This window comes from Lichenostomus cassidix, chromosome 3, assembly GCF_008360975.1.
Source record: "Lichenostomus cassidix isolate B80296 chromosome 3, HeHo_3.0, whole genome shotgun sequence".
Classification (NCBI taxonomy): domain Eukaryota; kingdom Metazoa; phylum Chordata; class Aves; order Passeriformes; family Meliphagidae; genus Lichenostomus; species Lichenostomus cassidix.
This window is the reverse complement of record NC_139483.1, coordinates 49,879,752-49,951,840: the sequence shown is the minus strand read 5'-3', so window position 1 is coordinate 49,951,840 and position 72,089 is coordinate 49,879,752. Positions and strand designations below refer to the sequence as shown.

Genomic DNA, 72,089 nt, shown 5'->3' with positions numbered 1-72,089 from the left:
GAAAATAAGAAATCCTTTTATAATGAAGCCCTCCCCAAGGAAAACAGAAGGGATTTTCTTGAGAATGCCAGAAAAAAAAAACATTCTCTTCTCTTTAAGATATTGCAGGGAAAGAAATTCCTCTGTCATAATTTAGTTAATTTATGAGAATGGAGATAACCCTAACAAAAAAAGCATTGGTAGGACAGAGATCTTCGGGAAAATCATTGCAGAACTTATGCTGGAAGAAGATGCACTTCATGGTGGTGCATAATTATGCAAGAGTTTCACTGCAAGTTATATGACAGTTGCCATTAATAAAAATGGAAAACAACAGGGACTATCTTAACATTTATCCCACAGGCTGATAATTTTAATGTTTGCTTTTGAAATCCAGGTATGGTACATCTGACTGCATATTTAATAACACTATACTAAAAAATGCTGTAACCAAAGTTTATTATACCAGGGATGAATTAGCCATGCATAATCACTGTGTTGAGTACTTAATACATTTTTTAGAACCTGTATTTCAGTGCAATGATACAACACATAAATATGAGATACAAAGACAAATTACAGTGTAATTGTGGTGCAGCTGTAGGATACTGAATGAGACAATCAAAAGGTTTAAATGTTGTGACTCCCCAACACTGCACTGGACAGTGTGTTTTAAAAGTCACCTCACTATTCCCCCAAAAGCTTAGCAATAGGTATATAAAGATCTTATCTAGAAGAAACAATGAGGATATTTAGACAAACAAACATCAGACCACTTGGGGAAAGATTCAAACACCTCAAGAAGTCAGGAAAAATGTTGACTAAGAACCACTCACGTCGTACCTTGGAGGTAACATGTGCCCTTGGAGATAGTGAAGAAGGTGATGAGAATTATTAATCTTGCTAATGACTTGTGGAAGGATGTTACAGAAAACAGTCAAATAATACAAGGGGAAACAACCCAAAAGAGTAAACCCACAGCTGGCTGTGGTGTCAGTAAAAAAACCTCAGCCATATGTGAAAAGGAATGAGTGGCAGTGCTACCCATTTGTGCAAGGTATTGTTCTCTCACCAATCCCTAGGGGTTTTTTCCTAACGTTTCTTTCTTTTTTTTTTTTTCATTTGGAAGACAAATTGATTGGGATATTAAGGTGCTCATCTTTCATCTCTAGGAATCTCTTTAGTACCTATCATTGTCAAAATTTAAAAAATGTTTTAAAAAAACCAACAAATGCCAGCAATCCTAGCAGAGTCCTCATAAACCCCATTTAAACTCCTTCAGTTTATAATATTCAAATTCTTGTATCCATTTAGTCTGACAAAATACAGAACATGGTTTCACATGCCCCCCATGCTGCTAATCCCATCTGGCTAGAGACTGAGACCCCTTGGATTCAAGAACTATGGAAGGAAATGTATGTGTTGGCCACAACCCTTCATGCTGTTTGGTATTTATATCATTTCAGTCAGCATTTCCCAGCATAAGGAATTCTCATTGATTCCTGATGAAATTTATGAGCTGTCATTGTATGACTTTCTTGACTATGTTAGAAAAGAAGCCTGAGTAGCAAAAATGCTGTATGATTATGGCTCTACAATGAGCTAAAAAGGAGAGAAAGACTTGGTCATCAAGTGGAAAGGATGTGCTTTCTTAGATACCTAAAAATAGGTTGCATGAACCATGTTAAAATTTATAACCTTGCAATCTCTCCCTCTTTCTCTTCACCTTCTCTTCCAGCTAAAGAACACATGGTAAATGTCTCTTCAATAGACAACAAACTGTAGTCATCTTTTCTATGTGTGCAGAGATTGGTATATTTTGACTGAGAAACTGGAATTGATGTGGGCTGATCCTGAAAATCATTTCTATAATATTGATTCAAGTGGGCAGTTAAGTCCATTGGGGCAAGACAGAAGAATGCTTTATGACCCTTTTCTTAATAGGAAGGAAAAGATAGCTGGAAATTTTCAAAATACTTCACCTGCCAGCTCCTACGTTCCATTCTAGTACCCCCTTCCACAGCTACCTTGAGCTAGAGATGGCATCCTAGAAGCAATGAGCTGCTCACAGGAGCCATTCTTTCCCATGAGAGCAAACAAATGGTTCCAGGAAGAGAAGGTGGACATGAAAGACTATGCAAGTGGTAGAGTCTGCAGTTTAAATTACATCCTGCCAGCAGAGGTCCAGAGTTTTCTGATGAAAGACAAAAATTACAACTTTTCATGCACAACAGGCTCTTTTCCTTTGAAATACAGTCAGAGTTAATAAGCATGGTATTATATAAGAAGAGGTTTGTTAATTTATTTCCCTAGAATTATAGTGGTGCTGGGAAAACCTACCCTCTGAACAAAGCTTGGGAGCTGTGAGCAGCTCTGGTGACTGTGAACACCCAACGAGATTTAACCCTCCTCACCCCCTGCCATCAGCAAGGACAGCTGTCACTAGCTGAGCACTGTGCTTTGGCATTTCTCTTGCAGCTTTTGACATTTTATTTGGACACAGAGATAAGGCTGTAACAGGAGAACAATAGAAGCAGCAGCACCACGGAGCAGTTTTCCTCCCTCCACCTCCAGCTTCTCATCCTCCCGCAGCAATGCACAAACAAATAATGTGGCTGGCAGCCTTTAAACAGCTTGGGTTCAGGTTCACACTTCCATTCAGGACACTCCCATAGGATGACTCGTGTTTATCCGAGCCACTGAAGTAGTCAAAACACTGACCAGTGTTTCCTTGATACAATAGCAGCTCTTTGGAGCATTTCAGGCTTTTTCTGGCCCATCGACCGTAGAATGAAATCCAGTAAAAAATATAAATGTTAAAATAGAACAAGCACGACTTATGCCCATCCAGTGCTGCAAACCCTCCATTAGTGGTATTTAAGATCTAGCCAGTCTTAGAGTTCAGAAGGTGAAAACTTCCTCAGATGGATCAAAGCTGCTATTTTTGAGGGGAGAACAAGAATTTTGAACCACAGTGGAAAGACATGGAAAAGCAGATTCTTTTTGTAAGTTTACAATAATTCAGATGTTTTCTAACAGGCATTATGAGTTTCTTTCATTATTTGAAAATGGGATATTTGGTAATTTTATATTAAAAAAAGATAAATCTCATTAAAATGCCAAACAAAAACTAAGTTCAAACATTTTCAGACACCTCATTGTCTTTCTTTTACCTGGAACCCAGGTTTCTTTTCATTTCAATATTTAACAAGTTGTTAGTGCAGTCCACATTTTCATATCATTTTAAACATTATTTTGTATTTCTTATTATTTGGGGGTTTTTTGTGTCTGAGATTTTGAGATACATGGTTAACTTTTGTAGTTTCCTCTCTAGCCAAAATGATGTAAGTTTATGTTTTTTTGAGAGTTTTTTCTGAATCAGGGTTTCTGACTTAATTTCATAACTCCAGGACACCATCTTCTGTATTAATAAATAAAATACATAATGCAGTTGCAATATTGTCTGCCTTTCTTTAATCTGAATATAACAGCTGGTGAAAGAAAATCTAAACAACTCTAAACAAAACAAAAATTTCTCAGATGAAAGATTCTGCTTTCATCAAAAATCATACATGTGTTTCCAGGCAAATATTTTCTTTTGAAATTTTGTTTCTCATTTCATCTGAAAATGCTATGGAAACCTTTAATTGATAGGAAAGTTGTGAAATCTTCTGATATATCTTTCCCCCACTGCTTAATCACCTTCTCTGTGCAAAGATGCTTATTTTATTTCTCCTTTGCAACTGTCTGACTTCAGCTTCCAGCACTTATACCTTGTAATGCTTTTGTCTTCTAGATTAAAGAACACTTCAGTAGGCAGTGTTTTCTCCCTGTGAAGTTACTTCATCTACGTTATAATCAAGTCACCTCTCAATCTTCCTTGCTTTAAAAGAGTGTGAAGGATGAAAGACCTAACAGGCTATGAACTCCGGAGGGGTACCAGGATGGGAAACCCAGGGTTCATTACAGGACCCATCGTTCACCCTCAGGCAACCTGCCTTATCTATCCCCATGTTTCCTTTCTTACAGATTTTTCTTGGTTGTTTAAATTGCAAAGCCTTTGGGTGTGTCTGTAGCACAACAGATTAGAGACCTTTTTCAAATCTTTATGAGAGCAATAAAAAGCAGCTAAACTGTAGTACAAAGGAGTGCATCCATTGTAGCTCATTTAGGCTTATTTTGTTGGTAACTGTTCGTACACTTTTCTCTAAAGTTTTTCTTTGTTTTCTTGTTTGTTTTCTAGATGAAACATTGATGTAGAAGACATGAGGATCTCTCTTTAGATCACTGCTCACCAGATTTCAGAAAACGTAGGATCTAGTTAATATCTTTGTGTGGGTTTTGTGAACAGCCAGATGACTAATGCAGGAAATTCTGTTCTTTTGGAATATTAGTTGCTCCATTTTAATTAAGCTCAGACAAGAAGTCCTACCTTATAGAAAAAGCTTAATTAATAATATCAGAAAAAATGTGTACTTTATACATTGCTTTTGTACATATTCCTGCAGTAATTAAAGGCCTTAAGTGACTGAGACAGAAGTAAAAGGCATCATTTAATGATATCTGAACTCCACTCCGTAATGCTTATAGGTTTTGATACAGGTTGAGTTAATTAATCTTGGAGTAAAGGGTAAAATGTTAATCAAACCCAAGGCAAAGTGAAAGATTTTTGAAGGTAAGAATTTCCACAGGTATAAATGCAGTCAGGACAGAATAATTCTGGGAATATTTCAAAAAGACAAAATAGCATGCTAGGCTGAAATAGGTAATCTGTGGCCAATAATTTGTGACAGATAACATTCCCCCTGGCCACACAATTCTGCCTGCATCCTACGGACGTCATCAATGCCAGCTAAACTATGAACACTGCTTCAGTAAAAGAGACCAAACCACTGGAATAAGAACATAGTGTATTACCTTCGTCAAGGTATTCACTACTTATTGAATTCTGCTGGAATGACTGGAAGGAATATTGAAAACTCCCTTCTAGTGTACAATAAAAAAAATATTGATGATGCAAAATAATTTACTTTTTTTTTATTACTGAATTCACATGGGAAAAGTTGGAGGCAGAAAAAAATGAAATTTTGGACATTAAGTCAGGAAATTTTGAAACACTGCAGGGGTTCTTTATCTTCATGCTGGACCACCTTAGATATGACAGTGATTAATTTTAGTATAAGCTATAATTTTGAAAAGTAGCTTTTTAGAACAGAAAAAATTGTGGAAATTTTTTTGAAATTTTTATGAAAATTTTTATGAAAATTGTGGAATTAGAATTAAACTAACATTTAGACAGATACATGGATCTACTAAGAAATACACTTTCATCAGTTTCAGTTAAATACTTCTTACACATCCCAAGAAATAAATAAGAGGAGGATATATTCTATGTCTCAGTCCAGTCTGGGTGTTCTCAAAAATAATGAAGCTGAATATGAAGCGTAGCTCCAGGGAAAGGGCAAGCTAAAGTGCTGTAGAAGACAGAAACAAACTGATCAGGACATTGTGAGGAAGTCTGTTTTCAATAGTTACGTAAACTGAGTTTACTTCATACTTCTGTATAGCAAATTCCACTCCAAGCTAACTAATAAATACAGAGAAAGACAAGGAAAAAAGTTCTGAGATTAAGGTTCATTAAAGTGACACCTCATCTCATTTTAAAGTAAGTGTTAGGGTCATCAGGGGTCACCTTAATGCCAGCATGTTATTTACGCTGTCTGCTTTACGCCTCTGGGCAGAAGCCTAAAAGTTAAGCAGGTGGGCTATTTCCTCACAAAACCCATTCCAAGGTTGAATTCCTGTAACTGTGCAAGGCACAAATTGATTCTTAGGATAAAAGTGAAAAGATGGTCAACCTATCCAAGTATGTTGACCCTGTTGTATCCAGGGATAATTACTGCTGGCATGAACCGATCATCTCTGCTAGTCTCTGGGCTAAACTTAGCTATCTGCCATTGTATTTCATGCTGGCTCTTTCCAGCTCCAGCATTTATACTTTGGCTCTCATGGCTTGAATCTTAACTTTAGGGATAGCCGTGGAGAAATACTAATTGCCATATGGGAGCAGTTCGTGTGAGCACAGTGCCTTTTGGACACCCCTGCCTGTACAAGCCTCTACCCTCTCTGGTCTTAATTTCAAACCAGAGGCCATTTCCACAGCCAGAGATCATAAACTGGGCACTGATCCTGCTGGTTGATCCTGCTCTAGCCCTAGTCCAGTTTGGCCCAGTTTGGCTCTTGGCACCTCGTGCCTTGTGTGTGTATATGTCATATAGATATGTAAAGGAATAAGTACAAAAATTCATACCCATGTATGTCTGTAGGTGTATGCACACTGTGCACATGTATACAAATACACACCAGAATACACAAAAAATATATTAATATATACATTTATAAATATGTATATATATGTTTACCTGTGCTGGTAACAAATACCACCATTAAATTGTGATCTATAAAAACACAGGTGATACCTGCCTTTGTCAATGTTTATGTAGTTCAAACACATAAACCCCTCCTAGCCCCACCACTCAAAACAGTCTCTTAGTAGTCCTTGCTGGTACAATAACTCATGCATGTTCCTCCTTCTCACTAGAATTCTGACAAGAATTAAAAAAAAAAAAAAACAACAAAAACAAATATGTGCAAGGGCTCTTGGAAGCAAGGGCTCCTTGGTTTGAGATTCATTTTTACAATCAGCAAATGTGATGTGATTCTGAAAGTAACTAAAATGTTCATTATGTATCAAGGACATAGAAAGGCTCTTTAACTGGTGCCCTGGATGGCTCAAAATTGTACTGGCGCCTTCCTGCCTGCTTCAGTATCTTAAACTAGGCATGAATCACAAGTAATTGCCCAGTCTAATCAAATTCTTCCTGAATATATGTTACATAGAGTTACAGAAGATATGCTATATCTTGAAAAACGGAAATATTTCAAGGTCTAATCAGATCACTATAAGTAGAAAAGCAGTGATCACTAACACCAAATGAAATTAGATTGTGGAAAGTACAGAGTGGGTTATTAGATAAGGGCCGAGCGATCGCTAGTATAAATTATTGATCACTACTTTCAAATTCCACTGTATGACTGACATCTCCTCCAGCGTTTCTAAGCATGGCTCAATTGTTATGTGACTAACACCCCCTAACTTATACTTACAATGCACAGGCCAAGTTTGCTAAGAACAGATCAGTGCAATATATGAAGCCGGATTAATCACCCTTTAATTTCAGTTTTGGCAACAACATATGCTATGTTATTAAGTTCAACTGCAAATAAGTAGAGTTAGTGAAAAAAGCTATAATGATCAATAAGACAACTGACAGACAACTGTCTTAAATTCCAGTATGAGTGTCCCAGTGCTCCAGGATTGATCTGAGGGAGAATGCTGCAGAACATGCAGATAGAGAAAGAGCTATGTGATTTCAAAGAGTGTCTCTAGTTAGAAGCTAAATCTTTTTTCATTGCCATAGGTACTCAGAGAGCTGTAAGAGCAGGGTAAAGAGTGTGCATGTCTGTGTTGGTGTGTAAGGAAGATGGGAATAAGAAGAGAGGATATTAGCAGCAGTGGGCTGAGAAATCCCTTTGTTATGAAGGGTAACATCCTGCCTATTTCTTGGAAGGCTTTCAGACACAACTAAGGAACATTCAGTTTACTCAGAGCAGAGAAAGCCCCAAAGCATCCAATTCACAGATATTTGGAAATATAGAATCCAAGCCCAGCAGCTCAGGGAGGTTTACCTGTTCCACAGAAATAAGTACTGACAGCACTTAGCAGAGATATAAAAGGAAGAGAAAAACCACAGAGTGACTCACAAAATATGGATCATTGGACTGATCTGCTTTCAGAGAATCACTGAAAATCTGTATCTTTCACTTACATTGCAATTTATACTTCATGCTGCTTAGTCTTCCGAGCCAGGTACACACACCAGATTTTTGGCTCACTCAACACTTTACTTTCCTGTGGTTTTCAAGACTCTCCTCCTGACTATTCTGTCATATTACTGTGAAACATTAAAAAAAATCCATATTTCTTATGCAAGAGCTCTACTGTCTCTCTAGAGTGTATGGGACTGACTATTTTTGTATGAAATCCAAAAGGGGACTGGAAAAGTAGATGGGCAAAATGAGAGGAAAAGCCAGTTGTTCTGAATTGCTTTGTTGCAGTCAAAACTAAGTTCAAGTATTGTGAAAAGAACAAAGGATGTCTTTTGGTTTTCATACAGAAGTGCACTCCTCAAAGATCTCCAACTCAATATTCAAATAAAAAGCATTCAGTAGAACTGTAATATGAGTTCACCTTCTGCTCAATATCATGCACTGTATGTCAAACATATTATTTAGGTCAAAAATATAATTTTCATTTGATCCCTTAGCCTGAGTGACATTCATTTTTTGGAGTGAAACAAAAATTGACACTGAAACAAGAGTGATTGCACACTGTCCACATTTTTCACAATATTTTTGCCAAAATAAGTTTCTGGATAAATTGAAACTGACTGGCTTGGGAATTTGCTATCAATTCAGATTGCATAGGTATGAAATCAATAGAGCTGTTGAAATTAATAGTGCCATTCTAAAGAATATGACCTGCTAACTAACCAACATTTAAATAATCACTAACCAACATTTAAATAATCACTCCTGGGCTCAATATAAAATTTCCTTGGCTTTAAACAGTAGTTTGAGCAAATACACATTCATTAGCATGTCAGATTTTTTAGATATGGTTTATTGATTTTTAAATCAATGAAGGAAGGTTTTAAAAATGCAGCAGAGACTATTTATTAAGAGCTCTAATTTAAATTCACAGACGTGTTAACCAAAATTGTTAAAGATAAAACCTCTAGTATATAGAACATGAGATCAGTAAGAAAGGGCATCATTTTTGCAAGTACATTATGCTTTTCTGCATCCATCTGATCTTCCTAGTGTACGAACAAGTGTCAGAAGAAGACAGAAGCAGCATATGAGAACATATCTACAGACACAGCCAAAAAGACTTTTAATATTCTTTTAAATCAAGAGCAAAGAATAAACCTGTAAAAATCTGATTGATCCCATGGAAAGAGAAAGTGAGGTCAGGAAAAATACATTGAGAAGTATATACTTCAGAACAGTTCATCACCACTCAAAAGTAAACAGATTTATAGTTATTACTGTTTTCTTAAGATTCATTTTGCAATGTCAGTTCTAGATCAAGGCAAAGAGCTTCACTCCATTTTTAAATGAATTTCCCATTGTATTCACCTCCTCAGAAATCCCATTTTCTGGCACAAATGCAGAAGTGTATTTCAAGTATACACAGAAATAGGATTTTCAATTCACCCATGCAAATACCCACCCTGGAAGAGCATGCATGGTCATTCAGTCTAGAAATAGAAATTGTATCATGTGGGTTTCTGACCAGCTACAATCAAGCAACACAATTATAAACGTGGACTGTTCACATATCAACTACTCACAGAAAATTGTTTATGATTAATGTCTTCAGGCAGTAAATATTGAAAAATTACAACCAGTGTCCACTCAAAGAAGCAAGGAATCCTAACCTAAACACATACACACACAAAAAGGATGACGTTATATAAATTATTGACTTCAAACTATGTCTGGTTTGGAAACAATTTGCTATTATTTTAGATACAGTAGTTCTAGGTGCAAAATTAAGTCTTTCCAGTTACCAAAAAAAGAAAAGCAAGTCAGCTTTGTCATTACTGACTCTTCATTTCCTTATTAAACTGCACATGGGAATGTTTTGCATAATTTAGCCACAGCATAAGTTACAGAGAAGCAACAGTGCATGAATTTCTGGACATATATAAATTTTAAGTGTTATACTTCTTCAACATATATTTTATCTGTTCTTTTGCATTAGATCTTAATTTTAAAAGATTTCTTATTTTTTCTTCTTGCAGGTGTATATACTCTACTGTAACACAGTAATATTATGCAATTTTTCATGTTTCTTCAAATTGTATGATAAGAAGAAAAATGCAGTCCATATTGACTGTAAGAATACTGTCTGTATTGCCCTTCAGTAAGTCAGGCTTTACAGACAGATTATCAGCAGGTTATTTTCTGCTGCTTGACAGTAGCAGCTGCATTGTGGGATTTTTTTTTTTCTTTTTATTCAGACATTTGGAATTGTTTGTTTCTGTTGGTAATGAGTCAGTGTTCCTAACTCGTAAGTACTTGAAATTTTCTTATTTCAGAAAAATGACAGAATAACATGAAAGATGCTGTCACTTACTGCATTTTTCTGCAACCTCTGTGACATATCTCAAGTAAAGTAAAGAAACAGAACATTTATTTCCCCCTCCTTCACTAGGAAGAGAGACTGTGGAGGATTCAAACCATTTTAACTCTTTAATATCTGACAGCAGAAGAGAAGGAAACAGCAAGCACTAAAAAAAGTAAGTATGGAAGGATGAGTCAGGCGGGCAGGAAGGAAAAATCAGACATCCGCCACCTTCTTCTCAAATAAAGGGGAGGTACTAACCATCTCAGGGACTCAATAAAAGATGTCTGGATTTCTTGGGAAGGAAGGATTGCTGGACCCAGCCCAAACCATGGCGCTCTGTATGAACACAGCAGGACATTAATCCAAATTGATTGAACTGGATTATTTTTATTCACAAATAAACTCCAGGAAGAAAAAATGGCCCTTCTCATAGCACTAAGCTAAAGATATCTCATTTAGTACCTCTATCAGCCCTAGCTACAGGATCACAGGGTGTCAGTTTAGTTGCTTATTACCAGAAGCTCTCCTCCAATGAATACAAAACTGGCTTAACAAGCTTCAAATCGAGAGAACTGTGACCACGATGGCTAATACCTACTGTCTCCGAGTGACACAATAGCAGTGATCTTTTGTGACTGACTGAGCATGAATGTTATTTTCCCCAATGTGGCTTAATCTACCCTGTCAGACTCACAGGGGGTAAACTAACATCAGTGGGAGCCCTTCAGTTAAATTCCTGTGAACTATTCTTTAAATTTTCACACACACACACACAAACCCGTCACCTTTTAGAAAGGCAATTGTACTGTACAGCAACACCCCCTGAGTCTCTGGCATCTCATTGCAAGAGGAGGAACACAGTTTCAAGATATCAGGACAAGTAGGAGTAATGCATACCATCTCTGCTAAAGAAATCTCTTCTAAATGGAATGAGAAGAGAAAATTTCTGATGATAAATGGAACACACTAATAGCAAGAGACCTTGTAAACCCTACCTTGTCTGCTGCTGAAGCTACTGATACTGACCTCTGTACTCAAAAAAACATTTCCAGAGTCATTCACTGTGTCTATATTTGGCCCAGTGAGTGAGAGAAAGAATATTTGAGGATTCAGGTCTATTCAATCAGACAGGCCTGGTGAACTTTGTGTTGCTCTACTTTCATTCTTAGCATTACTATCAGGAAGGCAAAGAAAGCCTTAGCTAGCAAAAATAGATTACAATACTTGAAATCTGAGGCGTGCTAAAACCTGATTTGCCTTTCAATTTCTTTAAAACTTTACCTCTGAATTTTAATGCCTTTTTCCTTGCAAGTTCCCTGCATGACCCTACACATGTCATGCCTACTGCTCCAGTTAGAGTCACATCAGTCATCACCACGCTCATCTCTCCTCCTTCCCCACCATTTACCTGGCAATATGAATTAACAAACTAAAGCACTAAGAAATCTTAATCCAGATTTAATTTCTCTATTTCATCTGTGGCCATCTGCCTGCAGCAACACAGTGCATTGTTTTCTACCCACTGCTGTGTGTGCTATCCTCCAAAGGGAATCAAGGCCCTGCAAACCCAGACATAGATCTCTTCAAATTTCTGCTCATCACCTTCTTGGAGCATTTTTGCCCACCAGTATTATTCTCCTACAACTCTTTTGCCATGGAGAAAACTTTAAGTTCAAGATGCCAGTAAGTTATTTCTTTTTCTTTCCAAGACCTGCTTATTCCCCCAACAGCAATTCGTTGCTACTTTTCCGTAAGTAGGTTTGTATTCAAGGATACTTAATAGCTCATTTTAAGAGGGACACATAGAAATAATTCTTTTTCCATTACAACTATTCTCCCCACACTCTAGTTCTTCCTGTCTCTTTATATAAAGAAAAGAAGTTACATTTTTTTAAATGTGATTTTTTCAAAAAGCATTAAGAATACATAGTAATTTTAGATGAGACAATTTTGTTTTTTATTTTCCTATACCTATTTGCAGCATTCTTTTCATCAGCTTTTCTTGAAAGTCCCATCAGCTTCTCCCATTCCAAGCTCTGCACAGCTTTTTTTTTTCTGTAAATATCCTGTGAATACAGACTTTAATTAGTTGAGTGTTTTCCCAAAGGGTGGATTTTATTAAGGAGCCTCCCAGGCCCACTGGAGCTCTTCAGCTTTAAGTGAAGCTGAGAAATGTGGGTGGAATGAAAACTGCTAGAGGAAATTCCTTGAAGTATCTCTAATACCATTATATACTGCAGAAGAGTATGCTCAGGTTAGTACCAAGTAGAGTGGCATGGAAATTTTCTCCTCTCTTTCATGGCACTGAATCACTGCTATGGGATTCATGAAGTTCAGCCTCTCTGGACAGCTTAGACGTGGAAGGGGCAAAAAATATTTTCAGTCAAAATTGTGAAACACAGTATGTTGAAATTTGGATGTATGCACATTCACTGTCATGAAAAGAAAACCTGTAAAAAGGAGAGGGCTTAAACAGTCCTATAGTGGACCATTCACTGGCTTCAAATTTTAACTCACCATGGAATGTCTTCTCATGTTATATACAACTATTCCCTAATAAGCAATTTGGAGTTTCACTTTATTATTTTTTGTATTCAGTACTGGTTTGTACTTTGTGTTTCACATATTATCTTTTCACTGTAAAGATCAAAAATACAATCCTCTTTGGAGTGATAGAGAAAAGATGACACCAGTAAGTAAGGACCTGAAAAGCTTCTCAGTGAAGAACATCTTGTAGTGTTCTTGTCTGAGCACAATAGCGCCTGGAAGGACACGGTATTGAAATAGTGCCCATGTTCCACTCCATCAGCTCAAAGCTCTCCTTTGAAGACTGACAGCTGTGCAACCGTTTTCTGCACTGCCTTCCAATGCTTATTGCCAGGATACCCTCTGAGGAGCAGGGGTGAACAGCAGCTTAGTAAAGAGGCAAAGTGCTCAAAGGTAGACTAACTATTGCACTTTCCATTCACCAGCACCGCAAACATTTATTATTTTTAATTTCATTTCTGCAGCATTTAGATGGGGATAACCCACCCTCTTCCTACTTCCACACAGGTGAAATTATTTCACTCGTCTTCCAGTTTGATAGCCGCTGTTTCTTTTATTACCCTCAACACTTTCTGAGATCCCAAATAAGATATTTATTCAGTGCAAACAACCTCTGCCCTCCAGGCCAGCACAGGGTTTCTTAGATAAACAGCTCCATATATGCTAATGATGATGTCTGCCTGGAAGTAGGGTTATAAAACTCAGAACCACCCCTAGCTGCTTTTTTCCACCATAAAAGAAACAGGTCAAAACATGCCCCTCAGGCTTCAAGAGCAGCTTATATTACCAAAGAAAAAATCCATGCCAGCGTAAAACCCCTGCGCATTATTGCACAGGGAAAGCTAAGTTCTTTTAAAAGTGATGGATGCAAAGTAAAGACTAAAAGAGAGCTGAATCCATTTTGGCATTTGCAGATGCAGGTTGCTCTCAGGTGTAGCACAGTGTAATTCCTCTTACTAATTGACTAATTTATTCATGACAGAACAGTCAAATATGCCTTTCGGGAACATTTGCCAAGACCTGCTCCTGCTTTCCTCTCTCACACTACCAGGTGAGACCTTTCACTGTGACTAGGCCCTTGTTAAAAAAGAAGGAAGGATGCCACAGTGATGGATCAGACCACAGAGGATGGGTTTTGTGCTAAGAATACGTCTAGGACTCTGGAGCATCTAAATTACACTTGTGCATTTTGGGGTCCTACTTCAACATTCTTCTCACACATCCTAATTGCCTCCATCAGGAAGGCAAGACACAGCTGTAACACATAACACCCAAGATTTCCTCCTTATCTGAGACAGCCTTCTCTCCTTGTAGCATCTCCTTTTTTACCCTGACAAAACACAAAATGGTAGCTGGGGGAGTGATACAAGGATCTAAGTCCCATCTCTTTCTAGGGATGCTCCATTAAAGTGATAATTTGGATTTGTAGTCTTCTCATAAGTGCCTATGCATTAAGGTTGTTAACACCCTGTACAGTGTTTCTTTAAAACAAAGAGCATCTTTTTCCTGCTACTATTCATGGTTCAATGGTGAGGCAAACTAAGTAGCAGATCTTGATTCTCAGCTGAAAAGTCGACCATCAGTTGAGAGAGCAGTCACTACCACTGAAAAGATGCAACAGCTAAGTATATCAGGAACCAGGGGGGAAGGTGGGTGTGGGGCTGTTTATGAGACATATGTGCAACAAATGCCCAGACAAGCCTAGCCCACACACAAAAAAAACCCCAAAAAACAAACAAAAAAAAAAAAACCAAAAACAAAAACAATCTAGCTGTTTGGGTTTTCTCCTAGAAAGAACTAAGACATGAAATTAACCAGGAAAAAATCTCATCGGATTTTCCTCAGTACAGATGGATAAAACACTATTAAAAGTAAAAGAAAAAAATTAACAAAAAAAAAATTGGAATAGCTGGCTCATTACATTCTAACTGGGATGTCTGGTTATATTACCCACTCTTAGTCTGTTATATACTTTTACAGTTCTTCCCATGAAAATGAAACCACTGGGTTTGTTATGTTGTTTTTTGTTTTTTCAGCGTTTAAGAGTGACATGACAGAAATCTCATTCCAAATACAAATGCTGCTCAAATGCACTTGTTTGATAGTTGTTTGCAGACTTCTCTTTGGGAGGAAAAGGACCTCAGTAACCAGATCAGAAACACTCCCACCTGATTAGCTTAGCATTTGTTCCTATTTAGGAGTGCTAGGCGGATGCCCAGGGAGGCTGGCTGGCAAGATGCCCCAGAGAGATTGTACTGCTTGGCACTGAGGTTTCAAAAGTAGTTTAGCAGAGAGAAGAATCAGACAGAAACATTGTCACAGAAAAACAGGAAATTAATGTGAAGAAAGCCCTTCCACTGTATGCATTTAGTCCTCTAAAATGACTGATTGAAGCATAAAAGAAGAGCTTACACCCTCAAGTATTTCTGCATTTTCAATGTTATGACTTGCTCGCACAGAAAATAGTGCCTCTTTCCACAAACCTGACTGATCAACAGGAGAACTCTGCTTCAACTGAATCAACAAAAAATAAACAAGGTAAAAGGAGGGAAAAATAATATTGAACCAAATCTTGGCAACAATAGTGTAAAGGCCTTTGTTAGTTTAGTAGTTTGTTTTAGTTTTGGGTTTAATGTGCACAGATAATTTTCTGGTTCATATTAAGAGGTAGGAAACAAGTTTCACTGTCAACAAACAATCACCTGCAACCAGGATGTGACAACATCTTGAAATTAAACTCACTTTTGGCCTAAAATAAGTTTAGCAGAAGGAAGCAATTTTCTTGACTTTTTATCATTATAGATTTTTTTGCAGTACATTGACAACAAAGTGACCATTTAGACTTATTCTACCAGTCTGGAATTTAGACAATGCTTAAATGGTTATTTTTGCTTACACAAGCTCTTGAAATATTTTCTTTGGTGTTTATGGGCCTGATTATCAAAAGAACTAAGCAGATTTTGAAAATCTGGCCACCACATTTTACTTGGAGGCAGAAGGAGATTGATTGTGTGACTGAAAACATTCTTTTTTTTTCTTTAATTGATACCAAACATTCATCATCACTAGGCACTGTACCTCAGACCTCTGGCATCAAACTGCTAACCTCTACCTTTTGAAATAGGGAGCTAATCTGTTGGCTTCTAACTTCATGTCAACAGTCTTTAGAAGGGAAAGAGTTTTCTGTATTGTTCACCTATATGACATTTATATCAACTGAAACTCTTCAAATTTTTACTCAAGTCCTTTGGACAATCAAAATTGAGAATCATGTGCATAGGCAATTGGGTCATAGCCAACACCCATTTGTGAAAATACCCCTGGATACCAAAATCCCATTGAGTACTCAGGTAGGACTGCCTATACCTATATACTGGTAGCTGCACATGCTTTAGAAAATTCTACCCTCAGTGAGTATAGAGTGTTCTTTAACCATTCCACTTTCCTTCAGCTCTCTTCATGCCTGTGAAGCTATGAGCATCACCAGAGCCCTGCGTGGTTTCATTTTACGATGCAATGTACTCTCTCTGCACTGCACCAGAAGAGTCATTTCTTATGGCAGCTGTGCTCCCCAGTACAGCATAGAAGAAATCTGCTTTATTGTCTACAACAAACTTCCCACCCCAGGAGTGAGCTACTTTCCTCAGGTGCTGGCAGGGTCACTGGGTTACATCATCAGGGAAAAGCTGCCTCTGAGGGGACTGCAGAACTGCCAGGATCAGCTTTGGATTGGACCTGGAGGCAGCAGTGATATTAAGAAGCAGATAGGACAGCAGTACCTGGAGACTACAGCATCATGTCGTAGTTACTGTTCTTGCAAGCAGTCACCTTCCAGCCAAGAGTAATGCTAGAACTGTGCGACAATAAACAAAATATAGAACAAATATACTTTACTTACATGTTCCCATGTCATGAGGAGAAAACAGTTTTCCCAAGAGCACAGGCTATCTTTCAGCTCCATCCTCCAGTGACTTCAGAGAGTTCAAAGTTCATCTAATAGGAAACATTCATCATTAAAAGCAGGATAAACTGAGATTATATCCAGCCCTAAAACTTGTCTTTGTTTTGTCAGAAGATACACACCACCCAGTTTCACAAAAATGAACTTTATGACGTCATCTTTGTATAGGGTAGGGTCAATAGGGTCTACAACCTATTGCTGTATAGTAAAGAACCGTTATCATATTGGTGTACCACTTGTTTGCCCTGCAAAGCACAGATGATTTTCCCCATAAAGGCTGCTAACTCTGCCTTGTGTCTACTTCTGAGATCCTTGTGACTCTAACCCTAAGTGTCACTAACCAGCAGTTCTTCTTGAGAAAGGTTTGCTGCTAAAGAATTACTTTTATTGAGAAAATATGGCAAGTGACACACATTCATGGGAATATAATATGTCACCCTCCCCATCATAATTCACAAGGGTCAATTGCCATTTTTGACATAAAACATGCATGTTATCATCACTACAATCTGGAAATGTATGCTAACCCATGGGAACACAGTAAATCATTTCTTAAAGAAATAATACAGCATATTGTTTGTATGGTACAAACCTTTTAATAGAATTATAATCTAGTCCGTCTGTATTTAAGCACAATGTTTGTGTTACTCCATAATCCTGGAGTGTGACATTCTGTGTCATGTATTAAATATTTACTTTTGACTTATTGGGCTCTCAATCTAATATAAAACACCTTTTGGGTCCACTTATCCTCTCATATAAACCAATATTATTTGCTAGGGAAAAGCATTCCATATTCCCAGGGGCATATTAACAGCTGCCTGGCTTAAATCCAAAATCAAAATGAACAACAAATTAAAAAAAATTCTTTTCAGTGACTATTTTATTTCTGAGGGGTCTAGTATAACAGGAGGCATTATCAAGTAAGTCATACGATTTTCTTGTCTTGAGTTACCCACAAAATCTCAGCCACATGACTCACTGTTCCTTAGGTTATGCAGGATGGTGACCTCATCCTTCATTTGACACCTTAATCACTAATTTCCCCAGACCATCTCAACATCAGGAAACTTTCATTGCAAACTATTCGCAAGGAATAATCTGAGCCAAAATAGTTTTTTGAAAAAAAATTCAACAAATAATGGAGAAATATTTATTAATTAAGACAAATATTTCCTTCATGATTTTTCCCACCTTTCAGGCATGGCATATAGGACTGTATCTGCAGATGTACAGGAAGCAGAGCATGTTTCTGTGAACATCAGAGTGCTTGTTTTAATATGACTTTGGAACCAGCTGAACACACTTACATGCACATTAGTGAATGACTTGCAGAATTGATTACTTGGTCCTGCCAAGCACTTAAAAATACATGACTAATGACTTTCAACCTGGCATTTGAATGAACCTGCAACTTCAGTGAACACTGAGATGACAAAACCAAAGTTATGGTGGGCTGTCTTTTACAAACATTTTCATCCATGTCTTGTTCTGCCTTTTTGGCACAATATTGCAGTAAAACAAAATTTATGAGAAGCACACAAAGTAATGACCCTCTCAAGGTCATTCTCTTGCTTCTTGTAGCCTGCCACTCCTTACTATATAGCTTTCTTCAGCTTCTACCTAAAGTACTTTAACAGGCAGTGTTTCATACAAGCCACTAGCATTATATAGTCAAAATTTCACATTAACTGCACATATTTTCTCCTTATAACTGCTCCTTTTAATTTCCTTCCATTAAGATTCCTCATTTCCAAGCTGTTTTCCTTTTTTATAACCAAGGATTACACCAATTAATTTCTTGGCCTCATATATGCTGCATCTATGGACATACTATGGACATACCATGTTATGTCCTAGTTCTAACACTTGTCGTGCAACTCATAGTCATCACACAACCCCCCCTTAGCCTTTATTTGATCATGTCCTGTTGGGCTTACTGTTTAGTGGGAAGAAAGACTTCCCTACAAACAACCCATAGAAATAAAAGCCTGTTTAAATGAAAATGGAAATCAGGATGTTACTTTACTGCAGTCACAAGGAATATGAGCAGCTACGACCAGATCCTAATACAAAATAGTCTTTATCAAGCATCAGTCTATCTCTATATGTGATCACAGTTGCCTAATTATTAGAAGAGATTTTTTAAATGTTGTGGATGGAAGGAGCCACTGAGCTCCCTTGCCATCATAACTGAAAAGTGACATCTGGGAAATGACAGTTTTCCTAGAAGGCAGGGAGCTGCAGAGCTAGGGCAGCTCCCCAAAATATAGAGAAAAGATAAGGTAAAGAAAGATTCATGAACAAGCTTTGAAATAGGTATTCTGTAAATCAAATTACCAAAAACATTTCTGGCTTAAAAAAAGTAAAAAAACCCTCGGATTTATATCAGCATGGAGCAAGTAAGGCAACAAACATGCAAGGAAGTGACAAACCTCAGAAGTGGGGACACATGTCAGTGGGAATCCTCTGGGACTTGGAAGACTGAGGAGGAAAACCAAAAGTAATACCAACTCTGCTTTGGAAGATCAAGATAGCTCCAGGACCTGCCCATGTGGAAAAAGCATGAGTGCTTCATACACACAGATAGTCTGGCATATGTTTTTTTAATATATAACATATGGTATGTGTGTGGACTGTAATTAAAGGGAACCACTCTTATGAATCAATATATGATCTCACATAAGTTCAATATGCAAAACATATGCTATTTAGGCATATATAGCACTTGCATATAGCTTACATTTTTGATGCATCGTGGGCAAGGATAATAGAAGATGTTTGGATGACTGTGGATGCAGAGGGAAGGGATTTTCAAGGAGGGAGAAGACTATTCTAAAAGAGTATACAATAGGGGGAATGATGGAAAAGACACAAAGAAAAATCAGTGAAATGACTTAGAGACAGTAAAATTAAAGTGTGAGAGGAGGAGGAAGAGAAGGAAGAGGAAAAGGGGTACTTCTGGTTTTTAGCTTGGAGTACAAAAAGCCTATAGCGAGAAAAATACATCTTATAGAAGAATTTCTATGACAGATGGGAATGAAGCAAAAAGCAAATAGAAAAAAAATATGGGTACAGGAAAATAAAAAAACCACTACCAGAAAAAAAAAAGAAAAATTACAGAAGAATGAAAGCAAAATGAATGAAATTAATGTTAAAAACAGGGAATTAAAAGAAATTAAATGCTAAAAAAATCCACACTAAAAAATAAATGGGGAATGCAGAAAAAGAAACAAAAAGCAGTTGATTATTTTATTGATAGCAATTAAATGCATTAATACAGCTTGAAAAATAAAGTATCATTTTCTGTATATTAACAAAGTAATATTGGACATTTTTTTCCTCAGCCTTTGTCACATCATGCCTCCTCCGGATGTTGAGATTATACATCATTAGGATCCATTCTGATGAAAGGCACTATGTAAATTTAAACTTATTAGCATAGTAATTGTGACATTTTCACAAATGCATCATGATTCACTCTAATTTATTTGTTATTTGAAATGATTTGCAACTAATTTCTATAATTCTTGGTCTGCAGCTCATCCAGAGTTTATTGTGAAGAACTGAAATTCATAACCCAAGCTATTTTGGTTGAAGAAATAATCACATGGTGATTTTTTGTCTCCTGATTGGAGGATTGTGGTTCTTAGAATATTCATTTTTTTCTCCATATATCTCCTTGATTACCAATTTAAAATCTGTTTGTAGCTAACAGTCTGTATTTTTCATATAAAACCCTGTGCTCTAGAAAGAAATCTTGCAGAAAACTTGTTTGTAAGAGTGGATATTGATGGAAAGTGAATAAAATAGTTATATCTACAAAGTCATTAAAATTCATTTAAAATTGCAAATGAATGTTCACAGTATGTTTCTTCTAGCATTTGCCAGCTCTGGAAATAATCATGGCCTAAATTACACCCAGAAACATGTGTGTACACCATATTTAAGACAGATTTAAAATTCTCACAAATTTATGTGTGAAAAATGGAGTTGATAACACTTCTAATTAGCTTGGTTTACAAAAGAGCAACTTATTATTGTTCTTCTAAAGACAATAAGCTGATAGGCTCTAATATATCAGCAGCAAATGTAGTTATATCTGTATTTGTGAATATTTTTCTAAAATGTAGATTTGTTTGGATAAATTCAATGTTTGGTACAATACATGACCCATTAAACCTGAATTCACAGTAAACACCAAGGAATTTCTTTATTCTTAAGGAAAGGTAATATCAAACGCTGGGATGAAAACATCATTCATTATTTCATCTCACTTAGAAATATTGTGCACATTTACATTTGTATTGAAGAACTGTCTTTCCATCAGAAAGATTTTAATTTGAACCTATAATCAATCTCTAGTTTCTATAATGGCTAATTTCTATTTGACATGGCATTTTGCCACATCAGCTTGTGAAGAATCATAGGAATGATACAGTAAAATGCCTCCTAATGCAGACTTAACTGGGATTTTTTAATCACATCCATGAACTCAGTTGCTGGTCCTGTACACCACACATCAATTTTTAGGTACCCACAGCCACATTTTCATTTGAAGATACAGTTTCTTTTATGATACTTTCTGCCAATGAGTGAAGTTTTTGTTAGGCAGAGAGTTTTTATATAGTTGAGGACCTGAGATACCCAAAGTTTTCTGAGAATTTGAAATTAAACTGGATTGTGTCCACACTAGTTTGTATGTTTGTTGTCAATCTGTGTCCTCCCCAAACTATAGGATAAAGTGGCAGGTCTACACACAAGCAGAAATGCATGATGTTCATATGTAGGCTATAAATTTGCTCCAAGAATAACAAAGGATAATTTCTAATTCCGTTATTTCACTTCATGTCAACTTGATGCTTGTAAAAAATGATAGAATAATTGTCTGTGGGAATTAGTTCCTGTGTTCATCAGCTGTAAATTTAGAGCAGCAGTCAGAGGACTTTCCAACACTTTCCCTGAAAAATGCCTCAATCTTCATTTTGAAGATCGATAAGAAAAATCATTCATCCACTTTTCTGTTTCTCTGTTAGATTCCTAACAAGTGGTAACTGTCATGATTTTATGTAGGTAACATATTGTGGGCTTGGATACACAGCCAGTCAATCCAGATGTGTAAGATAATGTTTAGATTAGTGAGCAGATGTTCTAGACAGCCATACATCAAGATTGCAGGGAATTTCAGTGTTGCCTGCATATTCCATGGTGCATATAAATATTTTTCTGCTGTTCTCTGCACATTAAGGAATTACATTCCACTGGATGATAATCAACTAACTAAGCAAGTAAACTCATGCAAAATACACATATAATAGATATTCGATTGCAAAATTATTAAATTAAGAATGGCTTAAAGCTGTGAATGCAATCATATTGTCTAAATCAGTGTTATTTCTTACTGAAAATGGATGTTGTAATAACACATTTAAATGACAATGCTCTGTGATGAAAGAAGGACAAGACACTGAGGTATATGAAAAATAATTTTTTTCTGATAAAAATGTGCTCAGTTTTTAGCTCTAATTATACTCTTCCATGAGATAAATTGAACAGTTTGACATACTTAAAGGTTCTCCATAAAACATCGATAAACTTCAATAAAATTCACCAATATTTCAAGAAAATCAAGCTGTGTTTTGAGCAAACTTGATTCAAGTTATGGAAACCATTCAAATTGTATAGTTTAAAATTATTCTTGTCACTAAACATAACAAAAATACTGTTGCCAGTCTGATTCTATTTTAGGAACCTAGTACTCTTCAATTTAACAGGAAAGCAAAACTCTGTGGGTGAAACAAAACCAGAAACAAAATTATTGACATGAAGGCAATCTGTTGAATCTCAGAGTCCTATCAGTATCTCTGTGAAATCAAACATGATATTCAGAGACAAGAGGAAGAAGAAACAGTACAGTTGCAGTTTACTGCTATAAAAGCTTTTCTTATTGTTTTCCTTTCAAAGCTATCACTTGTTCTAAGATTTAATTGGCTAGTTATAAAAGATGACAAACATCTATTATAGAAGCCAACATGGTACTTAGGCATATATATTTAGACCTTCGCATCTGTTCCTAAGCCCCCACACACTCTTAGATGCAAAGAGAATTTACAATCCAGTGGAAAACATTGGGTGTCAGATCATGTGATTAATTCAAAACACATTCAAAATAGACAAAGAGTGGGCAGAGCTGGAATCTAAATACAGCAAAAAAAAGCACAAGGAAAATATGTGGGCAGCTTCCCCTTGTGGTGGACAATACTATTTTTAAAGACTATGTTTACTATATAGTAAATTACTTATTAAAATACAAATTAAACTAATCAGGTCTTATGCTGAAGAAACGATCAAATACACCATGAAGAAGGTACTGTCTTACAAAGGGGGCATTGAAATACAGAACAGGATTACTGCTTCTCTTTGAATCAGCAGTATACACTTTTTTGTGCAATGTAAATTTATTGAATGGCAGTATAAAATATTATTAAAATTGTAAAATATTAATCCTCTCTAAAAGAAAATGGCATACATCATTATCTTGTTTAAATGAGGGGGGAAAAGGCAGCTTATACAATACTCCTAACAAGAGACTAGTGAATCTTTTTTTTTTCTACTATATCAACTGAAATACTTTTCTTTGCCACTAGGGCAAGGAAAGACTTTTGAAAGATCAATGTCACAGAATGCTCATGTCATATTTTTCAACCACAGTGTTCCTGAGCCTCTCTGACCATATATGTTTAAAAATCAGATGTGATAGTTTGTAATGTGGGTCTCAATAGCAACTAAGGTGAGTATCGTCTCAGCCACACCATAATGGGCAGTTCAATAAATGGTTCAGTATTTGTGGAAGACACTTTTGGCAGCGAATTGCAGGACTAAGAGTATTAGCTACTTGAATGAGCCTATTGGCTGAACATTGCTAAGTGCTCTTTAATAAGTGCTCTCTTTATTCTTCTCATGTGGAAGGCTGGATTACAAAGCTGATGGGCTTTGTAGGTGGAAGCAGGCAATTAAAGTCTTTTTTCAAAAGTGTAAACCCCTGTAAACTGAACAGGGGCATTTTGGGCATAATCTTCAGCAGGGCATTTCGTTTCTTGAATTTTAATTTAGTTGCTTTGAACTTTAACTTTGGTGTTGAATTGTTTTCTTCTGTTTTTATTGGCGTAATTTCTATGCAGACCTCCCACACATATCTAATACAATATATGTCATGTTGCACTGTGCTTTTCTGTTCTTTCAGGCAAAATTTGCATTCAGGATTGAGGTTTTTCTAGTCTCCATGTAATTCCAGTGCTCCTGAAAGGCCAGCTAACTGCAGTAAGGGGAAGACTGCTTCATTTGGAGGTAGTAAGCATGCACCATACGTCTTGGGCTCACCCCTGCATCTCCCATATTAGTCTGCAACACTTCCAGGAGGGACCTATTTATTTGCGGATCTTTCTAAACACAGGCAACTTGGTCACTGCCTTTGATCCCAGAAAAAATCTACCAGGACTGAGAAAAGTTTGCAGATATATTTCAGCTGGTCAACGCTCAGCCCAGGTGCACAGCTCTACTACTCAAATTTAGGCAACTGCCATGAAGATCCCTCCCTCTGAGCTAGACATCCTGGGTTCTGTTTGTAATTGAGAGAGGGGGTGAAGTCACTCTGAGATTCATCAGATCTACCATGAAGTGCTCACATTAGGAAAAGTTAAATCTTTGTGCTGGAAATGCCTAAGAGGCATAAAAGAGAAAGATGTCTGAGCAGGATGGAAGAACTATTGGGAAAGTTTTTTCTGGCAGATGGAGACTTTCCAACTGTCAGCATGTGAGAAAGTGGGAAGCTGGCAACAAAGGAAGGAAATGTGAAAGGAAAGAAGGAAATTGCTATTCAAAAAGAGGCTAGTCAAAATACATGAAGGCATGCACTACACTGAAATTCCTGGACTCCTAAATGACCAAAAATAAAGTATGTGAAGAAAACTGATGGTTTTCCCTGGATTGACTGGTTATTTTTCCTTCTGGATTTTGCTTTTAACTAACTAAAATGCAGGTGGCTCTGCAAAGCTTGTAAGTTTGACTGTTTTCACCATCAAGTGTCAAAGAAGTAACAAACTGTAAGCCAGAGCTGTGACAGGGTGAATCTTCAGGGATGTTTTCCTGGGAACCTTTAGATCCCAGCTAGTCTTGAAGACCTGAAGCTCTAAATTCCCATTTCTATCAGCTGGAAAGTCTTTTGGCCTAGAGAGCATGCAAAAGAGGCCACAGAAAGTACTGATCCTGGAATGTCCTTGGAAGATAAAGGCCCATGAACCCAAAACACAATGTGCAGACCCAATGCTAAAACTACCAAGTATTTAGCTGAAGTGCTTGGCCAGAATTCACTTTGCAGTGTTTGATCTTGTGCCAAAGTAGCTCCCATTCTCCTACAAGTGCTCCTTTAAAAATTTAAGATGGTATAAGAGGATTTAGATTGTGGCAGTAGAGCATTTAAGAAATAAAACAGCATGATCTAATAAGCAAAAATTTCCATTTCACTAACAGTATCACTGTGTCTTAAAACATTTGTTCTACTTTTTATAGGCCTCCAACACAGTGACCCATACAGCCAATAAGAGAGAATTTTGCTGAGTGAAACAAAGTATTTAACCATCTACAGGAAAAATGGGGAAAGGAAATTAAGAAAATATTTTGCACCTCAAGGTGCAAGTCTGAAATAGCGAGCATAATTAAAATCTAGAATAGACAATTTTCCTTAGAAGTAAGACAAATTTCATTGTTTTAATAATCTGAATTGCACAGTATTCTGCAGGTTATAATCTCAACATGGCAGAAAAATGGGCAAAATGACTTTATGCCATTGTTAATATCTAATTTACATTACACTAGAAGACAGGTGCTTGGTCAATGTGAATTTGCATAGCTCCATTGAGTTCAATGGACCCTTGAAGATGTACAGGCAAAGAGAAGGAAGCGCCCTCCTACATCCACCAATTGGAGATTTATTAATTATGGAACAAGTGTTTATATCTCCATTTGAATGGAATACCATCTTATTTCTTTTGCTGCTCTTGAGCTCTTCGGTGTAAAGATATGAGAAGCTGGCCTTAATTCAGTTCTGAGGGCCTAACAATTTTTTTCAGAACCTCTAATTCAGTTCTTGAATTCTCAGTCTATAATGAATTGGAATACATGCTCTTGACGCACCATAACTGCATGATTACGTATGTAAAGAAGTACTCAGGATCTTAACTCTTCTGTCAAAATATACAAAATGCAAGTGCTAGGTTAAGAGCATATGTGAATGCCATCACAGAAGCTGATCACACATTTTCCTTTCAACACTTCTTTTCATCTGTATTTAGCATTTAGCAATAGTAACATACATTAAATGATTTGGAGCCTTTGCAGGTGTAATTAAGTGAATAAACACAAAAAGAATGGAGAACATTTACCTCTCTAGCAACAACATAATATTTATCTTTCAGATATTGAGTAAATGAATATTTGATCAGTACACCTGATTTATTTTCCTGATGTTACAAGGGTATCAAGCAGCCACAAAAAACAATTTTAGTCAAAACCTTAGCTAATATGTAATTTTCACAAACTGAGACAAAAACTCTTTACTTGAACAACAAATTTTGGAGAAAATTAGCAAAAAGTTTTATTTTAAAAAATAATTGAAATTTAGACGGAGAAAAAGAAAGTATATATGTCAAAGAAGACTGTGGTTCCAGGCAGATCCCTATAAAAAGTTTAAGGGCTTAAACTAATTATGATCTTCTAGAAAAAGAAGAAAAGTGGAATATAAATGTCCAGAGCTGTATTTATCACAAAAAAAAAAAAAAAAAAAAAAAAAAACTTAAAAGGCGCCTTTTAAACCCTTATAAATTTAAACCCTTATAAAATTCAACAAACCTTAACATTAAACCCCCACAAATATTAGTTGTTACCGCTTTCTTATCTGAAAATATTAATTACAACTATAAATAGTAATCAGCTGATCATTAGGACTGGAAGTTTTTTAATGATTTCTCCAAAGAATCGAAGATTAGTCACCTTGCCCTCCTATTTGGCTGGCCTGTCCTCCACAGATGAGGAAAAGCCTTTGGCAAGAAGCAGCTACTCCTGAGCCTCTGGCTTCACTATGTTCCCTGGCTCTGAGCTATCTGATCTTCCAAAGCCTCTCCTGATGAAAAGCTGGCTACCCTGCAAACCTTTAAAACAAGCACATGCCAGTACAGTGCAAAGGCTGAGTTGATTAATGCTTGTAAGGGTTTGCAAATATTGAATGTTTACATTCAGGAAAATACATCCACAGCTATCTGGGCCTTGGAAGCCAAAAGGCCCTCTGGCCTCCAGCTTGCTTGGGTGTTTGTTAGAACATGCTTTCAAGGCCAAATTTTGCAAGGTTGCCCATGCAAACTGGTGAGCCTTGTGAGCAGAGCTGGCACAGACATGTGTGGGTCATCTTGAAAACAAGTAACTTATGGTTCCAAAAGAAGGAATGAGAAAAAGAGAGGCAGTATTTCCACTGCTGCTTGATATTACCACATTCAAATTCCTTTAGTCTAACAGTAAAATAACAGTAAAATATAACAGTAAAACCTATAGGATTTACTTGATTGATTGGAGGCCAATACAATTACTTTTTTACTTTAAACCACTCCAGAGCAAAAAGAGAGATATTTTTCAACACTTTTTTCCTTTTATTTTTTTTTTTTCGCCAGACTTACAGGACTTTCTGCAGCTATATCCTTCTCCATATGATCATGACTTTTGTCAAAAGCCTCCTAAAATGCAAAGCAGTAAAATTTGCTTTAATTCGACACTGAAAATGTCTTGAGAGTCTTCCTTCTAAAGAGAGGATATATTTCTTAGCCTTGTTTTAAAAAAGAAAGGGTTTAAAATCACAGGTATAAAATTATTATTATTGTTCATATTTCAAAACTTACATCAATTTCACCAGCAGAAAAACTGCAGAGTATACCTCCATATGATAGACATCAGTCATGCTGCTCAAACAGATCTAAAAAGTGCTTGTATAATATGATGGAGGCAGCAGAATTTGGGCTAAGACAACATCTATGGCTGTGATTAATTAGACCCAGGCACCAAATTGATTCCACAATGATTGCCCGCCCATGTGGCATTTACCACATGGCTAGTATGGGAAATGGGGAGCTTTGCACAAGGCTGGAACAGTACATGACTCAGATGCTAATTGTCCAGAAACTAGTTCCCCCTTTTTATCCCATTGCTCAAGTCAACCACAACTAGAAGGCAGATCTGAAAATAAATAAGAGTAAATGGGGGACCCAGGGACTGACAGATCCAGGCATTGATAATTGATCATTGTTGCTGCTTGCATGATTTGGCCTCATATTTTTTTTTCAGAAATTGTTCCTCAAAGTTTCTCTGTATAGACAGTCCTGCTGAAAGCAAAGACCAGAGGTATACTGTGGGAGTTAGGAGTGCTCTGTTGTGGTTGAAAGAGGGTGAATATCAGCCCTCTTCTTCTTACCACAAACCCAGGTTTCCGCATAAGAACATCTGAGTCCAAGCAGGAAGGAAGTTGTGGTACATTTTAGTGCATATATGATGACATAAGGGGGGGACGAGAATTTCATTACTACATAAAATAACTGTCACATAATATAAACACACCTGACATGTTACTTTGCAGATGTAAGAAGTTAATCTACTACGCAGAATAAAAGAATCTTAAAGGAAAAGTGTTGAACCAGAACTGTGCTCCAAATTCTGAAATCCCACTTTCCAAAGTTGTTCCCTCGTGCCATATATTTATGTTTGCACCCTTCATCCATTGAAACACAGCTTCATTAGTCATGCTGGAAAGGCACACAGCAGTTCATGCATGGAGGTGCATGAAATTTCAGTTGTGCTGAAATGAATTGCTTGTGGTTGATCAAGGTGATAAAAGTGGGTTATCTTCTCTCCCTCTCATACATAGCTTCCTGCTCAAACACATTAAAAAACCAGAGAGCTGACACTCTGAGGAAAGTATCAGCAGTTTCCTATTTTAAATATCAGTGGAATATCATGACTGAAAAAAGGAGATGACCTGAAAAGTTCAGAATATTTCTCAGTCCTTCAAAGTTAAGATATCACATTTCAAAAACTCGATACAATTCCTTTAAAGGGCAGAAGTCAGAAAACTTGAAAGCAGCTCATCCATTCTAAGTGCCTACTTTCCAACTGAATAAGTCTTTTTCTAGGAGTTTCTTTGAGTTGGAGGTCTGTTTCTGAACTATATATAGAGATCACATCCCACCGCAATATTTGGAATCACATGTGGAAACCAGCTGAAACAGCTGTCTCATATTTTGAAGCCAGGCTATTAATTGTTAAGTACCCATCAGCATACAGGCATTCATCCCATTCACAAACCTGTATCTACAGAGCTTTATAACACAAGCAAAAATAAATATTCTATGAAACATCTTGGCATGGAGCATCATATCCAAAGACCATATTCTGCACAACCTTAAGCATGCCTGCACAGGGAAATTGCCCATTACAACTGCAGCAGAATAAGCTCTCCCTCTAAGCTCTACCAGAACAGCTATTCAATGAATACTTTGCTCCAGAATAAAAGTGATTTAATATCAAAATAATTATTCCACTGAGATTTACTTCGCCATTGGTAAGCTGGACAATTTCCTGTTTCCAATTTTTCTCTTCTAACAGGGATACCTACCTGAAAGTTTTAATTATGTACTAAAAATAGAAAAAAGTCAAATGTTGTTTGAGTTTTCATTATAATTCTGTTAAAATGAACATTATTTATTTGTTCAAATATGGCCCAATTTATGTGATGTTATTAATTATTTCTACACTGATAGAGATCTTGCAATTCAGCAATCAGTTACTGCACATCTGCAGCAAATATTGCAGAATAATTTGGTGGAGGGATTTTGTTCACAACATTGCTACACCTTCTAATAAAGCAGAACTGCCTTTTAGACTGGCTTCAATGAAATTGCTTCCTATGCATATATAAATAGAGACTTTATTCATAAAACTGGAAAGTCTTTTGGCACAGTCTCACTTCATTGGATATGATAATGTTTTATTTTTGTTTTAAAGACTTTATTTGCTAGAGAACACGTATTGGAATTCACTAAATAAATTCACATTTTAAAAAGGTTTTGTGCAAAATATTTTTAAAGGACAAACAAGCATGACTAAATATTTCTTTCATATATTCATGCCAGAAATGCTAAAATTCAAAGAGAGTTAAAGGTTTCAGTCACATCACACTTCCACTCTTACTTTTCCCTTTCTCCATCATGACCTTCTCCTCCCCTTCTAGGATAAAATAAGTTAAACAAGGACTGTTGACTTTGCATTGTATTTTCTGCTTGTTTCAGTGTCACATCAGAGGCTTATTGTAGTTCAAACATTTATGATGGAACTTAATCTTTTGAATAATATAAATATCTATGATTGAGGCTTTTCATATACCTATAATATGAAGTAGTTAAAGCAGCATAAGTTTGAACAACTGAAGATCTTTTGTCTTCCACTACTTCCTCTATGGCATTGATGAGATATTCTCCCACAATGGGTTTAGACCCATGCTGAACTAATATTTGAAGTGGTGACTTGAGGCCAAATTGACAAGAGAAGAGGAAGCAAAATTTCTCAGAAAAGTCCAGTCTCCATAAAGTTCATTCCTCAGCTACTTGTTTGAAAAGTAAACCAAGGAGATAGAGTTTGGTTAGCTGATATAAGTGCAGATCCTTCAAATGCAACAATGAAATTATCTGAACAAGCCTTGTGATATCCTTATACCTGAACACCCCTAGAAACTTTGGATGCATTTAATCAGCCTAAGGACTTATCTTTTTCATATTGACAATATTTGAGGGGAAAACCCAAATCCCAAAAAAGGGGTAGACAGTTGGATAAAAAAGAGAATGAGCAATTGCATAATTATTTCAGAAAAGGATATAAGAAGTTAGTATAGATTCCACATTTATATAAACAAAGTTTATACTTGTGTCCTTGAGCAGAAAAGAAATACAAAGGACCAGTCCTGTGGTACTATGAAGTCTCAATCTCCTTTTGCAGGCCATAGCCATTAACCCTCTTTTAAATCTGGGAACTTGATAACTCTCTTCAGTAACTGAAGAACTAGAGTCATTCTGAAACAGCTGCCAGAGGATTACTGTTCACCCTGGAGGAGACACATAAGGTACTGGTCATCTTGCTTCTACTGGAGCTTGAACCACATCTGATCTAGTGGGAATCATTAATCTCCACATTATTAGCCATTCTCCCCCACAAACCAAGCCAAGCTACCAAGCTCCAGGGGTTAAACTCAGAAAAGCAATCACTATTGTGCTATCATTGAGAGTCATAAAATCATCACCGAGTTATAAAATGAACATTTTTGTTATTGATGTTATAGCTATTCTAGCAAGCTGAAAATTCATTTATATGCTTGAAGTTCTGTTTCTGTGTGGGTCGGCGTCTGTTTAAGGTCTAAATATTTATTAGACCACTGTCACTGGAGAATGACTCTGCACCTTCTGTTAGCACTCAGGTAGGAGTCCAGAAACTAAGCTCCCAGGCTTCAAGCTTAAACTGTAATATTTTAGTTAAACAGATTCTGAGTGTATCTTTTGTAAGATGAAAAATCGGATACCAAAAGTGTGATAAGAAAGAGAATTATTGTGTGAACTTTGACAGGGGAAAACAATAAAACAGGCATCTACGAACTCCTTGCTGCTAAAATTTTGGAAGTTATTCTGATGCCTTTCAACAGCAACTTGAGTATGTATGCAGTTTTAAGCACCTATGAAAAGGTGGGAGGGGTGATGCGGGGGTGTTGAATACCACTAGCATTTAAATGTCAACCCTGGCTGCCTGAAGAGGTATTTATGTGCCTACATTCTCCTTGTGAATCTAGGTCTTTAATGTTTAATGTGGATGTTACTGATTGCTAGAGTGAGATGAATAATTCACAATTAGCAATGTATTCATCCAGCCTAGCTATTTCTGCTTGCAGAATGTGCAACAGTACATCTAGATTTTCCTGAATTTATTTGCTTTATTCCTTTAGAAGGATTGCAAGCAGCTTCTGTCAGAGATTTGTCCATCACAATAGAATTCTGAGCTTCATAAATTAAACTGTAAGAGTTCAGATTATTCGGTGCATTTTTCTGATTTCTGAGCATGGTTTCTAATAGGTTTTGAACCTCTTGGGGGAGTTTCAGCAGATAAAGAAGATTAAGAAATTTTAGGACAGTTTAATTCTTATCGTCTTTAGTCACAAAGCTTTTCAGGAATTCATACCCACCAAAATTAGTTTGCTGTTGAATATCTTTCCTGAAAACTGAATTGAAGTTACTTTTTCCTTCACTATGTTGGAAAGTCTTTGCATAGAAGACTTGTTAACTTGAATAAGGACAGGGGGGAACCATAGAAGCCTGATAGATCAGTCTCAGTTGCCACATTTTGTTACATACATCTTCATTCTCTTGGACTGCAAATTTTCACAGTCAATCAATGGCATTGCTACCTCCCCATCTGTAGAAGTCACCCATTCTCAGTGGGACAGCTGGATGCCACTGTTGTCCATCTCTCTGAGTTATGTGAGCCTCTGAAGCTGCTCTTTTATCTTGAAACATCAAACCTGCATGGCAACAGGAAGCTTTAATCCAGTTAGACAACAGACTGCAGTCTCTTAAGTACTTACAGTAAATCCCTAATAACACAAAAACTATTTTTGTATCAGTTTTGTACCCAGGTGTGCTGCTTCTCTGTTTCCTCTGCACAGTAATAAATGACACCTATTGTGCACAATGGCGCAAAAAAAGCCTGTTTGCTCAAGCCTTTGTTGAAAGCAAGTGCAAAAGGAATAGGAAATGGATGTAGAACTCAATCAAAAATGCACAGAAGATATTTTAGAGTATTTGTCTAGCTCTTAATGATTAAACAACCAACATGTCAAGCAGTTGCCATGCAGAATACATTCACTGTTTTTTTGGCAGTTAAGGCACCTAATGTACTCCAATGCAAAACGCTGATGTTTTATTAACATATCAAGCTTTTTAATGTGTCTTTAATTAAACATTAAAAAAATTCTCCAGGATAAATGTTTTGATAAAATTCCAGTATTTGTCACTGCTTTCCAACCATGTGCTTTATCCACTATATCTCTACAGAACCAACTGCACTGTAGCAATGGGAATACTCTAAATGTCCATCTTGGTTTTAGAATAACAATTATTTTGCTTCAGTTTTTTCTCTGGACAGTCTCATCTCTTCTTTCTCTGGAAGTGGAGAGGTTCATACTGTGTGAGGTTTCAAACAGGCAACCTATTTACAATCAGAAATCAGGCGTTTGCTTTTTTAATTAGATCTTGGCCAAACCTGGGTGGATTCAAGGTGGACACATCACAGCAGATAGAGCAGAGTCTCCTCTAGAACTGTTCACAAGGACCCTCTTCACTCCATGAAGTTTACAGAAACCTTGAAAATATTAGAGAACACTTCTTATATACATATTTTGTGTTTGTTATAGCAGCATATTTTGACGTTATGCCACTGGGAATAAAGACAGAGGTGAGTAACATGTAATAAGTGATCCAAAAAATATAGCAACTAAATTGCTGCCACAAGCAGCTGCAACCGAATGAATATTAAAACCTCTTTTGATGTTCAACTTGTACTAGCACTTACATTTCACATACCATCCAGCTTGGATAATGGTAACATCAAACTCAAGTGTCTGTTTCTGGTTAGCTTTAATTTCATAAGTTTGCATGCAATGTTTCAATGTATCAGTTCAAATTTCCTCCAACTCGAAAGAATATCTAAAAGCCCCTAAAATGCTTTTCCATATAATAAATAAATAAATACAGAGATATATAAATTACAGTTCATGGCTATTTCTGCAACTAGTTGATGGGAGAACTAAAGTTTCATTATTAGAACTCTTAAACTTAGATCCTCCCATAATTTGAGCATAAGAGTAATACTTACAGCACACAGGTGATACATAAACCTTTGATGTGGATTTTGATTTAGGAGAACCTAACTTAGACTCCTGGCAATATCGCTGCACTGACAATGGATCACAAGAGAGCACATCCAAGGGAATATGCAAGTGAATTGCAGTCCTTTACATTTCTGTTTATAGAAATACTAACATGTGGTGCTTATCCAAAGTGGCTATGTTCCAGTACATTTCATAGCCTAACATAACTAAGAGATGTTCATGCCTTTGAGCACATAACATTAGAAAAACTACAGTTGCTACAATAGGTAACTAATCAAACACATGGAAAAATAGTTCCACAAAAATTTCAGAAGAATGAAGTTTTCCCACACCTGTGGCAAAATAATACAAAAAAAAAAAAAAGAGGGTGTTTTAGAGGAATTTTCTTGTCACAAAACCCCATATTCATAAGATCTAGACTGGTCTCCATGGGATGAATACAAATACAGTGCTAGAGTTACAGTAACTCCCTCTCTTGAAGAAGATAATCTGACAACAAACTCAACTGACCTTTCTTTCATTGGCAAAAGCTTCTTGAAATCCACAGGTTTTTGAAACTTTTTGCAAGTCTTTTCATCAAAGATCATAGAACCATTAAGGCTGGAAAAGACCCTTAAGATCATTGAGTCCAACCATTAATCTGCCACTGTCATGTCCACCACTAAACCATGTTTCCCCAAGTGTCACATCTACAGTTTCTTTCAACACTGTCAGGAATGGAGATTTCACCACTTCCCTGGGGAGCCTATTCCAAAGCCTGGCCACTCTTTCAGTGAAGAAATTTTTCCTAATGTCCAATCTAAACCTTTTCTGGTGCAACTGGAGGTTCTTTCCTCTTGTCTTATTGCTTGTCACTTGAGAGAAGCAGCTGACCCCCACCTGGCTACAATATCCTTTCAGGGAGTTGTAGAGAGCAATAAGGTTTCCCCTGAGTCTCCTTTTCTCCAGGCTAAACACCCCCAGCTCCCTCAGCTGCTCCTCATGATTTGTGCTGCAGACCCTTCACCATCTTCATTGCCCTTCTCTGGACATGTTATGGCACCACAATGTCTTTCTGGTAGATCTACTGTAGCTCCATAAAACACTATTTCTATAAGACTCAGAACCTTATATTCCTGCAGTCTTCCAAAGAGAGAGGCTTTCACTTGTAATGTTCATTGCTGCTAGGTAATATGCGCCCATAATTTTAGATTTCCTGCCAATAACTCTTTAAGTGATAGATCACAGCTGCTTAGCTCTTAATTTAAAAAAAAAAAGCATGACAATTCTAGTAAATCAAGTTAAAATTTCTACCAGTTCAATTTACTCAACATTCAGAGGTGAATCTAGTGACCTTGGGATTTTCTCTTCCTTTGATGGTTGAAATCAGGTGTGTGGTCCTAATAAGGACCTTTTTTCAGAAGAGAAAGGGAAAATAATCACTTTTTCTCAGCATCTTTCTCTAATCTTGGCCTAGAGATCCCATTAATGAGAGTCAGACAACGGTGCATTCCACTCTGCTTGTTTTCTCATCAGCTCTCCTGATTGACTCAAGTATCTCCTGATTGTGATCTCTCATGAAACTTGAAGTCAGTAAGCATTCTAGAGATCTAAATGTGTACTCATTTGTTATCTAAAAATGCTTTGGTTTGTTTGCTTTTAATGCAGGAGTCCTGGGGCAGGGCAGCTCTGTACTCCAGGACTGGATAGACAGAGCCTTTCTGCATGACCTCAGCCCTATGTATTTGCACTGTAGATTTACATTCCTGTGCTCAACAATGAAAAATAATCAGGTAGCTACACCTCTCTCACAATTTAGATAGTTCCTATTCATTTGTATCCACTTTAGTGGTGTTTATGTTCAGCTGGCACTGGTGAACAAGCCTACAAGGGAATTCTGGACAAGGTATGAATTGAAAATTTAAGTTTCTAAGGGACTAATCTGCCTAAAAACTGAGTCTTCAAGATACTAGCTGAGGCAAAGAAAATGCAAGGTGATTAAGATCTCTAGATACCCAAGGCTGCCTTCTGAAATCATACACTTCTAAAGGAAGGTCACATGGGCACTTGAAAGTGTCCACTATAATGATTATATTTAATATCTTTGCTTTGCTACTGAGTATTCAGGAGCCAGTCCTGTGAATATGAACTCTGACAAAAATAATTTCATTCCAGCATACCCACTGGCTCTAGTGGCATCACTGTTTGATTAAGCATTCAGCCCAAGAGCAGGAAATTGCCAGATCAGTCCAAAATAGTGGCAGGAGTAGGAAATGCTTGTAACAAAAACTGGCTATTAGAACAGGTGGCATAAGAACAGAATCTCTTCTGATTGCTTCATAAGTATTAACTTATGCTTTTAGGCCATTTGAATATTTTCTAAGAAGACTGACATACAAAATCTGAATATTTCTTGCTGTTTTCTGCGTAAGAACAGTATGCAGTTTCAAGCATCAATTAGATTTTCTCAGCTGTTTTAGTGGTTATGTAGACCCACAAAATAACCTGATTGTGCTATAAAAGGCAAATAGTACATAATATATAACATGCTAATTGCATGTCATATAATCTCTATATTTATTATTTATATTTATTTTTATTCTACATTATTATTCTATATTATTTATCTATATTTATATTTATTCTACAAAATGAATTGTAGAATAAAAAAATTCCAATACTGTCACACATGTGGACAAAACTTGCTCTCTGACATTTCCTGAAGAATGTCTTTTCTTTAGAAGAGTTAGGATTTGAACATTAACATTCATAATTCTTATTAAAGAAGTGGACCTGTATATCATGAAAGAATCAGAATTTTCAGTGGGGTTTTCCACCTAAATAAAAATATTTTAATACCTGTATTAATGTTAAGGGACTGAAAATAGATTTGAATAGCCAATTTACCAAGAGGTTTCCAGGACTAGCTAAACTTGTCATAAGACCAAGGAATTGCTGTAGAAGTGGCTTTTTCCTAGAGGCTGATTAAGATAAGATTACATTTAATTACTGCATAAATAGGATACCATCACATATTTCTCAGCATATGTTCTCACAGAAGATAAAGGTTACTTTTGTGTTAATTTCCAAACTTGTTTTATACATAAATTATCATTGGATGGAATTAATTTGTCATTTTCTTTCAGGAGAAAAGATCTTCAAAGTGTCACATGCAGCAGGTAGAGTTTATTTTGTCTGAAATGCAGAATTGCTCCAACAATCTTCCTGGGAAGCTTCTTAAATCTGTGCCCAGTTCAGAATGCAGAAACATGGGGAGGGCTCTGGTGAAGGTGGAAATGGTGAATGAAGGGTAGTCAGGTACAGATTTATTGTGCATGAGGTGGGGGCTCTTTCTTTGCCACAGATAAAGTGTACTGAGTGTCACATTTGTCACAGGTGCCTATTGCCCCCATGAGCTGGCAGCCTCCCAAGTATAATTGTTTAGACACAGGAAAGACAGAGTTGTGCAGATGTTGAGCAATTGTCGATAAAGATCAGGTGAGCTTCAGAGAGGAAAATCCCAGTAGCCTAGCACAGTATTTCCATAACACAAGACTAATTTTAACCTAGTAAGTTAAACATTGCCGGAGAAGACAAACAGTACAGAAACACAAAATGAGGTCAGGAGATTAAAATAACAATGCCAAACACAAGTGCATGAGAGCCCGTACTTCAATGAATGGCTTGCTTCTGATATTTTTTTATAGTACAAGCTTCAAAGCAACTACAAGTACCTTTGAGTTCAGTTTATCCTTTGGGCTACTATATCCTTTTTACTTTTTTGATCAGCTGAAATACAAGCAGTAATACTCACCATTTTCCTCTCACAGTATTTATGGGAGACCTGCTGTTGTGGGCACAAACTGCAATTGTCATATTTACCCTACTTGTCCCCCAGAGCTACAGGGTGAGCAGGCAGGCAGACACACTCTCCTCATCTCTGACACATCTCTGGTACCTCTTGTCTGCCAAGCAAAGGCAGGGGCATCACATGGAAAGGCAGTGCAAATAGCAAGCCAGCTTACTCGCTTGCATTGCTTCAGGTCAGGAGTCTTGGGTGGCTCTGGCTTAGTCAGGTGGAAAAGGCTCATAAAGAAAGGCCCCACACTACCCAAAAACACATGAGGAAAAACAGATGGGTAGGCAGATAGACACCAGCTCAGCCCTGTCAGAGTTTATACAGACCAATACTTAAGGATATACAGCATAGGGAATCAGGTGTCCAGTTATTGGTAAGCATTGTTGGATGGGCTGCAGGTAATTAACACTGAGAATAGGAAGATAAATTTGAAATTCCATACATTCAGCCAAGAAATGTAATTTCTGATATTTTTCTTCACACATATTCAGTCTGTCCTTCACAGAAGAGAAAACACTGCAGGGTAATCCCTGTAATATTTCCTAGAGGGTCTGACAAATGGCAGTTTACTCAGCATTACTCCTTCATGCAGGAAGGAGAAAATACCTAGAAACAATTATTAGTGCTGGGTATTCATATACTAATATATCAAGGACTGTTAGTACTCACAGGCACCTTCACTGCTCAAAAGGGCTTTTAAAATGAATACACTTTTTATAGTATATTTCCATTGGTTAGTCTTCCTTCAACCTGACGCTTTTAATTTTTCTCCCTAAAAAACCCATTTATCCAAACCTACTTCAAAATTGACTGGTTGTTATGCAGGGGGAAATTAATTGTCATATTGCTACCAACTGTAACCAGACAATTAGTGTGGTCCAAAGGAAAACCCATCCTATCTCTTATACCAAGGTTGAAGAATAGACTCTTGTATATAATAAACAGCAACTCCACCTAGTCTGCTTTTTCCTAAAATCAAGACCTGTTTACTGGAATTTATTTTAACTGTATTTCATTACTGAATATCATAAAAAAGTAATAAAAAGATACATATTAGTTTCCCTCAAAGTGGTGTGAAAACACATCTTATTGTATTTATAATCCTTTTAAGCCATAACTTTATGATCAAACAGCTGTTGCAACAGTGAATTTTATCTTCATAATCTCAGCTAGTGATGTCTCTTAAAAGTTGATATTATCTTTTGGAATATTAATAATTTAATCTACAAATAGCTACACAATTTAGATGTACTATTAAAACTAAAGGACAATGCTGGCACAAGGACAAATGAATATAAACTGATTATGAATAAATTTAGGCTGGAAATCAGAAGAAGGTTTTAACCATCTGGGAACTGTGGTTCAAAAATAGCCTTCCCAAAAAAAAAAAAAAAAAAGAAGAAAATTGAAACAAACCTGTAGTGAGGGCAAGGAAACATTTAATTTCTGGAAGAATTTGATTCCTGCTGTCTCAGCAAATGTTGCTTTTGAAGGCATATGCTCTTTGGTGTTCTTGCTCAGTTTGGGAAGGTCTTTGAATTAACTAATTTTTTTAAAATTTTCTCCACATTTACTCTGTCCTTGACACTGCAATGAAGAACAGCATGCTTTAATGTCTATTTTAATACTTTCAGAAGACTTTTGAGTTTTGAACATTTTGTCATGAAAAGCTGAAGATCTCTTCCAAAAACTCCATGACATGTTCTTGGGAATTCCACATGAGGGAAATTACATGGTCACACTTGAGATAGATTTGTTCTTAGAGTTTTGTTCTTCACTACCTGTTCTAGATCACTATCAGCATTTTATATGTCTTTTCATACTTGTGAAAGCTCATTTATTTATAAGAGGGGATTTTTTTCTTGAGTAAAAGATGTAATTCATGTCTTTGACTTTTCTCATTCTCTCCTGTGTGGACTACTCTAGCCAAAGACACAAATGCTGACATAGAATCTTGTAGTTATTTCCATATGATTTTGCTAGCTACTATTTCAAATGAGCAAATTCTTTCTGCATGGAAGCAAGTCTTTCCTTCGGCACATTGTTTCCCCATGTCAGCCTGTACTCACAAAGCATTTGAATTTCTTACATCCTCCTGTTTGCCCTAATAACAGAAAAAGCCTGTACTCATGCTACTTGTCAGATCATTGGCATTTCTCCTCACTTCACTTGCTTTTTTTAAATTTTATCTTTCTATTCTGTATTTTTTCTTGTTTAGTTTTGCTCTATGTCTCCTTCAAGGACCACAGCATGTTTTCCTGGCTGTTATTCAGCATAAGTGTCAGGTCTCCGAATGCATTTCCTATTTACCTTCTATCCCTGCACCAAAAGTTATTTAATTTTTAATGAGAAAGTCTTTGAACAAGACTTTTTATCATTGTGAAAAATGACTGTATTGTTTTCTCTTCTTACTCAGTCTGAGCTTTTTGGAATATGTATTTCTAGAAAATTTATTAAGCTTTTCTGACTCTAGGTCTGCCTGCCTGTGGCCCCCCCCGAAGACTCAGAAAAATCAAACAGCTCACAGCTTCACAAGACAACTGATTGTGAGAGGCTATAACTTCCTCTTCTAGGAGACTTCAGACCTCCTGAAGATTTAACACTCTTACTGGCCAAGTGCTATGTTAAAGCCCCTTTGAAGCCACTCAGCACAGTCTTCTCTGGGAAGGCTTGAATATATTGTAAACACTTGGAGTTTTTATTTTCCCTTCACCTCTCTCTTTACTCAAGGCTTACCACAACTTTCTCCTATGCAGGCTCACATGTGTGCTTGCACAAGTTCTCAGGAAAACTCCACAGGCATATGTCTGTTAGCTTGGTAATCTTTTTCACTTTGAGCGACAATTAATTTCAGGAATAATAGGATACTGTGAACAAGAGTTTCATACATAGAATTACAGATTGCTGGTGATGATTTTAAAATAGCAGCAAAGCTCATTTTTTCTCCCTGTTCTGCTACAGACTTTACAGTGACCCAGTCATGTCAGCACTCCAGGTCTCCCAATGAATGGTCCTTCAAAAAGGTATGAAAAGTGTAAGTTCACCACTGATCGGTTGATGTTCAGGTGTTGTGCAGACAGGAAATAACAAACCTAATATAGCATCTCTGTCTGAATCAGAAGGTTCTGCTGATTAGAGCATGTAGTGAAAGACAAAGTGGGATGGTTTCAAACTGAGAGTAGCTTTAGAATAGATACAAGGCAGAAATTCTTTACTGAGGGTGGTGAGGCACCAGAACAGATTGCCCAGAGAAGTTGTGGATGCCTCATCCCTGGATGTGTTTAAGGACAGTTTGGATGGAGCTCTGAGCAACCTGTTCTGCTGAAAAGTATCCCTGTCCATGGCAGGGGGATTGAAAGTAGACGATCTTTAAAGCCCCTTCCAGCACAAGTCATTCCATGATTCTATGATTCTCATTGATAATACCTTTCTTGGATTGTTGTTAGACAATCAGTGGAAGGTTTTGAATGCACATCAATTTATTTGAATGTTCCTTTTTTCCTATCTAAATTTTACTGTGACTAATGTTATGGGTAAAGCAGCATAATCTTTCCTTTTTTTTTTTTTTTTTGGTCTGAAAACAGCACTTTTCATAGAAACAAAAAGCACATCAGAAGTTGTTCCTATCTCAGTCGCTATTCTGAGCGCAAACTTCCTATAGTCTAGCGCATCCAAGGCCACTTATTGGATTATATATATTTGAATATTTTTGGCTATTATTTAGAGACTTTTGTCCTTCCCTCAAACAAGTAAAACCCTCATCTGTAAATAAAAATACTTGTGGATTTTTAGTACATGAAGAAGGTAAGGAGTTTTCTGGAAAAGTTATTTCTTTTACAAAACTATTCTCCTCACACATACTGGAGAACATATTCTATTTCTATGTAAAAATAATAGTGTTGCATTCATTAGCATTGCAATATCAATATTGAAAGGCTTCGTACACTCCACAATAGCATACCTAGTTCAGAATTATCAGAGCACCACCAGATGTAACGCATAGTAATCTTATTATACATTGACAGCTTACACCCTAATGGCTCTGATGGAGCTGTTATGATGTATTGTGTCATATCCTAATAGGGACATAGCACCAAAACCAGCTGTATCTTGACAAGCTCCACACAAACTAGGTCTGAAGGATCTATGGCTCTGTATGCTGACAGTGCATATAAGCTAAAAAAGTTTATATAAAATGAAAAATTAAGTGCTCAGGAGAGGTCTGCTTTCGTAACAATAATACTTTGTTCTTATCTGGACCCTTCTGTGTGAAGATATTGAAAGACTTTGATTAATTGAACCTTACCAACACTTCTGCTAGCTAGGAAATGTTTTAATATCCCCCATCTCCCGCTGAGGCAGAGATATGTTCTGTGACTTGTCAAGGTCACCCTGCAAGTCTGTGACTGGGAACTCAATGTTCCTTGCTTCAGCCCTAAGCCTTTGGCAGAGAGTTCATCTTCTGCTATTGTTTAGAAATATTAACAAACTCGAATTTCACCCAGTTATCACATTCAAAGACCATTTAGTAATGTAAATTCATACTAATTCTAGTGCTAATCCTTCAGCACTGGTAGGTAATAAAACTGATGGCTTTGCCCTTGCGTTTCCTTAATTGCATTCATTAGACTGGTGATATTATTTGTATATAATTTTTGGAATTTAATTTTGATTCAGGGTGAAAGCAAAAGAAAGATTTTGTATTCTCTTGCAGGTTGGTTCAGAGGTGTCACAAGCCTGTGCTTCTACATAATTTAATGCAGTCAGTGTGACTGAAGAAAGAACTGCAGGACCATAAAATATAAAAACAGAGAGACAGTTCAGGTGCAGTGTAAAATGAGATTTTTGTACTGGTATAATCCTTTGCTTTTTCCATGGGGAGGGGAAGTTGAAGTTTTGAGCATTTAAGCTCAAAAAAGAAAAAAATAAAAGCACAATATTTTAGTACAAACGAATATTTGAATATTAAACCTGGGTGGGTGCTTCTGCTTGGAGACATTTAAACCAAACAGGAAAGTGAATAGGAGATACACTGTACTTGTTCTCTGTTGCTGCCATTATACAGGAACAGGGTACAAACAGGCAAGATATTTTACATATAATTGGTAGAGAATGCAACCAAGAGATCTGCACAATAAAGTTAATTTCCTTCTCACCATGCTACCTCTCATGCTATCTTGCAGCAACCAATTTGCACTAACTCAAATAATCGATGTTTCAAAATTATTCAGAGTTGTGCATGGGCATGAACTGTGCTCCTAATTTTCCCACTCAGAGAACAAGCCACCAAATATGGCCTTCCACCAACACAAATCAGCCGAAGCAAAAACATTCCATGTGGCTTCCTCCAAGGATATGGGTAGGCAGTTTTACTTTGTCCTTAATCATACATATTTACAACACCAAGAAGAATGAAAGATAGATATCCAACAGATGAGATATAATACATTAAAAGACACTGGCACACATTTAGAACAAAGAACTAATCAATAACCTGTCGCTTTCATATAATTACACTAAAACATAATTGATATTATAACATATATGAGGCTTACAAAGTCATGAAATATAAAAAGCTAATGAGTAGTTTAAGACATGTGCTTGAGAAGGTATAAATACAACAATTTCCAGATCACATCCACGAGAACTGCTTAATGGTCAGTACAGTGGGAGGAAAAAAGCCACGGCCTAAGGGGATGAGAGACTTAATGTCAGTTAATAACATTTCATGCAGCATATACATGTACACTTCCCCAAGAGAATTGCAAGAGGATGAAAGGATGAAGAAATAATAGATATCCCAGTGGCTCTTTTATACTGGGTTCTCAATTTAATCTAGTCTGCTTTATTAGAGAAGAGGAAATAATTCAGAAAATATATTCTATTAAAAAAAATTGGTCTCTAATCCAAAGGAAAATTTTCTCTAATCGTTTAAGTATTCCAAAGGATTTGTGAAATGTTTTTTGCACACAATGATGGGTCTGAAATGACTTCTGAGATTTGCTGTGTAAGTATGCAAACCATATTGATTAGAGAGAGAGAGAGAGAGCACTCTGTACATCAGTGTGCATCAATTGAAAAATCAGGTACCCTATTTAAATTTAGCAATCCGTTCAGTCATTCTGTAGTTTTATATTACTATCTACTGATTATTCAAGGGAGTGAGATAATAAAGCAAATTTACCTGCATATTGCTATTAATACAGTGAGTGATTTTTTCTATAAGCCTAATTATTACTATGTGTTTTATGTGAGCATTATTTTCTATCAAATCTAAATAAATATATAATAGATTTCTTTAATTTATCTTATAAGATTGTTTTTCAGTGTTACCTTAGGACATTCAGGACAGTATTTTAACATTTTCCTAATTTTATTTCTAATCCAAACAGAACAGAAGTACTGGTTTACTTTAAGAACATAAATAAAATTCATGGATTTCATTGTATTATGTAGGAGTCCTAAATAAAAATTATTTTCTCAAGAAAATTAAAATTATATTTAGCCATCTTTTCACATAAAATTGCACTGTAAATCAGAATATTTGACTATTTTTAAACCTTCATGTAGAACCCCTTTCCCAGGTTACCCAGCTGAGTGTAATCATAGCACACAACTTAATGATTTAAATGTTTCCCCTACACAACACAGGCTTCCTGTGCCCTGATATCTAAAAACTTCAAATGGTGCAGGCCTGTCCAAAATGAAGGAGACTGTCCCTCGACCGTCCAAAATGAAGGAGAGATTACTCTGCCTCACAGGCAGAAGAAATTCCAACATATTCCTCTTATTTGCCATCTGTTCATTATTTTCCCACATAATCTCTTCAAAATAAGAAGTTCAAAGTTTGCTGTACCTGGTATTTGTTCTCTAACTCAATTATATACGTGTTCCTTACCCTGAAAAGAAATGCTAAGACATTTTGTAATATGTAACCCAAGGCACATGATCAGGTGGCTCTTACTTGCAGAGGCCTGTGGCAATATAACTTACCAGTTAGGTAAATGACATGAAATGTGACACTGCACTTCATTCATTCCACTTCTATTTGCCTATGATATTTATTTTTGTACAACCAGAAACCTATTGACTTGTTACCTTCTCCTTAATTTGCTGTACATGACTGTGACATTATATATACAAATACAGATGTATTTGTTACTTGTTTTACTGGCTAGGAAAACAAAATGGCAAAAGAAACTTCTTTCTCCTTTCATCTAAGAGATGTCTGGTTTTGCCCTTTTTGTATACTCAATTTTTAACATTGCCTAACCTTTTCGGGACTTGCAATTGACTTGTTGATTTACCAGATTAAGCAGAACCTATAGACTATCTTGATCTCTGCATAGAAGTCATTATCTAATAGCAATACCTTCACGGTGGCTGAGGCAACCTGGGTGCTGAAGATGTATATGCAGTCCTCATCAGTGAGACCATAAAAAAGTCAGTCTTGTTTAAAATATAGACTTGGCATTCACTGAAAGAAACCACGTACAAAATTCTTTGACTGAATAAGGGAAAAGGATAAGTAAGAAATGCCCCTGAGCAACAGGTTAATGTTCATGCAGCCCAGTGTGCTGCCTGCAGTAACAACAGAGACACAAGAAGCTTGGTTGCTTTCTGCAGTCCATTCCCCATATGGATGTTCTCTGTGTGGGGAATGGTTTAATATTGCCAGTGGATACACTCCTGCCCAGTATTAAAGGAACTAAAGGGCACCTTTGTGAGAGATTTATCTATGACTAACCCCTTTCCAAACCTGCCAGCAGCAGTTTCCTCCACCCTCTCTAGTGAGTGTCAGTTCAAGAAATTTACTGTGTTAAGGATGACATTCGCTGGCTTTAAACAAAAGCCTTATTGGTTATTTCAAATTCCCATAGATCTAGAATTGTGGGATTTTGCGAGCAGTCATTGTGCATTCAGTTTATCTATTGCCTATATTATTTCATGAACCTCAATCACAGCCTTCCTTGGCCTTCTCTTCTTCAAATGAAGTGTCCCAGCCTTTCAGTGTCTCTGCACAAGGCAGCTGCCCCATCACCTTGAACATTTTATTAGTTTTTCTCCATACTTCTTTGGATTCTGCTACACCCTTTCTCATATGTGAAGACCAAACTGTACACGATACTCAGGATAAGGGCACATCAGTTTTCAGAGTGATGCTCTGCTGTCCTCTTATTTCAGGCACTCTCTATTCCCAAGGATAATCTCATTACCTTTTCTAAACATGCCCAACACTTTTTTGTTTGACACTGAGACATTGATTTCAGAGAAATGTCAGAAAGTCCCTTTCTGATTTTAAGTGTCAGTTCTGAGTTCAGCATCATGTCAACATGGTTCATGTTATTTTTATCTAGATGCATTTCTTCAGATTGAACTCGACCTGCTGACTTTTGTCTACCTAGTTTTATTTTGGAGATTCTCGCCGTTGAAGCCATTGATATCAAACACAAATGACATTGATTGTGAACAGAGAATTTATCCACAGACTTGCAGATTTCACTATTCACTGCCTTCTCCAAAGCAGACATGCTGATTAAAATTGGTCCAAATATCAATTTCCATTCTGATATGTTGCCATTATTAAGGCCTAGTATGGATTTCCCTTCTTTAAAAAGCTTTCCTCCAATCCCATGGCAACACAATTTCTGTAATGAGCCTCTGGTGGGGAACCTGATCAAACACATTCTAAAAAACAATGTGTATTTTGTCTATTTGATCCCATTGTTACTGAAAACATCCATGAAATCCAGAAGCCATGTAACTTCATCTAAACAGGTTGTTTTCATTCATACACATATACACAGTCTTAACAGAAATGGAAATCAGGCTCACTGGTTTGTCATCCCCAAGATCATCTCTAAAGCCCTTCTGACAGATGGCAGATACAACAGCTGTCCTAGTCCTTTATCTCAGTGCCCATTTTTAATGACATTTTACATCCCCTAGCCAGAAGTTTGGGAATTTCATATTCAGAACTCTTGATTTTATGCCATCTGGTCCTGGTGACCTTCCTAACCTGCCTGACTGGTCTAATATTTTCTCTTCATTTACTTCAAATTGATCTATATGTTATAGCCAATCTGCTACAGAAATGCATCAGGTGTGAGAATCAGAGCACTAAATGCCTATGCAAAGATTTCACTGAGTTTCTCTGCTATGTCTTCATCAACCTTGCATGTCCCTTCTATGTCCTTGCCATGGAGCAGTAAAGACTAAGTCATTGACAATCTTCACCTTATAAATTATCCATCTTTGTCAAGGATGAAATTTTTTTGTCCCGATTGTTGAGTCAAGTAAATTTTGAAGTTTGTGAACATAACCCTAATGTATAAGCATGATGTGATCTTAGTCCGAAATAGAAGTTTGAATGATAATGTTTTAAGGTTACCTAGAACATTATAACATAGAACCTAAAACATAAATTGCTGTTAGGCACTATTTTCACGATCTGCATAACTTGCAAATATTTAAAGACTTTGACATCCTTCAGAAAAGCCCATGGCTGATCACATACTGCAAAACACACTGTTCACTTCCACAAAAGTTTTATCCAGGAGAATCAAAGGGCAAAGGTGGAAGAGAAAAATTACATATCACCTCAACCAAGACTACAGCAACTTCATCCTCTTCTTAATGGCTTTGGAAAAATTAAGTCCTTACTTTTGGAAAGTAAATATTCCAAAAAGATCAACAACATTATCTCCAAAGTTTGTGTGCTGCTACATGTGTGCTGTTCTTATGAAGCAAATTTTTTTCCATTTCTATACTTCATACAGGCTAGCTTTTTGGGGAACAATTGAATATACAGGAATGTAAATCAAAAGCACTCACCAACCAAAAAAGAAAGAGAGATTATCAATTGCCTTTGGTAATTAAAGTGATAAGAGGAAATGTATGTTCTTGCACTAGAACTACTTAAGCTATTACAAGAAGATTTAGCTCTCACACAATACTTTTCACTTTTAAAACATTTACAAACACAAAGCTGTAAAAATTATGAATTATATATAAACCTGCACAGAGAATAGTATAAGGTTTATATGCCTCCTATTCTGTACTTCAGACTATATTTTGGAGGCGTGAGAGTGCTTGAGGAGTGATGAGAGAGTCAGAAATTCTTCACCTCAAATTGGTGTTTGAATTACAATTTGGGAGCCCTAACTCCCACAGCTGTGCTCTGCTCATAACAACCTTTTATAAGTTTGGCTCAGAAGTCTGCAGGTCTGAGTTATTTTGTTCATGGAAGAACGTATTTTTCTCTGAGAACAACCACCTTTTATGGTGGTTTATACCAAAAAGAAGTTAGTATTTGTTTATTTACTGTGAAGGCTCATCAGTCTCATTAAATATTAACATGCATAATTAAAGTTAATTTTAAAACAGAATTTTCACTTAAATGTTTAAAATTGAGACATATAAATGTTCATGAACTCATGACACACAGTGAGAGTGAGATCAACCCTCAGAAATATGTCATAGCTCAATGGCAGTTTGAAGCCTTCTGCAAAATATTTTTGTATAAGCTCAAGTAGACCAGAATTTACTGGAAAATGCTTATACACAAACAATTGGATGTTTCCAACTTCATATACGGCATCAGTTCTAGTAGCCTCAACATTTCCAACTGAGGTAAGCAGTTTTAAACAGATTCAGGTGATGTTTAAAGACCAAGGGCTGCCCTGCTTCTCAAAGGACATAAATGTCCCCTATCCTTAATAATTCTTAAGAAGTTCTTTCTTAAAAGATATGCAGAGATTTTTATTAGCACATTGATTTTACTTAATGGCAGTACACGAAACGAAACTTTGGCCATCATCTCTCCTTGACTGAAAAGCAGAAATCACACTACCTTTATAACAGTCCATTAATTCACATCTGCACAAATAACTGACTGGAGTGGAATACTGAGGTGATATTTTGTATAGCTCTATTAAACTCCCTTCTTAAAGTTTGGGTTAACTCTTTGCTGGAGCAGAGAGCACTCTTGTCTTTTCTGAGACATTAAGCATAATTAAGCCGTGTGCAGTAACTTAAAAGCTGAAACTAGATACTACATTTCACACACCAAAGTGCAATTTCTATACTCAAAATGTTATAAAACAGTCTAAATATTGCCTGAAATACAACAGAAAGCTTGAACAGAAATACAAACACTAAATCTATTGATAATTCCTCCTCACCTTAACAGTAGATCTTACACATATATTCATTCCCATGTGAGATTTTTACACAACACCTTCATGTTTAATCTTTTGCAAACATATCAATATATTTACCTTTGAATTCTAGTCAAAGACAATTTCATGGTCTTTGTAGTACACCTAATACTCTTTAAAGATTTGAGAAAACTGTAGTAATGTCTGTTCTTTCTGAGAGCTAGACATGAACTCTGCAAACAAAACAAAGTTGCAATCTTCTCCCCGTGAGTCTTTGAACACACAGATCCCATCCCAATAGAGTATAAATAGGGGGGGTTTGGTCAGATATGAACACTACTGCCTTCATCCAAGATGGTACAGACAGTTTCAGCATATGAAATAACCATCTCTGGAATTCCCTAAGAGTATCACTCTGCATGTCATCAAAATAAGCTAAAAATCCACTATATATGTTTACCTCACTGCCGCCTCATTCTTTCTGCTCTCCATGTCTGAGACCAAAAAAAGAGAAAACCACCAGCTTGAATTTTATTAGTAAGTCTGTTAAGATCTTTAATCTCTGGAACTAGTGGAAGTTTCCCCCCCAGCCTGTCAATTGAATCCATAAACTATACTGAGAAAAGTTTCCTTAAAAAATAAAGTTGGAATAACATACAAAACTGAGGAATCTGTGTGAAAAACTTATTAATACATGGGAATCAGCTCTTGCTCATCTTTCAGACATACTTGACTTTAACTCCAGCATTTGAACTACTCCTAACTTGAACTCTTAAGGTTTGAAGTCTCAGATTATGAGAACTATAACGAGTAATGTCAATATACTGCACATGAATTGTAACAATGAAAACTGTAGTTGTACATGGAGTGAATTATATCCTATATTATGCAAACCAAAACTGGTGGATCAAAGATGAATCCCACTAGAATGGGAAGACTCTAGTACAGGGTGTTCACATTACCAAAGTGAAATTAGTTTTGTTTAAATTGTCTTTGTGAATGAGAAGGAAAAAAATGGCATTTGGAAAATGGGAAATAGAGTAAGGTAAAATCAGTTAATCCTGGATTTAGAACAGTTATAGTAATTTAAGCAAAATTCAAAGGAATGCCCATAAAACTAGAGAACACAGCAGGAGAGCAGAACAAAAAGAAATTGAAATTATTTTCTACTTGACAATAGTGAGGAAAAAGGGAATTGACTTCACAGTGTACAAAGAGAGTGTCCATGGTTCAGAAGGGAAACTAGAGGGACAGAAAAGACCCTGGGACATACATTGGCCATTTTTGTGCAAACAAAACATCTATGCAACCCAGAACATTGTCAACAGCAATGACCATAGACAGATACAAAGGTAAGCACAACAATATAATAAATTATACTTTCCTGGCTATTTTCAGCTATTTCCTGATTTTGATGTGATTTGCCTGTTTAATAACACTCAATACATCTCTCTTTCAATTACTTGTCTAGATTCTCTTGTGACACATGTAAAATTTCTGTATCTGCAACACATTTTGGAAAGGAAAATTCCATAGCACTATTAGTGACCCTGTCCTCTCGCAGTTTCATTTCATGGTCTTTTTTTCTTAAATTGGAAGAAATGGAGATGCAGAAGTCTGGACCTTAATGTTTGTGTCTCTTCCACACTGCTTTTTTCACAAACCTTAAACAAAAGAGTGCTGCTATAGAAGCTGCACAAGATAACTGCAGAACTGAAAACTTAGCACAGCATTAATACTCCTCTTATAGATGGGGAAAGCACAATGTCATATTTGAACCCCAATGGTGTGTAAGTAGTGTTATATCCTGTACAACCCTGACAATGTGACTATCAACCAAAGTCCTACTACATTTACAGCACCAGCTGACAAAAAGCCAACCTAAAGAGTGGCCAGTTCTTTTCACTCTCACAACCACCATTCAGTGGTCAACAAATAGTAATGTGGAAAGAGATGTCAGGTAGTCATCTTTAAAATTTTCAGAGACAGTGTGAAGTTATAAATTAATAACTCTGTAAAATTAAAAAGTAGGAAAAAATTATGTGGGCCTGAAAGATAATGGTGTTTGCTCAGAATAGGTAGGACGGGCAGGGAATAGCAAGATGATATTCACCACTATCATCATTGCTATCATTATTATTATTATTATAAGATCCCACCCATAATTCAGTCTGAAATTGTCCTTGTTAAAGCAGCTGTGGCCTGAAGGATAAACAACAGTACAAGTAGTCACCATCAGGGAAAGAAGGAACTCAACAAACAAAGCCTCATGATTTGTTATCAAGGTTGTCTTGTTTTCAGATGGCCTCCCTTTTTCTGAATTCCCCTTGGTAGAGGTTATTTGCAAATGCTTATTAAACATTGCTTCTTAACGTTCTCTCTGTGCCTTGTCATTGTAACACAAAACAAATTAATAAACCTTCAAGCTGATTGTTTTATTTCATCTTTTTCCAGATTTCATGGTGATATCAGAAAAACTTGACACTCTCTTGAACTCTTCACCTCAGAATCCGATATGTGCTGTGTTTCATATACCCCCTTGGGATTCATGTCCTCTAGTTAATCTTCAGCATGCAAGAAAGCTAAAAGGAAATAGCTTTTTCAACTAAGAAACCTATCTGAAGACAAAATTTTATGGTTTCTACCTTTCTTAGTTTATATATATATATATAGTTCTTGTTGTTTTCTGCAGCTTGTTCAGTTATTATATTCATTACACTATCAGTCAGATCACTAATTAATCACGCTGTACACAGTGCCCTATCTGATGATTCATTACAAAAAAACCAGTCCAATTACAAATATTTGGGAACAGTTGAAATTCAACCATAAAAGAAATACGAATAACACTTGTGCAAAACATTACCTAAATAGCATATAACAACAACAACAAAAATCAATTGGTGAGCAAACCTGAAGACACTGTGTGATGAAGTAACTGCTGGATACAGATGTCAAGACAGACCCTAACAGAACAGGGGGAAGAAGCACAGAATCATTATGGATAGGAAATTCCAGGTGGAATCATCACAATACAACAAAGAGTATCTCTAAAAATGGAAACAGTGGAAATTTTGAAACACCAGCAAATAGTTTTGTGATGTATATCCCACATTCTCTACATTCATCCTACTTACATAGTGATCTTCCTGCTAAAATAAAGGAAATTGAAGTGGAATAAACAGTTCTACATCTTAGGTGTTCTATACGGACTATTGCATTCACTGCACATCCTTCAAAAAGACTTGGAGTTCAATGCTTATGATTATCTACATTTCCATTGTAAGGTAAGATTTCTGCTGTACAAAACTTTCTCCGTTTTATGAATTGAATGCTTTGCTTGCACTACACCTTTTGCACATCTGATCAACAAATGTAAGACTTCATTAAATCTCAAAGAGCTTAAGCTAATACAGAAGGAGTTTATTTTTCCAGGCATGGTTTGCATTATAACTACCTTCATTTTAGACCTGAAGAGTTTTATTTGCCAGGAAAAGAAAAGAATACTCTTATCTTTAATATATGATTATTAAATAAACATCTTTCATGCAAGAGATTTGTTATATTAAAGAGTATTAAAATTATATCAGCCAGCTCTTTTATTTTGAAAGACTGCATACAAGTGAGGAAATACAGTAACACTGATTTAGAGAGGTATAAATAATAAGAACAGCTTCTCTCTCTCTCTAAAAAAAATCTATTATTTCACATGCTATCCTGACAGTCCTCCCTGGGACATAAAATTACTCCAATTCATAGCTGACTTTGGGTAAGACATTTTGAGTTTATACCATGAGTATGCAACTCCATCTAATTTTCCATGAGACCTGAGTATCAACCTCTCTTTTCAATCCTAGATCAATCAGGGAGCCCCAAATGTCCCATTTTCCAGTGATGCTCACACTTTAATGAAGGGAGAAAATATAACTAAGCTTCTCTAACTGCTAGCAATGACCAGTTGCATGAACAAGATTTGTCAGCTAACAAATCTATGATTCACTAAGGACTATAAAAATTCCCCTTTGGCCCAACAATGGTTAAATTTTGCAAAAATGCAAAGTATTTCTCTTGTACCTTCAGAATAAATCTTCCCAAAAAGTGTTTCATATGGGTGCTGGATGTTTAGAACTATTAGTTTCAAGCAAACTGGACACACAAATTAACTGTACTCTCCACCTACCCGACACCATGTCCTGACCTGACCATCCTGGAGTCTAACTCTTCCCATTCAGAAATGGTAAAGCAAGAAACACTTGGGATGATCTTTTATGTCGGTGAAGACAGGCAGGGAAGGCAAGAACATTTGCATAAAACTTTTCTTCACAAATAGCAAAAAAAAAAAAAAAAGCAACAGCAAAAAGGAGAAACCTCAGAACAGAGTAGAAGTGTTTTTAATAGATCCACAATGAAAACATGGAAAGCATCAGTCCCTCACACCAGATCTAGCATGTACTATCTGGTATGCACCAATTTTTAATCTCCATAGGTGTTTCTAAGGCTCTTGATCACTCTAAGTGGAACATTTGGTCTACATCAATATTACATGCAATTATTACCAGAAAAGTATTGCCCTAGACCCAATGCTAGGAAATATCTGAGGAATCAGTGTTCCTCTGTGTTCAGAAAAAAGGGGTAAGGGTAATATGTTTTTCTGAAGAACTCAGATGAGGTATTACTTCTGGGTTTGTTTTTTTCTTCTTTTAGGGGGGAGTTGTGGGTTTTGTTGTTGTTGTTATTGTTGTTGTTATTGTTTATTAAAAAAGTTTAAAAACATGAGTTCATATTAGTTGTATGAAATCTGTTTTATACAATTCTCCCACTTTTGTTAAACAAGAACAAGCAAGCTTTAGTTCATATCCTGTTCCTGTGTAAAATTCATTTTCATGCACAGTTTCTCCCTTTGCATGGGTTTTGTTCCATGGAAGCCCTCATTTCTACTGGTTTCAGTCAAGCAAGTCTAGATTACTCAGACCAAGAAACAGGTTTTCCAACAGTGCTATAAATCGCTGATGCTCATCTGAAACTGCTGCCAACAGGTGGTAAACTGCTACCATTCACTGCAAACAATTTTGCAACGTGGGCATTAGGATGCAACACTAACATTTAGTGCAAAACAAATGGACTTGCAAAATTCCTGGGACCACACAGTAGGTTCATTCCAGCCATGAAGCAGCCATCAGATGGCAACAATTTTGTCACTGCTAGTACAGAACATAATGGAATATGTGTCCTGGAGCTGAAAAGCTCCATAACTCATTAACTATCCCCTGAGTCATGCCTGTCACCACTAGCTTTAAGTTTTAATTTCCTTGCTTTCACTGCTTGTCAGGGCCATTTGACTATATCTCTTTTGTGTTTAATCAGCACTACCAATGCTTTTGATGAGATTATGTTGCTAACCTGGTTCTCCAGGAAGTCACAAACATAGATCTGTTTATACAGGGACAAATTAAGTACAGCTCTTTACTTTGAGATTGAAAAAAATAACTAGTCCTATGAAACATAACATCTTTAGCACAAATGCTTTGGAGAGCTAGATTATCAAATGTAACAGTTCAGTGGTTCAATTCATACCTGACAGGCTTCAAAGAATATATATGCAAATTGATCTCCCAGCTGCAAGGGTAATTAACATGGCCTGCTGCAGGGGGCTCTTCTTCCACCCATTCTGTTTCATTATTATTTTAGTGACTTTACATTTTTCTCAACCCACTGTCTTTTGGTATGGAAATAAATTTAACTTCCTCCTTTATGTAAACTTCATTACACCACAACCAGCAGGGAGTCTAGCCTGCTGGAAGTGAGAACATTTGAAAACCAATATAGCCTGACATAAAGCTTAGCTCTGTACAAATGCTTTTGTTGTTGATATTCCAATGTGTATTTTTGTGGTTTTGCCCAATACACTCCTTGTACTGTTAAAAGGGACTACAGTAGGCCCAATTCATCCCTTGCACTTAAACCAGTTTAACAATGTTGAGACAGAGCTAGCAAAGGACAAGGGAAGACAAAGAATCTCAGAACATGCTGTTTAATCCATCTTTTCCTAGGGCATTAAAACTGTATCTGTACTCAAGCCAGCACACTTTCCCTCCCCCCAAAAGCAGGAAGGATACAGTCCTAAGGGCAGAGCACTTTGTGCAGTCTTGGTCCTGTTGGCCATATACTGGGTCATGAACTGAAGTATGCGGTTCTGTTTCCACAGAAGTGTGCCCTCTGAATTACATATTGTTAAATATTCTCCATATGGTTATGGAGAAACACCAAAACTATTTTCCCATTATACAGTAAGAGTGCAGCTTACAGGGAAACAATCACATTACACAAGCCTGGGAAAACCATAGACATAAAAACATTACTGCTTTTGGATACCTTTCATAACTAGAAACTTGTGTATGAAGCCATTTCTACAAACTATGAAGGAAAATCATATGTTAAATCATTTTAAGCAAATGTTTATGAGTAGATATAAAGTAACAGGTATATCTATAATTCATAAGTGGCTAAACTTTCCCTTACAGAGGCCCACTAAAGTCAATTGATTTACTAGAGAGACAAATGTAATCCAGTCCACAGCATGTTTCCATGTTACAAATCTTTATATCAAAGTTTGATAATGCTTTTTTCCACAAAAGCCTTTACAAGCTTGTATACAAGTGTGCATGTGAATGCATGCATGTGTATTAGCACACATCTATGTTAAATAAGGTTGGGAAAATCCTGTCAATGTTTGTACTATTATGCTAAGCATTCAGGCAGTTTCCTCATCAAATCAGTGTCAGCTACCCAGAAAAACTTCAGTCTGTATGTTACTAGATCTAGGCCAGTGCCCTGAAGGGCCAGGTCATGCCCTGTATCTATTCTCATCTGATGCCAGAGCTCTAAACAACCAGAGGAGCTCTTCTGCTGCCTACACACTATTGCATATCCAATACTTAACCAAGGTTAATTGTATGTATCCAAAGAGGGCTCTGGTGGGAGTGGGAACAGAATCACTACTGTGTGACTGGATGAGGCCAGTCCTGACCCTGGGTATCAATCCCATATCTTTCCAGAAAGTAAGTAAATTAACTACGAGATGGAAAAAAGAAAAATATGAAAGAAGGAGAGGGAGAGAGAGCATGTGTGTGCTAGCTGTTTGAATCAATTTAATATTTATGAAGATATATTGTTTTAAGCATTAACAGATGGCATTTTTCAGTAGTGCTTTACAGAATTAGGCACCTATTTTCCCTTGAATTTTATTGCTGGTTGAGAGTTTATCTTTCTTAGTCTCCTTGGAATAAGCCAACGTGCATTTTGGTCTGAAAAAGGAGACTTCATATATAACATGTTGCCAGTATGGTGAATTGCACCTTTATGAGGCAATTTCTGGCAGATTAGCTGATGTGCATCACCACAGATTCACATTCAAGTGATTTGGACATGGCCCATAATGAATAAGGCATTCCCAGCAACAGAACACTGATTTTGCATTATTATAAACCAGGGGTTGACAGCAGAATACCGATTTTGCATTATTATAAACTGAGGACTGAAAGTTACTGCAGTCTGGCAAGTGTTCAGCAATCATTTGTTGGCAGTCTCAGTTGAAAGGCCAAGGACTGGGAGAGGAGGGAATCTGAACACAAAACTTTCTGTGTGAAAGTCTCTCCAGTCAATGTTAAGAAATACTTCAGTGACCAGAGAAGGGACTAAGGGTTAAGCTTCCCATCATCACTCCTGCATCATGGAAGAATAAAATTTGAATTTTCAGAGTGGACAAACCTCTATATCCCACAAAACTCAGGCTTTAAAATAATTACAGAGAAAATGGCAGACCTGTAATAGAAGCCTGAAAATCTGACTGGATAAGCAAACAGTCACCAGCAGGGACTGATTTTTTTTTTCACCTCTTTCCAGTTTTGCTGTAGAGCTGCAAAGGATGAAGTGGCCAACAAAAATTCTGCTTCTGTAATTTTCCACTGTGTCTGCAGAATGGTTCTTTAAACGCTGCTTGACCTTGAATGCAAAAATAATCTGTCCTTTATCAGTCATGTCTTTTCACGGCCTGGCTTAGAGCACCAAATTTACATCCTGCCTTACTGTGGAGCTTCTTGAGGTAATGAATTCAAGCAAGTAAGTACCTGTGCTCCAGAAATGCGTTCCTCTTCAATGTATAAAATGAGGAATGCAGATGCCTTTTGACTGTCACTTGCCATTTGACTCTGACCTATGGGCACCACCACCCTGTGTTAGATGTGGCTCAGAAACCCACCCCTCCCTTCCACTCAAGGCCTATGTTTTTTACAGGAATGCAGTGCTCAGGCCTTTAAAAACTGAAAACCTCAAGTCATTCTTATGCAATAACATACATTTCTCCTTTTTTTACCCTGCACATCTGTTTCTCCATCCACTCTTCCTATTATCCTGTCTCACTAAATTAGCAAGATTCCTCAGGTGAACAAAAATACCCACCTGAATAAGAGCAAGCATTTGGATTGTACAGTTGTGGATTCAGCTGAGTCCTTCCCTTCATACAGCACAGTGCAGGGCTGGGATCCTTGGCTAGGGTGGGCTTCTTGTGCAAAACTGCAAAGCAGACAGCAGAGTGGGATATGGAACAGGCACAGCTTTGATTCCTGTTTAGCACATAGGAGCAAGAGGCAAATGAGAAGAAGAAAAATTTAATAGTGGGGAGGAAAAGTTTCACTAGCCCTTCCCACCCACACCCATCCACGAGAGTGTTTCTCTGGGCAGAGGCAGTAGCTGTGTGCTTGAAAATGGCTGGCATCTGCTGGGGCTGTTTCTGATTCTTTCAGAGCATGCTCTGAGACAAACTGCAACAAGAGGGAAATTCAAGAAAGAGTAGGATGACATGGGTAAAATGACATCTCTTCACAGACTAATTAACAGACATTTAAATTATGATGCATTCAGTTAAAATGCAAGTATAAGGTATTACTCCCCTAGCTCTTTACACTGAATTCAACACATTGATTATGCAGCCTGGTATAAAGATTTTTCCCTGACAAAAACTAACTCAATGATCCACAAAGCTCCTGATAGAATCTTTTTACAAACTGGAGAAATTATGGTTCTGTGGAAAACAGCACTACTCTTCTATATCCCCACCAGCAGTAGTTGAAATTAAAATGCCCCAGAACAGTTGAGGCCACTGTAAATCTTTTGCCCATTTTCAAAAGGCCTTTCAAGCACCATGCAGGGTGCACTGACTCTCTCTGCTGAACACTGAGTTGTGCAAAACTGATGGCAGCTGTCCTACATCTTCTCTGAAGCATATAGTCTACAAGCAGCACTGATGCACAGCAGAAGCCACTGGGCTTTTTTGTGCCAGAGTTTTTATTCTGGGATTCTTTTTGTCAAGTCATGAAGGCAGGAGAAAGAAATGTCCTCAGCATCTACAAGGCACCACCAATCTGCAGAGCTGAAGAAAAACCTCTGATTAGACACTGTCCAGCTGCTGCTGAATCAGTGTCAGCAGAAAGACCAGCAAGCTGCACCATGGCCAGCATGTGCAGAATGGAGGCAAATAGACTGGAGAAATTACAACTTACCAAGGGAGAAAAATGGGTGAGCTCCACACTCATACTTTCATTCACAGTCTAGGACCTGGTAAAGATATCAAGACATTAGAGACACATCCCTGCTGTGCCTCTGAATGGACCCCTGGAAGGAATCATTGCATAGTAAGGAAACTGCTGCCAGGGTCCCCCCAACTCATATGGTCAATAACTATTTCATAGCAGTCCAACCATTAAGGTGTACATCCCTTTGTACAGACCTATCCTTAGTCTAGCCTTCTCTTCAAGCAGAAAGTTTATTTATCCCTTATCAAAGCCACCTTTTTAAGCAGATATTTGCCGTCATCTACTGTGCCATGAAGTATGTCTGGGCACAGTAAGTGCCCCAAAGAACTGGAACTCTTCTGACTAAAATAAAGCTCAAGGGAATTTCTTGCAATGCCTTCACAAGCTTGGAAAGTATCAGATATGGGTCATTGTAGATTAGTATTTCACTGACTCATTGCCCATATTTTTAATGAAAAAATTCTCAGCAAGTCTCAGCACCTGGACACTTTCAGGTTATTCTGTTTTCAGCAAGATAGGAATGCATCTTAAACAATTCTTAAATCAAGTTGTCAAGTGACAGGAAAAAAGTACAAACATTTGAAATGCACACACTATCACTGTATCTTTTTTTTTTTTTAATAAAAAGGAACATCTGTCTAACTTTGAAATATGAATTAGAAAAATTAGTTTTGTCAGATAGATGATTCTGTCAGTGGAAAGCAATGATGCAGGATGGTATTTCCAAATCTGGTTGGTCTAACTGTGACACAAAGTGCCAAGAAAATCTATTGCTACTCCTACGGGTCTGTATTTCCTCCAGGTACCTCAAAAATCCCTGCAGTACTAGAAAGATGCTGTTGATCTCACCCATCAGGCCCGTGTTTGCAAAAGAAACAATTAGGAACATCACAGACACAATGTCCTCCATGGGGTGACCCTGTTAATCCAACCCAGAGCTAACAGCTTAAAAGGTTCTGGGCACTCCTCACCTAGATGTTTCCAAGGGCTGGTATAAAATAGGAAATATGAAAGGAACTGTGTATCATTAAAAATGTTCTAAACAAGGATCTGTCCTTTTCCAAAATGACAAAATTTGGATTTCTCTGAGTCTTAATCTTCTTTCTTGAAAGTACAGCTGGGAAACCTGAGCATTTAAATGGCAGAAACAAGAAGAACCAAGAAAAACAGCCAGGTGATAATGAGAGTTATGATATCCTGTAAAAAGAAAGATATTTGCAAGGCTGGGCCAAAAGTATTGCTTGGAAAAACTCTGGGGAGCAGAGAAAGGGAAATGGAGGTGAAGGCAAGAGTGTGTTAGTAATTACATTAGAGCAATAAGTCTATTAAACTATCATTTATTTGTTTTACTTGGTGTATCAGTTCCCTGGATAGGAGGTTAAGAAGACGTAGGAGCAGCAGCTGTGGCATCATTTTCAAGACAATCCCTGGGAAGCTGCTGAAAACACATATGGCCAAGCAATGTTAGGGGACACAAAAGCATCATTCTTCGCAAAAGGTCCTGATTTTTTGCAACCATAGAACAGACCCTGCATTTCTCAGATAGCTCAGGGCTAATTCCAGACTCCTGGCATTTGGCTTTTCAGGTATTCCCTATCAAGTTCAGATATGCATGCTATTTCTTCCTTACTTCCCACTTTTCATCTGGAGGTGACTGCAGTTCAGTGGGGGGGGGGGGGGGGGGTGAAGCTCAGTGATTCAGGTAGCTTTTAATTCCCCAGTTTTTGTATGAAGGATTAGGTCCTGCAAATATCCATAGTGTGACATAGAAAAATACTGCAAAACAAAGTCTCTAAACCATGTGATTACTTAAACTTTCAGTGGATGCTTTTACTTTTCATTTTTTGTACTTGAACTCTTAAGGCCCACATTGACATCTTCTACAGCCTGACTTTCTTTATTAATCCTATTTCTCTTTCATATACCAAGTTTTCTACCTTGACACCACAAGGTGCTCATGCTTTTTTTTCCACTTCAAACAAAATTACATCTGTTTTTTCACATAGTACATATACTGATTCTTCAGTAATCTTGTTCTTTTTGACTGAAGCAGGTGAATTCAGCTGGCAGATCAATGGGTGAGGAAGTGGCTGGAGGTGATAATTTCTTGATCCAACACAACTAGATGAGGACATGAGAATGAAACTACCACTAATAACTGTGGTGAAAAGATCCAAAATTCAAATAAGCAAAATTTTTTCTTTTTCTTGGAAACAGCTACTTTATCTACATGCTAAAACAGTAGCTAAGTGCACAAAGATCTTTTTATAGTTGTATAAATGGCTTTTTAAATGACAATATTATGAGAAATTGAAAACAAAAGCATTATTATATACATTTATGTTTTCTATATAACTCAGTTATTCAGTTTCTATTAATATTTTACACTACCTGGCTTCTGGGATTGTCCCATTACTTACATGTACATTCATACCAATTTAAAGATAATTGAAAGTTGTGGTTAATAAAAGGGTATTTTTCTCTTTATGAAGAGGAGAATTTAAAAACTCTTTTATTTCAGGATTTTATTTTTTAAAAGTTTTGGAAGGATTGTATTAGAAGACTACTTTCCAAAAAAAAATTTTCTGCAATGTGTAACTAGCTTTTTCCAAACTAACTAGCTTTCCAGTTCCTCTGGAGAGGCAGAAAACTAGCCCTACCCTACTGTTTTTTTTACTGATAAAAAATGCAGGTGTTACTTCTGGATATCACAGGGAAGCATTAATAGCTTCTGTCAAGGCTAAATTTTGTCACCAATCCCTGCCATTTTCCAGTAGCAGGAAGCTGTGAACTTAATGTTAGAGATTCTCTGATTATCAAGAACAAACATTTCTCCTCAAACGCTTTACAAAAATGTTATATAAAGTTGTGCCTTCCCATGCAGTGACAGAATATCCTTCCAGACCCACAACAGTCTACAGGAGATTCTTTCCACAGGTAATTTACTCCTGAAAATTCTGTGCAAGGAGGATCTTGCGCACAACTCTGAAGTTCCAGTGCTAGGAAATGGTATCAGCTGCAGAACCAGTAGATGCAGAGAACATTTTTAGACCTGGAGCTTACATCCTAAGATGCAAAATGTTGATTTAACTGGGAGTCTACATTTAAAAATAACACCTATATACAATGAAGGTACAGTAGCTACACGGATAAATGATACCTGAGTGCACAACAGATTTCTACATGAGAGGAGGAGGAGGAGGAGGAGGAGGAGTAGTACTTTCAGGACCTGCAATTTAGCCAACACCAATTCCTACTACTGTTTCCCAATTAGCCAAAAGAGGGGGCTAGTTCATTCCTTTTTTCCATGATTTTCAAAAGCATGTTACTTCTTCCTGACCTTGGGTTATTGGAAAATTTCTGAAAAAAGAAAACAAGCTGGAATCTTCTCCGGCGGCACCTTTATTACTAGCAGATTGACTCACAGTGAGGACCTTTGCTTTCCATTTTGTTCACAATGCTTCCATCTGCATGACTGTAGTTCATAATAAAAGGCCTCCACCCTAACCACAGTACCCCACATCTCTGTTGGATCATTTAATGGCATCAAATTAACTGCATCCAGCACAGAAGACTTGTTGGACAGTGCATTTTCAGCAATGGGAATATGCATTATGCTGTTCTTTGCCTACAGCCCAGCAAAGAACCAGGAGCAGAAAAGTTGTTATGCAAGTTTCAGCATTAAATGTCTTTGACTTATTGCTGTGATTATACTAATTGCTCATCTTCCTAGTGGGAGGTTGCAGGAAGCTGTTTTGAAGTAATCAAGCTGAGATGCGGTCTTCTATTTATAAGAGGCCTAGAAATCCTACTCTCCCAAAAAGAGCATCTAATTGAATCTCTAAAAAAGAGCAGATACAATTTCTCTTTCGCTTCCTTGGAACCTCACACCAGAGTTTGTGGCTTCATTCTTCCTCACTGTGAAGAATGTCTGTGAGCCATGCTGCCTGACAGTTCTACAGGCAGTGCTCATTCTCCTCTTTTTCCAGGCTTTGAACACACAGCAAAACCTCTGCACCTCTGTAGGAGCTGCAGGATCACCTAATAGAGCTATATGGTGCCATGTGAACATACATATTAGCCAACTCCTAATTACAAAAATAAAGTTTCATATTTACACTAGGATTTTTTGGCCCAAAGCAGTTTAATGCTGTGATGTATGCATTCGGCACCAGTTAAAAGGAGGAGGTCCTGGCTGCCATAGGGTCATAGCCCCAAGGAAGCTCTCCCTCAGCTGATGGGAAAGGGTAGCTTGGGTCAAGAACATTTTGATCTATGCTGATCACAATAAGGACCACTGAACAATTTTTCTCTATGCCAGACCTTTCATAGTAAAAAAAAAAAAAAAAAAGTCCAAAAGTCTTCTATTTACCTCAGACAAATAAAGGCAGAGTCCAGCACCAGTAGGATTTTAACCCATATTTCTAACTGAACTATTGAGAACCTTTGTGTGATTAAGCCAGGGTAGGTTTCCTCAGCAGCAAGATCATTCTGCTGAGATGAGGTTAAATTTCATCATAGATTACTGGCAGGAGTTTGCTGTTGTAGATAATGTTGTTCTTTTGGGGTTGGTTTTTCTTTTTTTCTAGTTTGTGACTACAATTTCTTGGTAAAATTTGGCATGCATTCTTAATAAGTTGTTCCAGGAAAGTCAAAATTACTTGATAGCAAAGGTTATGTTTTGCCCAATGCTTTCAACCAAAGAAGAAGAAAGTGGAAAATTTAACTGAACTGTTCTGACATTTCTGCAGCACTTCATTTACAAGCACATGCAATAAACACAAAAAAATAAACACAAAAAAATAAAGAGCTAAATCCATAGTGGTAATGAAGGAAGCAGCAGAAGTAACTTTTTTTTTTTACAGTAGATTCTCTAGTAGGGATTTTATGGAGTCTGAACAAAACTCAGGTTCAAATCCCTCCTCAGCACAAGGGGATTTGAAGTCATGTGTTTCATCTCCCAAGGAAACATCTTACTCACTGACTGTTCTGTAAGGTACCCTGGGGTAGAGAAAATGCAAGGAAGACAAGATGCTTCTTCAGTCTATATTTGCCTTGAGTATGAATATGGATTTAAAGGAGGGGCTTTAAATATTAATTAAAATGGCTCAAGGACTTGGGTCTTTAAATTCTATCTAAGAGGTTTTTTTACCTAAACACTGGCATTTTCAGATGTAGCCCCAGCTCAACAAATGTCTCCCAAAAATTGTGCAACAATGTCAACAGGACTATGGATAAAAACTCATCCCAGACTAGAATGCATGTCAAGGCACTTTCCTGGCAGATGAGATATCATTTCAAATCACCTGTGGCAAAAGTATCTCAGCTGAGGTCTCCTACACTGTATGAATGCCCCACAGCTGAACTTTTCAGGAAGAGGGATTGATGGCTGTGTAAGGCCTATTTTTAGATATGCACAGATACCGGATGCTGAGACACAAGAAAAGAGGGGTTTAGAGAGGAGAATTTAGCATGGGAAACTGGCAGGATTAGGGACTACCATTTGATTGTTTTATTAGGCAGACTCATAGGAGTCAGAGGCCAGGGAGAAAAGATTGCTCTTGAAATGGGATTTGAAGACAGTCAGGAGGTCATCGAAGCAAACAGCAGGGTATCTGTTACAGAAGCTGAGATTCATGGGAGAAAGACTAGGAGAAAAAGGTCCAAAATTAAAAGTCTTCATCTCCCTATATACAGCATCACAAATCAATACAGAACAAGTAATTCACAGAAAGAGGCAATTTCGTGTGTTTGTTTGCAAGCCGTGATGGATCTATTGGCTGGAATGCCTATTGTTCCTATCCTTGGCATGACATAAACAGCACAGGTATCATGATGTATACAAACCATGAAAAACTCCAGTGTGTTTCATTACCATGAGAAATGCAGGGGCTGGCTGCTTTTGACAGCCAGTGATGCTATTAGCTAGCCTTTTGCGTCGGTAGCTGAAGAAAATTCAGTCAACATATTTTAACCTTCTGAGCAATCCCAGCACACTGTGATCTTACCAAAGCAGCTGATAACAACAGAAGTACAAGCTCTGCGTCAGACAAACAGCAGCTGGGGGAAGGGAGCTCTGCTCTCATTCCTCCCCCACGCCAGCCCAGCTTGTAGATCAAGCTTGTCATCCCTTTCAAGGCAAAAGGCATCGACAACATCTTTCTTCCTCAAATAACAGAGAAGGAAGGGAGCTTACTGCTGCACTGGATTACAGAGTGGTGAAAATACACGGAAGCACTGGACAGCTCTGAGAGCACAGGGAGGACAGCCCAAACCTACCTGATGCTGGGACTCCAGCATAGACTTTGCATTATAAACTGAATTAGGCTCTGCTCCAAGACAAATCTTGAACTCTGCTGACTTAATTTCAGCTCTTCTCTGCAGCCTTTCATTAGGAGTTGTAAAGGTTCCTTCTGAGCACTTTCAAAGTAAGGAAACCCAAGTGGTCTCCAATTTCAATTGTGCACTGTGATGAAAGTAGGCTGTCTGGCAGGAAAAGGGGGGGTAAACTGGCCAGCCCTTTGAGTTCAGTCTGGGACTCACATATGTAGGAGTGCAGGAATTCCTCAGCTTCACATTTGGAAATGGGCCCGGGTCGGAAAGTAAAAATAGAAAAGTGTGTATGCGATTCTAAGAAGCTCAGCTGCAAGGAAGGGGAGAAAAGTTTCCTGTAGACCTTGATTCAAACTTTTTCAAAAGTTTCAAGGACAAGGATGAAGCAGCTCCAGGGCTCCATTTCATTTTGGAAGTCGTAATTCATTTTTCTGCACAGTGGAAAACTATTCCAAACCAAATGAAACTTTTTTTTTTTAATCTTGTTTTATAATTTGCTTTTAAAAAACCCACTTAGGCAAAATACCCATATATAGTTTCCATGGTTATTTTATGTCGGGACCACATTTTAACCATTAGCCTTTCAACACAAGAAAATGAGAAAATATCTGGTAAATGAAGAGAATTAACAATAGATAACACTGTTTCTTTAAGCTCTAGCCTTAGCAGAGAGCAGCTGTATCATTTCCCTCAGGGAATACAGTTCTGCTTCCTTGCTCAGATATCCCCAGAATGGGTGAAACAGGTTTGCATGAGTATGTGTATCAAAGAAAAATTAGCTTAGAGTAGGATGCAGAAATTATCTGTATATGGAAAGCTCATGCAAATTCCCTGTAAAGAACAGAGCATAAGCTACATCCACCTTGAGAAGGTAAGTACAGAGGAAACCAAGGAGTAGCTAGCATGGGATTAAAATATCCATCACCTGATCCTGTCTGCTCAGTGATGGGTTGTGCGGGACTTAGCAATACCTGGCTGTACACATAACTCTGTGTGAGTGTGTGTGTGTATGCAGATACAGCTACACACAAAGGACTCAGCTGCAGGTGGAGACACAAAGGCCAGGACACCACTGTCTGCTTTTTTCTTTTTTTTTCTGTCCAAAAAATAGCCTGGCTGCTACCTCTGCTGCTAAAGAAAGAAGCCCTAAACGCAGCCCTGCTGCTCCTTCTTTCCCATTTCTCCCTGAAGCTGGACTTTTAAACCTTTCCCCCACCACTCCTTATCCCTGGGCATGTCCTTACTCCTCCCATGACAGAGCACGGCCAGGGCATGACCTGTAACACCACCCTGGAGAAATTTAAGTTTGCCTACCAAAAGCAGCCTCGAGGTAGCTCTGCAGCGAGACCCCCCTGGCCTCTCCATGGCAGTCACCAGGAGCCAGGCTGGTTTGTCTCTTTGGCTTCTGCGGCTTCTCATTACCCCATAGCTGCCAGGCTGGCTCTACACGTCCTACAGCATGGGACCAGCAAGGGGACACTGTGACTGCAGGGGACAGGGAGACAGAAGATCCCTTTGCCAAGCTCCTTCCCATCACATGCAAAATCTACAGCATCGCTGGGCAGCCAAGGAAAAGCTGGGCTTTGCCTAGGACTTACTAGACCCAATAGGTTAAGGTCATTTTCCTGGACCTTTTCTTTTTAGCTATATTTTTATATCAACACACAAATGAGGAGGAAACTTAACTGCTGAACCCCAGAGGAAGGATACATGCGTGGGAAAATGCATGCACTTTCAAAAAAGTTAACAGTGCTGTCAATGTCACTGATGTCCATTTTGATCCAAGATTCCATTCTAGTCCCATTTCACAATTTTTTTGGAGGGCTGGGGAGTAACAGCAATAAATTAATCTTATATGAAACAAGAGCTCTCAAAATTTCAAGCAGATTATGCATGAAACAGCAGAAGTGTTAGAGAAGCTTTTTCAGCAGTTTTGCTTGCAGAATCAGAGCAGACTGTAGCTTAAATCAATAAATAAAATTAGCAGTAATTTTATTGAATATTGTTCAGTTTCGGTTGTGTCCCCCCAGTTCAAATAGCCTAGTGACTGATATGTTATTGTGAGTTTGTGTATTGTGTCTATAATTAATGTGGTTTGGAATGACCCTTGGAGAGTAAATCAATATTGGAAATAAGAGACCTCCAGTGATTTGGATTTCCGACTCTTCAAAATCAGTTTTCAAGTGGTAAGAATTTCTATTACAAACAAAAATCGTCCCAAAACATGAAAAGTGACAGTTTTCACAATACAGGTCCTCACATCCTTGACTGTTTTTACAAGGTACTTCATGACTTTCAGGCTCCTCAGAACATAGGCAGGTAGGAGGAGGAATCAGGTACACATTTTCCAAAACAATAGTTTCCAACCTATGATCGCCTCAAAGCCACAGGCTAAATGGCATACAAAGAGAATCTATGAAGAACAAACCAGCTGCGAATACTCTTGATTTGGGAAGGAGTCCACAGATCAAAACTCATGGAACTCTTCTTTTACAATAGACTAAGGCAAGATCTGTAAAGTTCATCTTTCAACATTCAATCAGCAGAAGGCTGAGGCAATGCAGTCCTTTCTCTTCACTTTCAGAGTGGTCCACAAGGCCAAGTCCTTTCCTTTGAGGCATGCCAGAGTGGTAAATCTCTTTGTCTGATATTGCACTATTGAAAGTTTCACCATTTCAAGCACCTGAGGGTTGTGGTGCTAAATTAATGCAGGTGCTGGAGGCATCCCCAGATATCCCCTGCACCATCAGGTCTATGTCCTAGAGTAGTAGCATGACAATAGTCTTCTCCTTGGTTTCACATTTCTTATCAAATCCGAACAGAAACCCAAAACTAGATCTCCTCAATTCCAGTGGAGAAATTCCTAGCTATGTAGCCAAAGTTCTAATCACTCTGCAATTATTTTATTAATTTAAAAGTCTCAGGCTGGCACTAGTTTGTTCATTTCCTTCGTTTTTGCCGCAACAAAAGAGATGGGGCTTAAATTTGCACAAGCATTTAGTGTTGCTCTGTCACAGTTACTGAGCTCCAGTTTGGTTTTGCTGCTTTCAAACTTCTTTTACTGTTTATTATTAAATGGATATTGCTCTGCTATGAGGCTAAATGGGCAGGGCAGCCTATTGATGAGCAACTAAAGTATTTTGGGGGTAAAGAAGAACAAATCTTTTCAGCTGCAAAAAATGAATATACATACTGTAAGGAGAAATTACTCAAATAGTGAGTATGTATATGGCAGGTCACAGTAAAAGTCATAAGTGTCACTGTGACAGAGCTGCTAAAGTGGAATAATATTTATACACTGCGAACAGATTTGTGCTGCTGAGAAAATCTGACTCCTTTCGGGAGTAAACCTCAGAAATGTGTTCCTTTGCAGGCAGCACAGTGGACAAACAAACATTTTGGTGTCAAATAGAATGAAATATAAAACAATATAGAAGGGCTCAAATGGATAAGTGAGAGGGGGATATTCTGTACTATCACTTCTCAAGCCCCTTGTTTGAGAAAGGGTGACTGGGAAGAATATTTACTACTTTTTGTTACTGTTTGTTATAATCTCAGTGCCCCAGAAGAGGGAAAGTGGGTATTCCAAACATGAGGAATTTGGTAGGAAGAGAGATTACAGTCACAGTCATGTCTTCCTCTGACTGTTAGTCATCAGCACCCAGTTCCCAAACCACATCCCTTTACTCTTTCCAGTACCAAGCCTACATTAATGGCAGTCTGTGATGGAAGGATTTGGCATATGATGATCAGCTCACAATAACAACGCATTCAAGTGTGGCTCAAAAATGAGCAGTGGTTCAAGCCAGTGGTTCAGCCAATCCTGTGCTCCATTCTGGGGAGAATGTGGTGTTTAAACATACAGGAAAACAGAGGCAGCACGTAAAATACGCTAAAAACAGCACACATATGGCTGTTTGTTATTTATGGAGTTCCAATGGTATGTTCAGCAACTTGCATGGGAATCTTCCAATGCAATTATTTAAGTCTTTCCAAGTTATAGCATCTCATTTTTCCACCCCAATATTTACAGATTGGCCTGATTTCTTAGGCAGGCTCCAGCTCTTACAGACTGTGTGGAAATTTTACCAGCAGGCTATATGGGATTGTTCATCTTTAGTAACTGTAGCCAAATGTTCAGGACCTGTCCCATGGATATATGGATTGCCTAGTTCCTATGAGTTTGCAAGGCCAAATTGTTCTGCTTTATAATAGTTCAGAGACTCCCCTGCTTCCACTGGTCTTATTCCCAAGATCACGAGGAGGTTAAAGGGAAGAACAAATAGGACAAATGCATTCCTGATGTAAGCAGATGAAACCTTATAACCTCATTTTTCCTCTGCCCCCATTTTAGGACTTGTCAGTTGAGCAGCAGCTGTTTACACCAATTATGAATTTGGCCTAAGATTTAGAAATAAAGCAGCAGATTATATTCCATGGAGAGTACATTAAAAATAAACAATGCATTCGTGTGTGTGGCAGAACTGAGTCTTGAGTCCTTAATTATAGGAAACAGGAAATACTTTGGTTGCTCTCCTTCCCAAGATCAAAATTCGTTAATAATTACACCACTTCTTAAAGGTTCCTTCTCCCTTTGGCTCTACTGACACTGGGGAGGGGGAGGGAGGGTTGGAGGAGCGGGAAGGAAACCAGGGATCACCATAACAATATGAAGGTGGTAAAAAGAGACATTGCATGTTCTAAGATAAGAGCAAGGAAAGCCTCGTTTGATAAAATCAGGCAGTCCTTCCCTTGCACAGCACACTAGGTCATTCAGGAGCATCCAGGAGAATTTTTTTGCTTCACTATGGTTTTTTTACAGCCATATTTCAGGAGCTGCAGAGGACTATCAAAAGACATTCAGGAGCTAGGGTGGGGGCAATTTTAGTAAAGATTTCAACAATCTTTAAACCACATGGCAAATTCTGTGCAGAGATACAGTTGGAGGTGAAGGCAAGGGGGCAGATTTTTTTCTTAAATAAGAATAACCTGGCATTCGTATCTATTTGAAGGCATTGCCTCCTCTATATTTGCATTTCTTTCTTTTTGAATTAAACAAATTTTAAATTAACAACTCTTTAGGTAATCTGAGCAAGACTTCCAATAATGTTGCATGAGACAGCTCCGTGGCAGATTTTAGTCTGTTGCAGGCAGTCTGCAAAGGCTCAAACCCCATTAAAACACACTTATTAACATTTTTTAGACTAGTATAATGACACACTTTGTACAGTGCCATAGGTAAAGAGTAAAAATCCAAGCTGCAGCTTCATTGTAGAAAGAAAATTCACATCCTGTCAATATTGGGAAAAAAGGGCTGCAAATGAAGATGTAAAATCAGGTTCATGTTTAAAACATCTAAACTGATATTGCTTTAGGAAAGAAGAAACACATTAAGAACAATGTGTGAATATCCACTGACAGCCCTGAGTGCAGAATATTGTTTCAATAGTGCAGTTTGCTCATATACATAAAATAAGTAGGATTCAGTTGGTTAATAATTTATCTGGTGACTTCTTAATCTTGAACCAAAAATATCCTTGAATGTTTCCAGAGAAGCTGATATCAGGCATCCACAGCAACTGTAAAATCAGCCCTTTTTCTGCTTTATACTCTCTGACAGTTCATCATAGTCTTGGCTCTGCAAAAGACATACATACGTGATTAATTTAATGCGAAGCAAGTGGTGCCATTAACATCACGTGCCTACGCCTTCCAAACTCGAGGGCTTAGATTTGCCCAGTCCCCTCTCAACACGGACAGATCTCTTGGAGGGGCTTTCAGTAAATCTGATTTCAAAGAGTGAAGGAGAGGGGAAAAAATATTTTTCTCCATAAAGGAAATATCTCTGCAAGCAGTAAAAGCCAGGACTGTCCATAGGGGCTTGCAGGATTCCTTCTCATGTCTGGCAGCATCAGGGCACTATCCAGGTGCTGTGGCCACCACCAGCTCTCCAGCTGCTAGCCTTGAATACTCAGCAACAGGATCAAGAGGGTTGCAATCTGAATAAAAGTTCCCCAAACAATGCAAATAGATATACAGTTGTTTTTCCCACAGTGGCAAAAGATACCTCTGCCATTTGTACCTTTTGGCTTCCCTCAAAGAGTCCTGGTCTCGTTTTCATGAAATCCCTCAGAGAAAGCCCCAGGGCTGAGGCAGTGAGCACTCAACTGCTGCCAGTCTTCCAGCAGATACCATTAACCCTTTGGCTGCTAATTCCCCTCTGCTGATAAAAATGGATGTCTGCTCTTGGGGTCTTCAGCATTTATCTGCTGTCCTGCTGTCCTTGAAAGTTCAGGGTTCAACAGCAGCTGAGCACTTAAGCAAGTACTTCCTGCAGTTTGGTGGTCAAATAGATAAGAGCGATTACCCCAGAAGGCTCCTTGAGTGTTTTCAGCCCTGCTGCTGTCTCACTCGCTCTCCCCAAGCAGCTCCCTCCAACTTTGCTGCATGGTGTGCATTAATACTGAATCTGTGAGGCTTACTTAACCAACTGGTGTCAAAGGCTTTGCATCTCCTGAATGAGAGGCAGCAATGTGAGGAAAAACACCTCATGCTGTAGTGGATTTTAAACTGTATACCCAGTCAGAGATTTTGGAGGGCAGCTATGCTGAGCGCACGCATACATCCACAGTGAGCGTTGATACTTCATCTCTCCAGTTGGACAACCACAGAGAAAATTTCTTATATCAGCCTTGCAAAGAGTGGGCTCCCTTGCTGCAATAGAATAAAGCAAAACACATTCATGCAGCCTGGTACAGCTCCCCTTAATCCACATGCTTACAAATACAGTGGGCATAGGTATTTGGAATTTAAATAGATTTGTAACACAATGCTGTAAAAAATAATATCACTCTTGATGTTAAGTGGTAATTTCAGAACGTTGAGGAGAGGCTCTTAATGAGTTTACTGTTGGCTTCCATGGAGAAGATGATAGGACTGGGATGCTGGATCATTAAACATTTGGAATTATTATTCCTTTAATATTGCAGTGACCATAAAGGCCAGCTCAGTCTCTGCTACAAAAGATCTTACAACTGAGTCACTATTTTTTCCTACAGTTTATTTGTTGCTTTTGTTTTTCTAAGTTTGAGAACATCCAGCTATATTTCTGCCCTCACACACTCCATAAAAAGCTTTCAAGGCTATATTTAGTGAGAATACAGTGTGGATATTAAAGATGCTGAATAGCCACCCACTGCATTGTATTATCTTTTGCTGCAAACCACCACAAAAGTAATTACAATGCTAGAAATCCAGCTCTGTGTTACTAAATGGTTATCAGAGTCATCTAGCATAATTCTCTCAGAGGAAAAAAAATTGCTTATGGTAAAAAGAATAGATTGCCAGTGTACTCTGAAATATGCCCTTCCTTACCCCCTTTATTCCTACCTTCCCATTACTCTGGAA

The 72,089-nt window shown here is 37.5% G+C and overlaps 1 long non-coding RNA gene across 1 annotated transcript; it reads right to left on the bottom strand.

The window, feature by feature from the left end:
• Positions 1-27,442: 27,442 nt before the first annotated feature.
• Positions 27,443-64,814, bottom strand: LOC146439676 (uncharacterized). Its single transcript, XR_014850876.1, has 3 exons — positions 64,629-64,814; positions 57,217-57,380; positions 27,443-33,233 (listed from the first exon to the last, which is right to left on the bottom strand). It is a non-coding gene; the product is annotated as an uncharacterized LOC146439676 (long non-coding RNA).
• Positions 64,815-72,089: the final 7,275 nt, after the last annotated feature.